At 40.6% G+C, this 71,676-nt stretch overlaps 4 protein-coding genes and 2 non-coding genes across 6 annotated transcripts; 5 read left to right on the top strand and 1 right to left on the bottom strand.

Moving 5' to 3' along the window:
• Positions 1-18,417: 18,417 nt before the first annotated feature.
• nucks1a (nuclear casein kinase and cyclin-dependent kinase substrate 1a) lies at positions 18,418-24,731 on the top strand. The gene is made up of 8 exons (XM_033966535.2): positions 18,418-18,695; positions 20,033-20,082; positions 20,272-20,362; positions 21,749-21,795; positions 21,872-22,030; positions 22,606-22,755; positions 22,823-22,975; positions 23,477-24,731. The coding sequence occupies exons 1-8, from the start codon at positions 18,679-18,681 to the stop codon at positions 23,728-23,730; spliced, it is 921 nt and encodes a 306-aa protein (XP_033822426.1). The 5' UTR covers positions 18,418-18,678; the 3' UTR covers positions 23,731-24,731.
• A 4,905-nt stretch (positions 24,732-29,636) lies between these two features.
• Positions 29,637-35,435, top strand: si:ch211-117k10.3 (Krueppel-like factor 15). Its single transcript, XM_033966520.2, has 4 exons — positions 29,637-29,804; positions 31,328-31,612; positions 31,708-32,533; positions 32,820-35,435. Exons 2-4 carry the CDS (start codon positions 31,372-31,374, stop codon positions 32,986-32,988), a joined length of 1,236 nt encoding a protein of 411 aa, XP_033822411.1. The 5' UTR covers positions 29,637-29,804; positions 31,328-31,371; the 3' UTR covers positions 32,989-35,435.
• A 3,603-nt stretch (positions 35,436-39,038) lies between these two features.
• On the top strand, positions 39,039-44,641 carry elk4 (ETS transcription factor ELK4). The gene is made up of 6 exons (XM_033966295.2): positions 39,039-39,270; positions 40,788-41,000; positions 42,096-42,875; positions 42,948-43,175; positions 43,756-43,875; positions 43,951-44,641. The coding sequence occupies exons 2-6, from the start codon at positions 40,794-40,796 to the stop codon at positions 44,047-44,049; spliced, it is 1,434 nt and encodes a 477-aa protein (XP_033822186.1). The 5' UTR covers positions 39,039-39,270; positions 40,788-40,793; the 3' UTR covers positions 44,050-44,641.
• A 2,468-nt stretch (positions 44,642-47,109) lies between these two features.
• On the bottom strand, positions 47,110-58,615 carry mfsd4aa (major facilitator superfamily domain containing 4Aa). Its single transcript, XM_033966294.2, has 10 exons — positions 58,262-58,615; positions 54,268-54,466; positions 53,956-54,207; positions 51,655-51,766; positions 51,413-51,528; positions 50,580-50,753; positions 49,679-49,826; positions 48,286-48,356; positions 48,058-48,187; positions 47,110-47,186 (listed from the first exon to the last, which is right to left on the bottom strand). Exons 1-10 carry the CDS (start codon positions 58,492-58,494, stop codon positions 47,131-47,133), a joined length of 1,491 nt encoding a protein of 496 aa, XP_033822185.1. The 5' UTR covers positions 58,495-58,615; the 3' UTR covers positions 47,110-47,130.
• trnaf-gaa (transfer RNA phenylalanine (anticodon GAA)) lies at positions 48,645-48,717 on the top strand. The gene has a single exon. It is a non-coding gene; the product is annotated as a tRNA-Phe (tRNA).
• Positions 58,616-62,933: 4,318 nt separating the features above from the next.
• On the top strand, positions 62,934-63,006 carry trnaf-gaa (transfer RNA phenylalanine (anticodon GAA)). The gene has a single exon. It is a non-coding gene; the product is annotated as a tRNA-Phe (tRNA).
• Positions 63,007-71,676: the final 8,670 nt, after the last annotated feature.

Below are 71,676 nucleotides of genomic sequence, written 5' to 3'. Positions count from 1 at the left end.
TGCGGTCGCTTGTGTAACCACCATTTTGATTTTTTCTCTTGTAGATACTTTCCCACACCCCAACTAAGGACATTAAAGGAACGTTCCACCCACACCTGCCTGGGGACTTCCTCATTCTTCAGTCTCACCTGGTACAGTCCTCATTACACAAACTGAACACAGGGAGAACACGTAGAAAAGAAATACACGAGTCACTTTTAATTAATTAAACAAGAGAGAAATGTGAGAAAATGTTAATGTCTGTGTGAGAAAAGTGTATAAAGTGTGTGGTGAGGGAGTTTTACAGCCAAAAACAGATAGAATAATAATTGTAAAAAATAAAATAAAATAAAGCTGATACTTCACGGATTTCGTCTATTGCAGGGGTTTTTTTAAACGAGGGACCACTGCACCCCAACAGTGGACTCACATTTACACAAACACAGAAATAATGTGACTAAACGGTGGCTAATTTAGGAAATACTAAACTGGACTAAACCAGGATTAAACCAGGATTAAACCAGTATTAAACCAGGGCTAAACCAGGACTAAACCAGGACTAAACTAGAACTGAACTAGAACTGAACCAGGGCTAAACCAGGACTAAACCAGGATTAAACCAGGACTAAACCAGGACTAAACCAGGACTAAACCAGGACTAAACCAGGACTAAACCAGGACTAAACCAGGACTAAACAAGGACTAAACCAGGAGTAAACCAGGGCTAAACCAGGGCCAAACCAGGACTAAACCAGGACTAAACAAGGATTAAACCAGGATTAAACAAGGAGTAAACCAGGGCTAAACCACCAGGGCCAAACCAGGGCTAAACCAGGGCTAAACCAGGACTAAACCAGGGCTAAACCAGGGCCAAACCAGGACTAAACCAGGGCTAAACAGGACTAAACCAGGACTAAACTAGAACTGAACTAGAACTGAACCAGGGCTAAACCAGGACTAAACCAGGGCTAAACCAGGCTTCCTCCCGATTAGTAAATGAACGGCAGGCGCGAGGAAAAAAAAGGAAGGACCGGAGTCGGCTGGGAAACGGAGCTGGACTGTGACAATACGTGCGTCTTCACTGAGGAAAGCGGGAGTCAAACTTTCAGCCTCTGCAGGTGAACATCATAATCTGCTATTGATTTTATTGAAGAAAAAAAAAGTACTGCTGTCACTTTTGTTTTTAGTTTACTCTGCAAGTCCCACCTGGAAAATACATGCAAACTGTGGCTGAACAATATGTGGAAATGTGTCGTAGGAGCGCAACTTTACTGGGTTTTACTATCGAAATGGAATTAATTCAGTTTATTTTTGTAAAGCGCAAAATCATAACAGCGTCGCCTCTTTGGGCTGAACATGAGAATGAATTTAACCAACAGAAAATTAGAAAATCAACAAAGAAACAGAAACAGACGAGCAAATGAATCAACAGAAAACAAACAAATGGAGAAGTGTCCCAGAGCAGAGCGCCCCCTGTCATTAAACCCTCCATTTTTGCAAGGAAAAACTCCAAAAAAAACAACAAAACAGTGGGAAAAAGAGAAACCTCGAGGAGACCCACAGTGAATCGAAATCGTACTTTCAGTTGGCGCAATTATGAAATCTGAAAAACCTTTATTTAGATAATAGAAAGCACTCTGCAAAAAGCAAACTGTCCAGTCTCTCTACACACTACGACGCACTGAACTGATAAACTAATCCAAGAATCCTATGAATTTCAGAACATATTTCAAACTTTTCTCAAACGCTAATACTCCTGCAGCTGTTTACAATCTGCACTTTGAACAGGATCCTGCTTTTTAAACACATACTGCAAATCTAATCCTAAACGCAATATTTGTCAATTCAATTTTTTTTCCAAACCTGTGCAGCCGTAATTCAATATATACAATGATGAAATGATTTGGATATCCAGGCAAACCGCCAGCAATAGACTTAACGGGGTAACTTTTCTCATTTCTTAGCTGTTTGTTTTCCTCTGGACAGTTGCAGACCTGCAGCCAAAAGGATTCTGTCTTTTGGACTAAACCAGAACTAAACCAGGGCTAAACCAGGGCTAAACTAGGACTAAACCGGGACTAAACCAGGGCTAAACTAGGACTAAACCGGGACTAAACCAGGGCTAAAGTAGGACTAAACCAGAACTAAACCAGGACTAAACCAGGGCTAAACTAGGACTAAACCGGGACTAAACCAGGGCTAAAGTAGGACTAAACCAGAACTAAACCAGGACTAAACCAGGGCTAAACTAGGACTAAACCAGGGCTAAACTAGGACAAAACGAGAACTAAACCAGGGCTAACAGTTGCAGACCTGCAGCCAAAAGGATTCTGTCTTTTGGACTAAACCAGGCCTAAACCAGGACTAAACCAGGACTAAACCGGGACTAAACTAGGGCTAAACCAGGACAAAACCAGAACTAAACCAGGACTAAACCAGGGCTAAACCAGAACTAAACCAGGACTAAACCAGGGCTAAACCAGGACTAAACCTGGACTAAACCAGGACTGAAACAGGACTAAACCAGGACTGAAACAGGACTAAACCAGGGCTAAACCACGACAAAACCAGAACTAAACCAGGACTAAACCAGAACTAAACCAGGGCTAAACCAGAACTAAACCAGGGCTAACAGTTGCAGACCTGCAGCCAAAAGGATTCTGTCTTTTGGAAGTTCTGCTACGATATAGATTTAGAAATAAAGCAGCTGCTAGTTATTTGGGCTGGAACATCTCACTTTCTCAACACCAAGCACACTACGTCTCCTTTAATTTCTTCAAAAATATGTATTATATTACGTGTGTTCTGCTTGGCTGCGGTCACGAGTCCTGAAGAGGAGGTCACAGGTCAGTGGCACAAACCCCGTCTGCAGACCTTGTTTTTAACTGATCTAAAACAAGACTTCAACAGCAACAATAACCTCAAGATACAGTTATATAAAGGTGGTTTGGTACACGCATACACAAATAGTTTACTTATAATTACCTTGACATTACTTTCATTTAGGACAGCAGCGCCAGGACGAAGAGGAAGAGGTCAAAAGAACTGAAATACACGAGTCACTTTTATTTAACTAAACAAGAGAGAAATGTGAGAAAATGTTAACGCCTGTGTGAGAAAAGTGTATAAAGTGTGTGGTGAGGGGTTTTACAGCAAAAAACAGATAGAATAATAATTATAAAAAAAAAATAAAGCTGATGCTTCCCGGATTTCGTCTATTGCAGGTTTTTTTTTAGAACGTGACCCCCGCGATAAACGAGGGACCACTGCACCCCAACAGTGGACTCAAACTTTACACAAACACAGAAATAATGTGACTAAACGGTGACTAATTTAGGAAATACTAAACTGGACTAAACCAGGATTAAACCGGGGCTAAACTAGGACTAAACCAGGGCCAAACAGGACTAAACCAGGACTAAACTAGAACTGAACCAGGGCTAAACCAGGACTAAACCAAGACTAAACCAGGACTAAACCAAGACTAAACCAGGACTAAACCAGGACTAAACCAGGACTAAACCAGGGCCAAACCAGGACTAAACCAGGGCTAAACCAAGACTAAACCAGGACTAAACCAGAACTAAACCAGGACAAAACCAGGACTAAACCAGGACTAAACCAGGGCTAAACCAGGGCTAAACCAGGGCTAAACCAGGGCTAAACTGGGACTAAACCAGGGCAAAACCAGGACTAAACCAGGACTAAACCAGGGCTAAACCAGAACTAAACCAGGACTAAACCAGGGCTAAACCAGGGCTAAACCAGAGATAAACCAGGGATAAACCAGGGCTAAACCAGGGCTAAACTGGGACTAAGCCAGGGCAAAACCAGAACTAAACCAGGACTAAACCACGGCTAAACCAGACCTAAACCAGGGCTACACCAGGAATAAACCAGGGCTAAACCAACAGAGTGTGTCCTGTTTGAGTCCAGATTGTAAATTTGGACTCAAACAGGACACACCCTTAGCGTCTCTAATCATGTACATCAAAAACATTATTATATTACTTCCTGTTTAACATCTTATATTAACATAATTAGATCAAACGGATCTTATAGAATAATCACACGGCCCCACTTTTCACACTGGATAGTTGATTAATTATTTATCATCTTAATATAACATTCTATTGGTTACGATAAAGCTCACTGACACACACCACACACTTATTTAATCAAACACATGATTAAATTAGGCCCAAATGACCCTCATTTGTTACCGTTGGAGTCCTTGTTGTGTCAGACTTGCTGTTGTTAGACTTAATGATGGTTCTAGAGGCGTCTCAAAGCCCCGACTTAAGACCCAGGCAGCAGGGCGCACCCTTCCCTTTAGTGAGATGATAATAGTCTTTATAGAAACGAGGGCAGATGGTGACTCCAAACACACATTAACGTCCTCTTCATTTTTAACCTTGACCTAGCTCTAGCGCTTCCTTCACATTAGGCACACACACAGTAAAAATATGGACTTTTTCGTAGGAGAGGTCATTTATAATTAGCTTCTCTACATGACACAGTCCATGTCTGCCACGCACGGCCTAAAAACAAACTCGCAGTGCATCCTCGGCGTGCAAAACCGTAATCAGCATTCAGAGCAATCAAGTAATCACATTTTAATAAAGCCTTTCCCACCGGGGGCCACTGGAGACACATGTAAGCTCTGTACGAGATAAAAGAAGCAAATGGATAAAATTGTCCTTGTTAGAGCCGTTACATCCCGCACTGATGTTTGTGTATTAAACGTCGGGTGTGTATCATCAGGCCAACGTGTACCTTTTAGTGCCGAGGTGACTTCAACTTTTATATCGTTAATAACTGATCGATACAATAGTTTGCAAACATCTCAGACAATAATAATAATATGAATTAACTGGATTTATACAGCACCCTCCACTCCGCACTCTGGTGACTAAAGCCACAGCTGCCCTAGGGTAAACTGATGGAAACATGGCTGCCAATCTGCACCATCGGCTCCTCTGACCAGCACCAACACACAATGCATTGGGTAAAGTGTCTTGCCTAAGGACATAGCCATAGAACTTCTATGTCCAAAAGGGAATTGAGCCTCCGATCAGGGAAAAAAAAAAAAAAAAAAAAAAACCCAAAAAACATATTAACCTCCTCCACTTTGGTTTATATTTTTTAAAAATCCCAAAAATCTACAAAAAATACAAACACACACATTTTTCTATATCTATAAAAGAGAGAGTTATAGAAATACAGACTATATATTTAGACTAACCTTTACACTAACATTTCAGAAGGTTTAGTTGTAACTTAAATTAAACGGATCTTTTCCTTGTTCCTCTTTTCACTTGAGCCGTCCTCTGGCCTGATTCACTGTTTACCACTGCAGTGCACTTTTGACACGCACAAGCAGCAGTCTGGCTGTCAGAGCGTGACAGTTCTATAGCGGGGTGCCTATGTGAGACAGGCTGCAGTCACAGGACGCCTGGAGTTAGCTGCAGGCTGACGCTCTCCACTCTGCTGCTATGGCCCGTTCTGTTCCATATAAACTTTGGTTTCGTGTTCTGAGTCCAGACAGAAACGAGCCCGACTCTAAACACATATAAATTACAGATCAATAGTATCAAAGACGTTTTTTCTGTCCAGTTCTTTTTTATGCTGTATTAGTATTATTTTATATGTTAGTCATGACCGGAGCTGTTAATGAGCAGAGAACATCATGAAATATGGGTCAAAATATGTATAATATTCACTAGATTCTTTTTCAGCACGTCTGCATTAACGGTGCACTTTTACTTTTTGGAGAGTCCAGCTCCAGATTGATGTCAATTCTGTTCCTAGAATGTTTAACAGTATGTCATTAAGTTTATTTTCATGAGGTTAAGGTGCTGATGCCACGGGGGCAGGTCACAGGTCTGATCTCACACACTGAGGCCTGGGCTGTTTATTCATCAACAGTTAAACTCACCGAACGTCATATTTCAGAGCAAATTTGGAGTCGCAATGGACTATCATTTCATACACAGCAAAGTTTTTCCTTTCAGATAGAATGTTGAGATTGTGTGGTCAGGTCAGAGGAGGGTGCCCTCATGTGGCTATTATTGGACGCTGCATCAAAGGTGTCGTGTGGCTCTACAGGAGTCTGGCCAAACAATTATTCTTAACATTTTCAGGATGATTTAAGTTAAGGAAACTTAATTTAAGTCACAAAGTCAGTCCTCCAGGCTCACTCTGCAAGTGACAGATTCTATTATTTTCCAGGTGCAGCTGTGGTTTTATCAAACAAATGTTTTGTTTGGAAGAATTGTTGCAAGTTTTATTCACCGACCATAAATTATAGATGGCTGGATGTTTGTTTTTAGGTTGTGATAAAAAGAGATGCAAGGTGTTTTCTTTAGCAATGAGGCCAAGTCAGTAAACCTCACAGAGAGAGAGAGTCAGAGCAGATAAAAGTCCATAAATATAAAAACAATAAATGGAGTATTGTGCCATAACTGATGTGGCAGCTCAGTGTTACAGATCACGAGGGTTTGAATCCAGCGTCAGTCCTGCACACATTTTATTTACTGTCTCTCTGCAGCTTGATTAGAATTCGGTTTTAAATATTATGTATGTTAGTGCTATTACTTTTGCACTTATTAAATAACCTCAAACTTATCAAGATCCTCAGATTACAAAAAACAATACAAAAACTGATATCAAAACTAGATGCTCATTTCAACAAATATCAACTCAATCACATAAATAGGATTCATTTCTTGAATAGTTTTAACATGTACTTGATTCTGATCTTTATCAAAACCACATGATAATATTTAAAAAAGTGCTTTGTGCTGATTAATGTCAACCTAAAAAAATATCTTGTACTATAAATTGTATTGTGTATAAAACATTTTCCGTGGTAGAGATTGAGAATCATAACAGCCCTATTTGAGATCAGTGACCTCTTTAACGCACGTGCACTGAACTATAACCACCTTAACCACAGATAAACAGAAACACTTAAACACTTAACTGCAGCTCGTCTAAACGGAGCCTAAACTTGTGCTGGTGTCAGTGGGCTGCCGTTGCCGTCGCCGCCGCTGCTGCTGCTGATGCCACTGCCGTCGCCGCCGCAGCAGCAGCAGCTCAGCGCTCCTTATAGCTGCAGGATTATCTATGTGTGTCACTGAGACAGGCTGTCCTCTGTTTCACCCCAAAATACAGAAATACTCATCCGACACCCCCGCCACTACCCCCACCTCCGTGCAGCTTTGATCCGCCCCTGCAGTCGCTGAGCTGGAGGAGCCAGAGAGTGAGAGAGTGAGAGAGGGTGACAGCTTCTCAACAAGTGTGGAGGATCCTGATGTGTCTTTATACACACACAAACACACACTCACAGCTCGCCTTCGCCTTTTCGCCCTTTCCACACAAATATAACAAACTTTAGGTACTTGATAAATGATTTTACAAAACTATAATAGTCAAATATAACTAAAAATGCTGTTAAAGTTATTCGACAAAACATAAAACACACAGTGGGGGGTTTTACCTGTTGACGTATGTGATGTGTGCTCGTCTTTATCGGTGTTTGAGGGAATTTTTCCAAGTTTCTAGACATTACGTTACAGATTTTATCACAACGTGGTTAAAACGCAATGGAAAAAGTGATAAATGAAGCAAGAGTTATACTTTTATTTGCATCGTAAAGGGGAGAATGTTTATTTATGTGATTTAAAAAAATGATTGTAGACGCTTCACTGATGTCAAAATCAGACACTATTGTTGCTCGTTAGAAAGAGAAAAGGTGTGTGTGTGGAGCCAGAAGACAAATAACAGCTTTGCCAATGTTTCTCGCAAAATCATGTGACTTAATTAATTTAGAGAAAGTTTAAATTAATTACATATTATTAAATTTAGCAAGTAGCAAACATAGGAAAACACAGAAGAACAAGACTTAACATTTTACTAATATCTTATGATTAGAAATTAGAATTAAAATCTGTGTTACTGTGCATTTTTTGTCATTTTTGAAGTATTTTTACTCTTTGTACTCTTCTTGCGTACTTTACAAGAAGGAAGTCGGTGATTTGCTGCCCGTTAGTGAAAGCAAGAGGTTAGAATTACACACAAACGCGTGGAAATGCGCATAAATACGGCCAAAATCAACAAAACAGGATCCTATTTTTATATTTAATCATACAGTAATTTGGATTTTGTTGAATAAGACGTGTTGGTTACACTGCTGCTCCATTTGCTCATATAATAATAATAATTTTCAATAATCGACTGAGCTAAAAGCGTGTGAGAAAAACCACAAATGGCATCCGTCTTGAGCATAAAGATGAAGAAAATCGGTCTAAACTTTAAATACAGCATTAACACTCTGATTAATCTCTGGCGGCTGAAAGTTATATTCATTTGAGAGGTTTTAACGGATTCACGGGATTCAAAAATCACACACGCTGTCACTTTTTTCATGACTTACCTAACCCGCCCACCCTCTCTTTCTATATCTTATACGGTCCGTGTCACCAATCAGCATGAAAGGTGGCGGATTAGCACAGGGGCACGCTCTCACTGCACTGCGCCGCGTGTTTTTGTGCGTGTTTGTGCGTTTGTGTGTGCGGATAATTGCTGGAGTTCATGGCTGACAGGAGCAGCCACTCGTTTGTTCACTTTTTTGTTGTGTTTTCTTTTTCCTTTTTTTTTCTTCCCAGGGACAAGAGTTCAGTCACAAGAGAAAGCGACTGTCAGAGCCCCCGAAAAGCCAAACTGGGAGCGGAGGTGTGACGTCGCTCATTGAGAGAGTGTGTCGGTGTAATTAAGGCTCAGAGATGCGGCGATGAAGATCTAATCGTGATCGTGATTCAGTTCAAAAGCTTAAAAGTCGCAAAACAGATTCTTGTGAGCGCCGAGCCGTGTTGCAAAGCTGTTACCTCATCACAAACAGACCCGGAGTTGTGTTTCGTTTCGTTCACACATGTTTGAGTGACTCTTGGTTAATTAGTCCGTGCACATCTGAAAAGCTCAAAATCCTCAGTTCCACCTTGTGATGTCATGAAGTGGCAGTTTTTAAGTCAACAGCTACAACAGCTAACTTTTCCATTTAGAGATGGGTAATACCAGAGTTTAAAAACACATTTTTTCTTTTAAATTTCAAATATACAAACATATAAACAAGGAACAATGGCAAGAGGCTGAAGCATTACATTATATTACATTACGTTACATTTATACGGCGGTGCGCAAATATATTAAACAAATGTAAAAAAAAATAAACACAGTAGTACATTTCAAACTTCAAATCCTGTGCAAAGTGTTTTTGTTTTCAGCTTTTGGGTTTGAACAATAGTTTAGAGAAATTATATAAGACGACAAAAGGGATTTAAATGCAACAAATTTGGGTTTCGGGTTAGAAAATTTACAACAATGAATAAGATATTTTGAGAGGATTAGGATGAGATTCAAGATGTATATTTAAAAAAAACAACACAGTAGAGCACTTCCTGTATCACCACATGATGACGTCACAAGGTGGAACAGCGTGTTTTCAGTTTGAGAGAAGAACTCAGCCTAAATCTGCAGGGTCTGTGTGTTAAACATGTGAGAATGAAACAAAAACTCCAGGTCTGTTTGTGATGAGGAAACAACATTGGAACATCCGAAAATAGCGTAACACGGGCGTTTTAAAGAGTCTGTATTTGAGCACGATTCGTCTTGCCGCAGTCTTGTTTAAGCATCTCTTGAGGTCAAAATAAAATGGCTGTGTTCTGTGTGCGTTTCTTTAAAAAGCATGTTATTTACCGTTACCGTAAATTCCGCTTTCGTCTCCGAACGATGTGAAATGCAGTTCACAACTCCTCTCTTCCTATTGGTCAGAAACAAGTGAATTTAACCAATGAGAGTGAAGTATCTGAGTAGTAGCTGAGTGACGTTCGACAATATTTCTAAAAGCATCATTTTGATTTACAGTACAGGAAAATGTTCATATTTTTATTTCTCAAACTAATGTTTAGGCCTGAAAACAGGTCTTGATCATTGGTTTCGTTCTATAACACTGTACTTATTTTTTTAAATCGACGAAGGTTTGAACTTTGAGAGTGTTTAAACATGAGAGAAATGTGAGAAAATGTTAACGCCTGTGTGAGAAAAGTGTATAAAGTGTGTGGTGAGGGGTTTTACAGCCAAAAACAGAATAATTGTAAAAATAAACCACGGATTTCGCCTACCAGGGACCACTGTACACGCTTTAGCCAAAAATAGACTAAAAATAATAATATTCTTCATTTTGGATGCTTTTATTGCACAAAAAAGTAGAAAAAAAACATGTGTCCATACTGTGAGTAGGCTCGCATCTCCACAAACCTGACTGTTACTTGACCTGTCTCCTTGAAAATGTGGTTCCTTTGGCTTTAATAAAACTTATTTCCATGGAGAATGTTAATGCCTGTGTGAGAAAAGTGTATAAAGTGTGTGGTGAGGGGTTTTACAGCAAAAAACATAGAGAATAACTGTAATAATTCACCTATTGTGGGTTATTTTTTTAACGTAACTATTATATTTTGTCTCTTTTTGCACATCTATAACTGTAATTTAGTCTTTTAGCGATGTTGTCACACAGTCAAATTCAGAGAGAGAATCTGAACTTTGTGTTTAAAGCCGCTTTACTGAATTTTCTCATTCTCAAACCATCATGACAACGGGCGGTAGATGAGTTCCCACTGTTACCGCTGCTCCATCTGTTCCTGACTCTCCTGCACGTCTCAAATTTACGTTTATTACTTTAACCTAGTGATCGCTGCCACAATACATTTTAGAGAGCTTTAATAAATGAAAAAAAATCAAGAAGTTTGGCAAAAATACTTGTTTTACCTCAACAGACTGAAGAGGAAACGTTTCTTTTCACTTTTATCGTATTAATAAAGGCTCGTATAGAAGCACAGAACAGAAGATAATACTATTTTTACTACTATTTTTACATTTTCTTCTTCTTTTAACTAAATAAATACGTTTGCTTTCTCACTCACAACCAATTATCCATCACCAAACTATTAAATGCTCTCGTCGTGTAGTTCGTTAACAGTCAAAACGGTAATTTTTCAGGTCAAGAAAAGTGCAAGGACGCCGCATAATATCACTTTTGCCATTAACTATCTTCCCCTCTCGAGCTAAACCGCCGTACACGCTCCGAGCCCCCCAAAAAAACAGCGGAACGAAGTTGGCGTGCTCAGCATTGTAGGTGTCCCGCGGATGAACTCTTGCTACTGAGATTCACACTAAACCAGGGGGAGCCTAATCAAATACTGCAATTCCCCACAGTTACCCCCAGCACCCTCCTACCCCGCTCCGCTTCTACGCCCGTACACATACATCCACCCAGACCAAACGTGAATATGGGGCACCGGATGAATACTAATGCTACACCTATTTACATTTCAAGCCGCACCACTGTCAGCATCTCGTTTGGGGAGGAGAGCGGTGGGATTGTCAAGAACACACGGAAACGCTCGTAGTTTTATGCCAACCTTTCAACCCGCGACGCACAGTTAGGATCTCGAACAAGGACTGTTAATGAAACGCCAGTTAAAAGCCAAGACCGCGTTTCATCTTTCATTTTGTGTACAAGTCCCCTGTTCCCAGAATTTCTCGCCGTTTTTTTTTTTTTTTTTTTTATGTTGGTTTTGTTTGGGGAGCTGACGGACAAAGTCTAGACTAGACGTATTGCCGTCTCGCTTTAAGAAGTGCTAAGTAAATACCGTGAAACCATAAGGTGAGTACTTGACGCGTACTTACCGGGCGGGCGACTCTCAAAGCTCGGGTCGATGTTAAGAATTAGACCTCGCAATTACCTAGAAGAACAGAGAAAGACAAACAAAGTCATCATCGCAACTCCGCAAACAATGACAAAGTGTGGAAAAACAGTAGGTACAAGTAGTAATAGTAGTACAAGTATTCAAGCACAGAGGCCGGTGAATAAAATAGATATAATAAAAGACCTCAAATAAAAAAAGTGAGCTGACATTTTAAGCTGTATCACGTTTGTCAGGGCAGCACGGCGGCACAGCGCTGAACACTCCAGCCCCACAGCGAGAAGGTCATGGGTTAAACTTCTAGGAGGGATCTCGGGGGTTTTTTCTGCGTGGAGTTTACGACGTTAAAAAAAACAGCACGGCATTTTTTTCTTTTCGGTTTGTGTAAAACAGGCGTGTGGGTTTTGTGTCTTTTGGCCAAGAGTTTTTGATGGAAACTGTTGGAGGAGAGGTCAAAAGATTGTGATGAGTGGGTTTTCTCAATCGCAGGTTTGATCCAAAATGGCCGACTTCCTGCAGAGTTTAAGGTGGGGCCATAATTTTTTACATAACATGACATGACCTATTTTTGTTGCTAAGTGTAATTTGTTTACGATGATATTTTTGTGGGTCAGGCTCCTATTGGTGCAAAGCGAACTGATTTTTAAGGTGGCGCTACTGAGCCGTTTTTCATTATTTTTTCTCCTGGTCTTCACTCAAAATTAGATCTCACTAAACTCTAATTTTTGGTACCACTTACTTGTCTATACGTTATTGTTTACTGATTGATTTTTGCAATTTTTTTACTCAAAGTTGTACAAATAAAATAGGGCTCTTGCATGAATTCGTACACGTTTATGCCCAACTCTTAAAAACACAAGATTTAATTTAAATTGTTAAAGTTGTATTTCATTTTTAATAGAGAGACACCCATAATAAACTAATAACTATTGAATGTTTTGATATAAAATACATAAAATCAAGTTATTCCATTTATAAAACCACGACTAACCAGTTAACTCTACATGATTTTTTCATTTAAAATATCAAAATCCTGCAAGTCCATGAGCCCATTTCAAAGTAGCTTTAAAAAACAAAACAGCCAAGAGTTTTAAGCACATGTTTTTATGTGAAACTATGTGTGCAGAAGCAGCGTAAAAATGCTGTGATTACAGGAAAATGTATGTGATTTGGGCTTAGAGGTTTGAGGGACTGCTGTGAGCCACCTTAGATTGACATTTAAGTGCCACACCGCAGGGCTGTTTGTCGCTGCATTAGCCCCTTATTTTACATAAATCACCAGTTTGACGGTTGCAGCGATGCCTTCTATCTTTCCCTCACACGCCTTGTATTTGTTGCTCTACTTATCTAGTGCGTCGCCCCCAGCTACTCATCTGAAAACGGAGCGAGCAAAATGAAGGGAATGAACGTCCAAAGTGGAGGAGGTTGATATGTAAGAACAATCATTGCTCCAGGAGGCAGAGATAAGTCTTTTGAACAGAGAGCGTCATTTCTGGAAGTTCTTAACCCCAATGCCTTTTTTCTCTGTGCGTTTGACAATTCGCAACATCAGTGGGATTTTGGCACAAAGAGTTTGCCGAGAGAGTGTCACCGACAGGTCAGGAGACATTTGAATCCCCCTTCACACTACTGCAGTGCAGACTCAATAGAACAGGCTCCCACCTCCACATGAAAGATGATCTACAGCAAGGAGAAACATCTGGACCTGCAGTGCCATCCTCAGGACACACGGGGAATGACACTGTTATGTCAGACAGGATTCTAATAAAAAGCTCTAAGGTGCCCGGGCAGCAAAAAACACACACTTTGGAGGAACTGTCTGGTCAGGAAAGTGCTTTAGATATCTGCATTATATTAATCCAATGCATTATCATAACATTATATTAGGTGGATGTATAATAACATAATTAATAAAAAAATAATAATAAATACAACTACATGATCAGCAAGATGGCCTGGTGACTCGCAGCCTCCCGAGCTTGTCTCTGCAGAGTTTGCATGTTTCTCATGTCTGGGTGGGTTTCCTCTGTGCACTTTGGTTCTTCCATCAACCTTAAACAATAGATCATTTTGTCCAGCTACAGTCACGACCAGGCCTAACCTGGGTCTCAGTGCCCTCTGCTCCTGACACGTTACTGACACGTGAGTGACATGCTGGTCGCCTCAGAAGCGTTAAAGGGTGGGTCAAATGCAGAGGACACATTTCTCTATGGGGACACAAAGTGTAGCTTAACCTTAAAGAAAATGACATGATACAAGAGTTGTTGATGAAACTAACCACTGAATAGGAGTTCAAACCGTTAAACCATATTAGGTCTTTTTTTTTATACTTATCATTTTAAAATACGCAATAAAGTATTTAATATGAGAATGTATTTGTTATATATATATATTTTATACAAAGGTGAATTTGTATTTGTCAAGGAAAGAGGACATAATGCTTTTTCTAAGTCGTCTAGATCAAGATTTGCCATTTTGTTCATTGTAAATGACGGTGAATTGGACTCCGCTGCTGCCGGACTCGGAGCCGGACTCGGAGCCGGACTCGGAGCCGGACTCGGAGCCGGACTCGGAGCCGGACTCGGAGCCGGACTCGGAGCCGGACTCGGAGCCGGACTCAGGTTGCTCTTCTTTTCCTTAATTTGGTCGGTGTGGCATCTCTTAGTTGGATGATGATTTGTGGCAGTCGTATCCAAATACACTGCCACAAGGCACATTTCATCAAATGTAAATCAAACAGCTCAAAGGTGGTGGTGGCGGCGGTGTTGGTGGCGGCGTTGGTGGTGTTGGTGGAGATTCTCAGTGCCATTCTTGAGTGTTGTGTGTTTAATGACACAAACTAATATTAAAGTGATTGAATATTAATATACAAATATTATCATTCAACATGACAACAGCCGAGTCCAATGGAAAAGGTAGATTCAGGATGTGATTATTGATGTCATAAGTGTTCAGAGTTTATTGTTACAGCAACAAACAAAAGTGATCACCTCATAAATCCCCCATGAACCCCAGGCAAATGAGCTGTAGTATATAATAAGAAATATAAGACATTGTCATAATTACATACGGTTCATTTACAAATTATTGATAGTTGATAGTTAATTTAAAGTGGTTGTAATGTCTAAAATGTCTAAAATCTAATATATCTGAATATTTACATTTAATTATTTACAAATATTTCATTTAGACAGTATCCAGGGTCCATTGATTTGAAATTCAAAACTGCTGGTCCAACTTCTACAGCCTGTAAACCCCGTAAAGAAAACATAACATTTACCTGCTACACTACTGAACTTCAAAGATGAGCATAAAAGAGGCACTGTCACATCAGACTGTTCCAGTCCCTATCGGACGTCCAGACTCCAGAACAGTTTCTACCTTGAATGTTGCTCTACACAAACATAAAAAAGCATTTGACAGAAACCTTTTTCAGTCGCAACCTCCATAATAACAACTGTTGACATTTGTGACACCCAACACAAAAAACAGGCTTCCAAAGTGATAAAATAGCCTTATTTCTAGTTTATTTTTGTTTATTTTAGGACATAGGCTTAGGTGTATTAATGTGGTAGGCTAACAAATACCAGTCTTTATCTATTGTACCACTGCATTTGGTGTAAAGAATATTTAACACTGTACGATCTTCCCATAACATCTGGGGACTCTGTGAAATCATGATAACTATGGGGTTTGACTACTCATTTCACTCAAACATTGTTACCATCCAGAATACACACTTCTTCAATACTTCATGAGGATTTGAGTCTCCCGTGTGAGTCACCGGTGAATCTCCCTGTTTTGAGGTGGGTGGATCAGAGACACACATGGTCCGTCCACATCAAAACAAATATGATTGCTAACGGAAAAAAAAGAAAGGGGGAAAAAATATCACAAGGGACTGAAAAACACTAAACTAAACTGTTAATCTGAGGTGAACTAAATGTTATTTTGTTTGTAAATGATCGATGCCCAATGAGCTCCTTTCACAAACGTCACTGAAATCTGAGTCGGCCGAGCTCAAGACGTGACAGAAGGATAATAGTCTCGATTTGCCAGACAAGTTGTTTTCATTAGATTTAAGATGTTGTTAAATCCTTTTCCTATATATTGGTGGTGATGTTTTTAATTTGACTTTGTTGGGCATTGGCTGCAGATGTGACAGAAAAGGCAAAGTGAAGTTAAATAAAGGCACTGCTCTGTTAGATGCTTTGTTTATTCAAATTAGACTTTAATCTGATCTCAACTTTAACACAATCTGACCATAAAGAACTGTTTTAGAAAAGGTGAGCACCAGCCACTCAAAGTATCAATATGTATGCACTAATAATATGAAAAAAAAAACATGAAAAACTGTCAATAATTATGTAGGGTACTTAAGTCTAATGCAAAGTCTTTGGGAAATTGCCTCAGTGCTTCAATTTTAAGTATATAGACCTTTTACTTACCGCATAAATGTTTGTTAATTTTACTAAAATCCTATTAAAGAATATATTTTAATGGTTCAAATTTAAAGGAGAAACATATAGGTTAAATTAGCACATTATTGGTCATTGCCTTTTAACCAGTATTTTTAGGATGAAAATATAATTCTAAAATGTTCAGAGAATCCAGCCATATTCTTTCATAGTTGTATGGTTCCCTCTACTGGCATTAAGAAAATTCATTCCTGACCATTACCCAGGGTTATGGCTGCAACAAGGACTTAAGAGACGGGAATAATACTTTACCTGAACTAAAAAAAAGGTGTTTTCACGTTACAGATTATACACTTTATGTTCACTCAGAGGTTTCTGAGCCAGTTGACATTAATTAGACTGTGTACCTTTCTGAAACATGTCCAGCGCTGCAGACTGAAGATCTCCTGAATTCCTGAATACAGAGCAAATGAAGATCAGCTCCTGCAGCTCAGGAAAGGTGAGAGTCAGTGTCTGCGTTTCCATAGCAACATATCTGCTCCTCACAAAAGTCCTGAACACAGAGACGAGACACATGCATCTTTACATCGCCTGCCCTGCTCAGTGTGAACAGTGACTTTACGTGTGACTACCTTTTAAGGCAAGTACGGCTGTGATGGTTAATTTTAACGATCGTGACTAGTCGACTTTTAAAATAATAATGATAATATTGTGATCATTGCCATTATTTTCTGGATAGTGATCAAAGTTATTTTGAACTATATTATACACCATATTAGAGTCATTTTACAGAAAAGATGTGGCGTTTTGCCTCCCAGGTTGAAATAACCACGTGCATATGGACTGACAATATTAAGCTGCAATATCACATTTAGAGTCCCATGGTCAGTGGTGTATTTGTTTAGCAACACACGTTTCACATTTAGTTAGTCTGGTAAATAAAACTCTTATTTCAAATTCCTAAACATAACCTTTCTTTGTCCCCAGATAAGAATTCATAAACATGTTCAAATCAAAAATTACTTTCCTAAAAACATGTGTAACTATTATTTATCCTTAATTAGAAAAACATTAGTTTGTTGTCATCTGGTGTTGTCAATATGATTATCCAATCAGAAAGCAGAATGAGTTTCTTAAGTCTAGTGTAAACAGCAAAATGGTCTGATTTCTTTCTGATGATTACTCACATAAGATTTTTCAGTTTGCATGTCATTTAAATAATGTTAAAGGTCCAGAAATTAGAAAACAATCAGATTTTGGTTTGCATGTAAACAGCCAGTGTGGAGGAAGTTACTCAAGTTTACTAATTATTCATACATTAAAATATAATATAGGCTTATTGTATTATGTAGTTAATGCCTCAAGAAAGCTACATTAATTGGACAGTACTGTAATATAATATAAATTCATCAAATATGTGCTTTTATGTTTTATTGAAGAATGAAATGCTGCTTATCACTGCCTTTGAAGTGGTTACACAACACCCAGCAGGTTTTTACTACGCTATTGTATAAATATTGAGTATTTTCTTACATTTAATGAGGGCTTAATTAGGCCTACTAAAGTATGTTTACAGTAATCTTTAGAACCACTTTGCTCCTTAAACATGTCATAATAACCCCAAACTCTCTTGTCTGCACACTGGAGAAAGGCCACACTGCTCATGAATCACTAAACTGAAATAATGAAAGGTCAATCTGCATCATTTGATCTTGAACTTGGTTATTAGAATTGCTGCTAAATTGCCTAATCTAAAGTCTTAGACAGCAAAAATCCAATATATTGATGATCCCTCGTGTTTTCCAGCTGCATGTTTATCCCTGATCTCTGTAGTCTTACCTCACAGTCTCACAGTTGGCTGGTACCTGCCTCTGCTGCAGTACTCAGGTGAAGCAGCATGCTTGTTAGCCAAACCACTTATACCTCGTCCTAAGAATCACATTGTTTCATGAAATTTAACACATGTGCATTTGCTTTTTCCTTCTTTACACTTGCAATGTTGCGTTGTGATGACGGGGGACTCCTTTGAATGAATGTTCGTATCCAACCTGAGGGCTTCTTTTTGTTTTCTTAACAGCTCTGTTTCAAACGAGCATGCTAATGGTGGAGGAGGACGATATGATGAAAAACGTTTTGACAGGCACCCGCGCTGTCCAATCAGATTCATTTCCGTTGTTCAAACCGACCAATGGGAAGAGCGCAGCGCGTGGATGCTCCTGTCACGGCTCAGCAGGGGGCGGGTCTTGAGTGGAAGGATCCTCCCTCCTCAAGGCCGCGGGGTTTGGTTGCACGCAGGCTGCAGTTTCAGTTTGTTTTATTCACCATTTTGAGTAGCTGAAGGTAAAAAATAAGAAAAACTGAAGAGCAAGTCGCTGTTTTGTTTTCAGCCGCAAGCCCGGACGCTGGAGTAGGACGTCGCCCTCGCTCCCCTCGGTGTTTTGCAGAACGGAAATTTATTAGCTTTCTCGTGCTTTTTCTTCTCTTTCTTACATCCCCAACCTCTACAGTATTCCTGCAAAATGTCAAGACCAGTGAGGTAGGTGTGCTAAACGCGTGCTCCAGTGTGCGGGCTGACACAGACACACTGCTCCCCCATGCTCTACGTGCACGGCTCGATCGGGCTTCATTTCAACCCTGCGAGCGTGTTTATTCATGAAAAAATAACGCAAATGTGCCCCTGTGTGAGCTGTATTCCTCTAACATGGATCCCAGGCAGCGGTGTGGACTGTTCGCCATGTCTCAGCCCGCCGCGGCTCGTGCTAACTGTTTTTTTCCCCCTCAACCGTTAGCTTGTTTTTGTCGGCCAAACGGAAAATCAGTTGGTGTGAATTTACCCAGCTGCTTTATATGTGTCGCTAACAGTCTCTTCATGTGTTTCCCTCTCGCTGAGAATGAGAATATGGCTACCCATTCATCCAAGCTCGAAATGCTAATGCTTCAAAAAAAAAAAAAAAAAAAAAAAGACGAGGAGGTGGCGGCGGTTGGCCCTGGCGTTTGAGCTTGTTGCCGCGCAGACTGAGCATGGCAGACGTTAGCTTATTTCTCGCTGTGTTTTCAGTGCTTTTAAACGTACATTTCGGTGAAAACAAATCATAGTAAACGTGGTGTAGTTTGGGAAAAGCTCCAGCGGGTAAACTTGGGGCGAACGGGTGTAGATTTTCACTGCTGGTTATAAATTAGCGTTAGCGGTTGATGTCAGAGGGAGGCGGGGAGTCGCGCGCGTGGCCACACCCCCCTCCCTCCTCGTAGAGTCTCGCGCCTGGCCACGCCCCCCCTCCCTTCAAAGAGCCCCGCTGTGATTCGTACGTGAGGCGTTTCTACTGCGCGTACACAACACTTTCTCCACTGTTTCTGGCTTTTTTGTCAGGGAACATGCGCAAAATCATTAATCTTACAAAAGAAAAAGTTGATTTGTAACAGATTGAGCCGCTGCTGCTTTCCATGTGCACGTGAACACACTTTAAAAACATATTTAATTTCATTACAGTTACATTATAAGACAGTTCATCAATAAATGTCCACATGTCCAATACAGTATGTTTCCTACAGTCCATACCAGTTATGTGCAGATTATACAAAGACTCTTTTTGTATTTGGATTGCAATCTGTCCAGAAATTAACAAGCAAACCTAAAATATACCATTGTTTGGATTCAAACTGCATTACCCAAACCCAGCAGTGTTTCTTCTGTGAGTTATGTTAATAAATAAAGGCTGCACATAGGCCTGCGGGTCTAAATCCTGACATAACTTGCAGGGTTGTATAATTGCATGCTATTTTCACTCAGGTTGTATGTTTATTTATTATTTTTATGTACTGTCTTCCAATAATTATCACTTTAAAATAAATATATGAATGGTTTTGTTTTTGCAGGAACAGAAAAGTGGTGAACTACTCACAATTCAATGAGTCTGACGGAGAAGGTAAGGTTCAGTGTCGTAGGAGACAATAAATCATCATTTTACAGTTGTAAAATATAAAAAAAGGGTCATTAGAATAGTCTTTTGTAATTATTATGTGTGTGGTTATAATGCTATTAACTCAATGTGTTCTTAGTTTTGGGGGAGACATCTCAGGCTTTTAGGTGAACTGTACCCTGTCTATTGTCATAGATGAGGAATATGGCGGTGACAAGCCTAAGAAGGTGCGCTCAGCCCCACGGGAGCCCAAGCACAAGCGCTCAAAGAACTCACAGGAAGAAAGGTGAGACGTGAACTCTGGTGCACAACACATGAATGTGACAGTGATTAAGAATTATATGATAAAAGAAAAATCAAAGATAAAATCAAATCTGGCTCTACATTTTTTTTTGTCTTCAAGAGGTAAAGTTATGGGCTTTTTTCTAAATGTTCACACTTCACTGTGTGGTTAAATCCAGCTGCCATTCTCTCAGAGCCGTACAGAGCCTGACCAATAGGAGTGTGTGGGGAAAAAGTGTCTGAGCAGAGCGACGTTAAATGAGACATAGTGAGATTGAGATATGACAGTACCACCAAAGATTTTTATCGCCATGTCACCCGGCCCTATTGCACAATTGAATTTGAATTGATTGAACATTTTTATTTATATTTTATTATTTGTCCAATCAAGGACCAATGATGTAGTGGAACAACCTTTATATTAATACTGTGCTAGAATAACTTTTGTGAATGAGTAAGAATCTGAGGTGTGTTCATGCACTACCTTCACATGCATCAGTAAAATGAAATGCTCGATTTCCAAAATCCATGTTAACACATGACTCCAGTGGCAGTGTTTGTTATTGAAATACTCAGATTACTACTGCTCCCAACAAATATTGTGTGACATAGTGACATTATTTTGACAAAGGCCTGTCATGATAACACATTTTTAAGCATGATATATTGTTACAGAGAAATACCTTGATAAACAATATTACCTATTTTATGCCACTCACACAAAGAAGGATAATCCCAGTAAACCAGTTTTAAAATATACAATACCATTAAAAGGGATGAGTTACAATAAATAAATAGCATGGAGTATAAATTAGCCATAAAAGTTTCTTATTCAATCCTCTACAGCTCAAATTGTGTCGTTTTACTACAAAAATCTCCCCATTCTTGCAAAAGAAAAGCCCCACTATGAATATATTGTTCCGGCTTTCATCTATTGAGCGCTAAGTCGATAAAGTAATTATTCTAACAGGCCTAGTGTCTCAAATAATGATCTCTCCACAAACCTGCTGTGTGTGTCATTGGAGTAAAAGCTGCCATAGCTTTTTAACTTTTTACTCCCACAGAATCATGCAGGTGATTGCATGATGACGATTGTCACTCCCAATAGTTTTTAGTTAGTTATTTATATGTAGTTATAAAACTTCATAAGTTAGCAGCTTTTATTAGTTACCAAGTTATAATGTTAAATTACTAGAATGAATGTCTCTTAGCCCACTTGGCCTGCGTTTAAATTGGGATAAAGGTGATCTGACCAGTTTATGGAAAAATCTGACTTTAATCGGACAAGTGTGCAGGTAAACGTAGTGAGTGTGAATGAAGAGTGTGAATGTCATTGACTGCTGTAGTAATCCTGCTGGAGAGTCTAATTGATCTGAATTCTAATTACCAGTGAGGATTCTGACGATAAGCTTTCCAAAGACAAAAATGATTCTGCCGGTAAGTGTGACAACTAGAGAGCAAGTTTGCAAACAAACCTGTCAGCATCATTCAATAATTATGGCTATTATTACAGAGGATTTTGGCAGCGAGGAGGAAGATAATGACTTTGGAGAGGAAGAGGAGGATGAGGATGGGGGAAGTGACTATGAAGAAAAAAAAGGGAAAAAGGGGAAGAAACCAAAACCGGAGAAAGTCAGCAAGAGGACTCCCAAGAGAAAACGAGCCGCCGCAGGTATTTACACTCAGAATCACTTACACTGTACTTGCCAAAGTCTGTTTAATACAGACTGTGCTGCAGACTCCCTGTGTATGTCACAAAAAGTGAGTATTACATTGAGTATTTCCTCTGCACAATAAAAATAAAGGTACTGATCATCTCCAGGTGATTTTAGTAAAATACGAGAGGCCAACATGTTCTGTGTATATGTAAACAAATACATTCACCACCTCTAATTTGAGTGACCAACATCATCTCAAAGCATGAAGGTTCCGGGCTTGATTCTCTTCTTAGTGGCATCTTTCTGTGTGGACTTTGCATGTTCTCTCTGTTTAGGTTTTTTTTCTTTTTAGCTACTACAGTTTCTCCCATTAACCAGAAATATGCACATTATTCCTCCAGTTTGGGGCTCCTGAGAACCCCTGCTAAAGATGTGGTCTCTTTTTATAAAGGATAATGTAATGTCATGTAATTTTGCTGATAAACTTAAAGTTCCTCATATTAACTTGTGTCAGCTAGAGCATATTGAGGGTCAGTATTACAAAGTTCATGTAACTGTTAATGTCATAGTTTGATCTGTGTGTTCCCAGATGACAGTGATGATGATCGGGATGTGAGTCGAAAGCGCACAGTGCGCCAGGCCGCCTCCAAGGCAGTGTCAAAACAGAGGGAGATCCTCCTGGGAGATGGAGGCAGTGAGGACGAGGAGCATGAAGAACAAGAGGAATCTTATCTGGACCGTGAGTAACAATAATCTGTAGACAGTAAACTGTCTGCTGGTAAACTCACAAGTGCTTTGTGATGCAGAGGACGAGTCGGGCAGTGACGAAGACTTTATGGTGGAGGATGATGATGACAGCGACTATGGTCACTCAAAAAAGAAGGGCAAGAAGGTCATTCGACAGGGACGGACAAACAGAAAGGAAAAGAAATCCCCCAAACCCCGGCTAAAGGCAACGGGTAAGGCCTTTTCCCCACTGAGGATCAGAAACCAGATGAACACAAATGCGTAGGTTGAATTGAGACCATTGTTTTGTTTTAAGCAAAACTCATTTATCAGTTCAGTTGAATAAGCTTAAAGTCTGTGCATATCTAGTGATTATTTATGCATTTTGCAGCACACTTAACAGTGTCATGAGCTTGATCCCCTTTTCATCAGTTTGATCCCACTCTTCACCCCCATTTCAGACTTAATCAGTCCTCACTGATGCCACCCAAACCAGACAGACTGCTGCTGTAACCAGTCATTTCATATATTCACATTTGAGAAAACAACTTCTGTATGCAAGAAACTTTTGACTTTGACATTTACTTATTGATGTTCTCCTACCCGTTTTGACTGAAACACAGAGAAGTGTGTTGTTGGTCTCCTGTCATTGTTGGGACTCAAATGTCATTCTTAATTTCTTTTTAAAAAGTTATTTTTTAGTTATTGGTGGTTCTACCTGTTTGTTCCCACAGTGACCCCCAGTCCAGCCAAAGGCAAGGGGAAGGGTCGTCCCAGCACCAAGGCCCTGGAGAAGAGCTCGCCCAAAGAGGAGGAAGAGGAGCCTGAAAGCCCAGTGGAGGAGGAAGAGGAAGAAGTAGAGAAGAAGGAAAGCTCCCCTGCTCCCAAGAAGACGAAGGAGACCACTGGAGGAGAGGAGGAGGAGGAAGAGGAGGGGGAGGAGGAGGAGGATGGCTCAGAGGAGGAGGCGCCCTCTGGAGAAGACTAAAACATGCGTCTTCTCCACTTTCTCTTCTGTTGCTCTGCATTTAGAGTTTTATTTTGTTTTTGTTTTTTCTTCTGCTGGTGGCCTGGCGCAATGGTTTGGACTTCTTACTTTTTGTTTGTCAGCTTGTTGTCAGTGCACCACTGTTGCCCAGCCAAGGGTCTATCCTTCAGGATCCTTCAGAAACGTGCTCATATCCTGAGGTGAGGAGACACTACATTTGAATTTTTCCCCCCAGTCTAATAAGTAAGCATCCGTCCTGTTTTTTCACCTGATCAAGCTTTTGCTTGTTAAAATGGTCATTTGTGATTAGCGACGCCCACGGCACTGCATGCTCTTTTTCCATTTCTCTTTTTAACTTGACGTCATGTTTTAACAGGAAAGCATATCTTTCAAACAATTTGAGATAGTGTTTTTTTTGGTTTTTTTCCCCCTCTTTTTAAATGCTCATGATGTGTATTCTTGTTCCACTCGTTTCATGGGTGTACCACATAAGAAATGTTTTGATATGTATTGTGCGACCATGAATTGGAAGGTGTGTTCATACTTGGACGACAGTGTGGCTAACCTTCACTGCTATGTGCTTCTTTAAAACTTTTATGTAGCTGCTCTTTGTAAAACGGTTCAAGTTTTGGCCTTTTGAACTAACGTAAGCTTAAACTGGGCTTTTAAATGATGTATCAGGCTACTGTAATCACCCTTCATCTCATATGGCATCTTAGCAATCAACTCGTTGTGCCAGGTGACCCTTTTTTCTTTTTCTTTTCTTTTTTTTTTTTTTTTTTTTTTTTTTTTTTTTTTTTTTTTTTTTTTTGTTTTACCTTTTTTGGTAAGTGCAAGTAAGAGATGTGATTTTCTTTATTATATTTTTGTTTTCTTTCTTTTTTTAGTCCAAAATGATTGTCATTTTCTCCTGTTCATTGTTCTAATTCTCTATTCAGATTTTTTTGTAATGTTTGTTTAAGAAAAGAAATAAAATGTATCTTGATTTTAAAGAAAAAGAAGACCCTATCCAATCTTTTCCAATGACCTTTGCGTGGAGGGGACTGGGCCCTTCTTCTACTTTCCTCTCTCCCTGTACAAAACCATTCTCTTGCCCATGTCCAGTAATTCCATTTAGACATAGTTCACACAATCCAATAGTAGTGTAGGGTTTTTGACGGCCATCTTACTTCAACCCAAAAGCCAGCTATAGACATTTTTCTAATCATGTCTTGATTTTGCTTTTGTAGTGGCTCTGCTGTTGTCTGTGGAGGCCTAAGAATGTCACATGTCCTGTTTTGGTCATAATTAACTCAAATCACTTTAAAACTCCTGAAGCCATAAAAGGATCTCAAAACTAGTGATTTGGAGATCAGGTCTCTTTATGATGTCTGATGTCAAAGCAAAAAACATACTTGGATATTGTGATTTTGGGTAAAGTAATTTGAAAGAATGTTCATAGCCTCTGCAGTGCCAAGACTTGATACTGTAGATGCAACTGACTGGGGTCATGTACAGAACGACCTTGAGGCAACTCTTTGGTTTACAAGCACATTTGATTGTTTTCTGCCTCTTGTTGGAACCAGCCAATTTAGTATCAAATCTTATGGTCCGGAAATTCGCGGTCAAGTACATATATTTTTGCTTTCAGTGACTGGATAAAGATGAGCAGTGGTGACTTCATTCACTGGAAAGGATCTCCACTCATCCATTTTACTTTTTGATTTGTTTTCTGTGTACCTTCATTGTACTGGCATTGTATTTGTAAGCCTTGTGATTCCTGCAGGAGACACAACCGAGTTCTCTGTAATTCATTTGAATAAGGAACTCTTGAATACACTTGCATGTCGTGGAAATGGTGCGAAGCAATGATGATTATGATGCTGGTAATGGCAATATTGTGGTCTTTCAAAACCGTATTAATGATGTTGATAATGTTTTTGGTTTCCCAGCTTCTAATAAAGGCAACCTACTTTTTATACAGAAAAGTTTGTTTTATCCATTGACCAATACAAGAAATGCACGATGTGAGTTTGGGTGGTGTGTTATTGTTATGTGTCTTTAGGTCATTTTACTAGAGTAGAACTAATAGACCAGGACAACAACATTCTGCTGTCAACCTTTTTCAGTCTAATAATGTGGTCCAATAAAACCTTCAGGCCTAATTTTTTATCATTCATGGGGGTAAATCGATTATAATACATACATAAGTTAGAACATTGGTTTGTTTGAGGTGTATGAGAGTTTTCTTTAAGTCTACTGCTGAGAAATAGATGGTTCTTATGATGGTAAAATCACAGACGTCCCATGGAACAACAAAATACCTTAATTTTCTAAGCGACTCAGTTAAATCAGGCAAAGTGTTTAACTGTAGCATAAAGGAAACAATACAGGAAGGAATTTGTGAGTTTGTGTTCATTGATTGAGCTTTTACATTTATTGCAAAAAAAAAAAAATGGTTTGGGAGATGCTACTGACATGGACGTTTTGACATTCATAGAAATGAAATGATTTGTCCATAAACCATGTTTTGTGTAAAACAAAGTAGTGAACAACACGTGAGAAAAGAGGCAGATCCACATGGAAAGTCAGGACACCATGCAGTTAAAACTCTGCATTAGTTACTGATGTAAAACTGCGGAGACTGGGATCCAGAAGTGGAAAGATCATGAAAAATAAGTGATGACAGAAATCTGATGTCTGATCTCAGAGGTTTGGAGCCTCCAGGGAATACCAGGTCTAGTCGTGTTTATGCTGTTGGCACTTTGATGTTGTGACTCGAGGGGCCTGTGGAGCAGATCTGCTGTAGTGGACAGAGTGACTCATGTGGTCTGATTTTTTATTTTTTTTGCAGTGTGAACTAGGTCAGTGGTTCCCAAAGTGGGGGTCGGGACTATTTAGGTCCAATAAGCACAATAAACAACATTACACCTGATGTGACACGTTTGACACTTCAAATTATTCCATCATGTAGTTGTTGTAGTTGTTGTGAGCTTCAGTTTTGCTGCTTCAGCCTCTGAATAATGTGAGTAAGTTTTAGAATGACAATCACAGCCATTACCTCTCAGAGATTATGTCACTTTGTGCCTTTAAAATCAAATTACAAAAGTTGAAAGAGATATTTTATTCTTAATTTGGGTTTGGAAGAGTCCTTTGAGTGTTCACACAAATGTAAGTAATTAACCTCATGAAACTGTCCACACATTTTATGTTCAAAACAGATGATTTGTCCTGAGTTGTATGTTGGAGCGAGGCCACATCCTGCTGTGTTCTGTTGCTATGAGACCTGCAGGAGCTCCACATCTGTGTGAGCCGTGTGCAGCAGTAAAAGGCCTGTGCTGCAGCCTCATGATCATCTACAGAGACACAAACTGAAAACATCTGTGTAAAAGTCAGTACACTCCAGATCAGTGAAATGCAGCCTGTATAGAGTTTGGTTTCATTCAAATTTTGCATTACCAAATAAAAAAAATACCAATGCAAAAAGTGGCCCCAGTCCCACGGCTGAGATGTTCTTCGCCTGTGGGTCAACAACAGTCAGAGGCTGGTGACCTGATGGACCAAGACTCGAGAAGTAGAAGACACATGATCTTGGATCGGAGCAGATACTCGATACCAGCTCCAAGAGAGAACAGACCATGGACAAACACCAGAGGGCAGCAAATGATCTTCAAGAGGCAAACCACAGCCCCCCTGTGTCAGTCAGTTTAATGTTTGAACTGTCATGGAAAACCCCTAGAGATGTGACAGTCCACAGTTTAAGACAATCTTACATTTCAGATGTTTACACAGATCTGACCAGGTAAACTCTGCAGCTGTTCTGAGAAATCCTTTCACTGATAAAGTCACTGTAAACCTTATAACATGTCTCTTTTTTAATGTTGTGGTCTGTTTAGTAGTAAAACATTTTAAACAGCACCAAACCCAAATGTGAATTTAGTTTTTTTTTCCAGTTTTTGCAGTGAGCTTCATTTAACCTTCTTGATGTTTTGTCCTTATCTCCTCAATCACAGCGAGGCCAGGGCACATTCTTACATCTCAGCTTGGTGTATTTTAAAAAGTAACATTCAGAAACAAGATAAACATTCATCCGTTACGATACTTTGGCAGACAGTTGTTCTGCACTGAGGTGAGGACATTAAAAATGAGTTTGGAGAAAAAAACCTCAAAATTTTCAAAACATTTGGTCAAAGCTTAAAGTCAAAGCCTAAGAGGGTCGTTAGAGCTACAATTAGGACACATTTTCATATCTCAAGTAGAAAATATAGAGGTAAAGCTGTGTGTGAGCGTGTTAGCTGTCACACTGAGGGGTTGGTGGACACACAGGGAAACAGGGAGTGAAACCGGGTGAGTTGGTTGTCACAGTTTTACATCAGACTGTCTCAAAAACATTCTGTCTTAAGGAAAATGGCTTAAAGTTTCTGCCCTGTGTCTTACTCTGTTCAGAAGTTACTGGTCACTAAACTGGCCTAAGCCTAGAATACACTGACCAGGCATAATGTTTCACAAGTGCTTTTTGTGTTTTTATTATTTAAATCCCCCTAATTATGGAAATGTGTTTCACTGTAGGAAAAAAAAACAATAATACATTAATTAAACCACAGATCAAGATTGTCCGTGTGTTCACAAGACATGCAGAAGGCGGACAGGAAGAATCAAGATGAAGAAGAGCACCAAATTGTAAAGTTAAATGTAAAGTTAGGTGTAAAGTTAAGTGTAAAGTTAAGTGTAAAGTCAGGTGTAGTTAGGTGTAAAGTCCTCATTTCAGTGGCCCATTTCAAACCAAACCTAAGTCCGACAGAGCCATATGTTTTTTACAACTAACGTGAAGAAGTGAAATTCATTTAAAAGCAGTAAATCAACAGTTTTCAGCAATTAACACATTATAAAGACTAGGTAACGTTTTGTATTTTTGAACTTTATGGACTTATCTGAAGTGTTTTTAGGGGGTCTGCAGGTTTAGAGAAAATTCTATGTAATTTTGTGCATTCTGCTGCATTATGTGTAATATTTACCAGACAAAATGATCATTATTCTTGTGGTTTTATAGGATTTGCCCAGACGAATGTGAGTAGAATGAATACGCTTATGCTGCAAACACAGTCAAATACAAACTTAATAAAACCTTTCTCTCAATCAAAGTGCAAAGAGCCACACTGGAGACTTTAGAGAGCCGCACGTGGCTCCTCAGAATCAGAATCATTAGACTTTTATTGCCGTCGTCAGTGAACACAGGGACTAGGAACTTACTTTGGTGATAAAGTGCAGCATAAAACACTGAATAAGTACAAATAAGGGCATGCGTAAAGTTAAAAATAGGTGCTTAAAAATAAAATAAAACACTTAGAGGTAGACATATGCAACAAGAGAGAGGCTGCAGACCCCTGGAATATAGATTCAGATGAGATACTTGGACTCTGGGTCAGTCTGACTCTTAGAATAATCTGTTTGTATGTTTATTTTGTTATTTTTTGCAGGTCTATATGATTAAATCTCCTTATTATACTGTCCTTTTGGAGTGAGACACATGGCAGACAGAATGTATCCGACATGGACCATACAAACTTAATACAAAAAGTCTGCATTTTAAAAACACTTCTCCCAAACAAAGTGCAAAGAGCCACACTGGAGACTTCAGAAAGCCCTTCAGAAAGTGGCTGTAGATGAGATATTTGGACTCTGGATCAGTCTGACTCTTAAAATAATTAGTTTATAAGTTTATTTTTGTTATTTTGTTGACTAAATCTCCCTATTATTCTTCCTTTTGTGTCAATAGGCCACTGTGTCCTTTTGGAGTGAGACACATGGTAGACAGAATGTATCCAGCATGGACCAATCACAGCTCTTCTTTTAGGGCGAGCCTCCGCAGCCAGCAGCCAATCAGAGCCGCGGAATTGGACCCGTGCCTCCGAGTTGTGCAGCGATGCAGTCACGTGACGCTGGGAAAAGGAATGCCAACATGGACCCGTGGCAAGGACGGGATGTGAGCGCGCTGCCACAATAATACGACGGAGAAAAGCGTCCAGAACTGCGCCTGTCGAGCTCTAATCGACGTCCCAGCGCAAATATTCACCGAGGAGCCTGTCTCGCGCACGGTAGGTCGAGTTTATGGTGGATCGTAGCCTCGCGTTTGGTGCAGAGCAGTTTTGTCCGGGCCGAACTCGAGAGCGGAGCATTCCAGCGCAGAGGGGCCATTTTAGCGCGGGCCCAGGTCTTTAGGACACTGTGGTTTGTCTTTACGCACGGAGCATGGCCTAGATCCGAGTCTCAGGGAGTGTGTGTGTGTGTGTGTGTGCGTGCGTGCGTGTGCGTGCAGGGGCGCGTCTGTGCGGCCCATGTTTACGCGCTAGAGCTGTGGAGAAGAGGCCCTGCTGCAACATGTGCCCCGCCGAGGTGTGACAGCAACAAGCCTCTGACTGTGAGAGAGACGCAGACGCAGTACGCACGGGCCCCCTGTCCACATGGGGGAAAACAGAGCTCCAGCCATCAGCCATGCGTCTCCAGCGCGAGCCTTTACGTCTCCAGCACGAGCCCTTACGTCTCCTGCACGAGCCCTTTACGCTCACACACTGCCCCACTTCATAAACACGTTACGTAACAGTGTTTTGAAGGCGAGCCGTGTTATTGTGCTTTTATTTAAAGCACATTAACTTAAAATCACGTTACTTGGGCAGAATTGAACTCCTGCTCAGACTCAGGGCTGTGGGTTTTGCTTTATTTGGTGATAACAATAAGAGGAAATGGATGAAGGACTGAGCCCAGGGATGTAAACATGTAGTGAAGTGATTCACTTACACCACGTGGTTCAGGCCTTGTAAAACTCTGGGGAAAACCAAGATACAAATGAGGTTATTTTGACCAAGGGTTTCATAACCGTTAAAGCAACCGCTAACAGAGTCTGTACAGTTATTTTGCAACATGTGAACACTGCAGTATTTACAGGCTGCACCGGCAGCACTGGTCTGCATAGTGCATGTGTGATACAGAAATAATGCCATTTTTTTTTTAAGTTGAATTTTGGGAAAAGTTTTAGATGGACATGATCATAAATTATCATATAAAAGATGTGTGCATAATTCAGTGCTTCAAATATGTAAATGTTTAAGGTGATTATTCTGTATGATTTAGGTGATTATTCTGTATGATTTAGGTGATTATTCTGTATGGAGCTTATAGTGTGATTCTATTAAATGATATTTTATCACATCTATGGGATTAATTTTGGTGGTTGTTTAACTAAAGACACACCACTGTTATATCAGTGTGTACAGTGTTTTTGACATTGTGATATGCAGAGGAAGAAATTACAGTTACCATGACATGGTTCAATTCTCAATCCAATTCATGAAGTTCAAAGCTTTAGATCTTTAAATATTACAGATTGTAAACACTCCACTTTACACATTCGACTGGGAGCCTTGTGGATGTCTGAATAGAGTAGGATGTAGCTGCTAAAACATGGAACAAAACTCTTTGAAATAAAATAATAAGAGCAGATATTATACATGTTATGTTGAGCTCTCACATCAGTAAAATGGACAAAGTTCCTGTATTAGTCACAGTGCTGCCTCTGCACTGTTCAAAGTGATTAACAAACACTTTCCCTTTTCCTTTACAGTTTTTCTTGGATAGGGTTTCAGCGGCTGTGATCGGCCTGGATCAATGGTGTCTCTCAGCAGTAGAACGCTGAGTTTGGAGAATGACCTGTTCAGGGACAGCAGCCTGTTCTCTCTGGGTGTGGGAGATGGAGCCAGCAGCGAGGGGGGCAGCTCGGCGTCCTGTGACAGTCCTGAGGTGGGGGACCTGGGGGCCCTGCACAGCTCCAGCTCCGCCCCAGATGAAGACGAGGAGGAGGAGGATGAAGATGAGGGAGCACAGCTGCATATTTTTTTAGGTGCCCCAGGTGAGGAACAACTGTTTTATGTTTATTTAAGAAAGCTATTTCAATTTTCAAATACTGACTCACATGCCTAAATTGTATTTTTGGGGGGATTGTAGGAGAAGATGAGGCTTCAAATCAGGAATCCACACTTCCAGAGTTCCCCTTTCACCTGCCGTCCCCTTTCTCCCCCACACTGGAGGACATCGAGGAGTTCCTCAAGGAAAAGATGGATGTTGTCCAAGACGGGCTGCTCACCCCGAAAGAGGAGGCCTCCCCTCTGCCATGCACATCCACTGCGGATCCTCCAAGTCCCACAGAGACGGGCAGTGAGCCTGAGACTAGCCCCCCACAATGCACTTCACTCACCCCAAAGAAAGAGCACACCACTTCATCACAGTCTGCCTCGGTAGTGACCCCTTGTCCCACTGTGAGCCCCCCCATGCTGTTAGGGACTCCTTTGGTTCTGCAGATACAGCCCGTACCTCTTGCCCAGCCTCAAACTCCAGCAGCAGCTTCTCCTGGTCCTCAAAGTGGCATATGGCTCACCCACCTGGTAATGGGCCTCCAAGGGGCTACTGGACAGAATGTCACTCTGCTCGCGCCCCAGGTTCCCTCCGCTGCCACAACCACAGCCACACTGGTGTCTCTAAACAACGGAGACGCCAAGACAACCGACCAGAAGTATGTAAAGATTGCCCCTTTGCCCATCACGATGAGGACTGTTGAGATTACAGGCGTCACAGGAGTGGGGGGCCAGGGAAACGGTGTGCTGAAAGCGGTGGCTCCCCGAATGTCCAGAGTTCCCACCACGGAGAGGGTCCATAAGTGCTCCCACCCTGGCTGTGGGAAGATGTACACCAAGAGCAGCCACCTGAAGGCGCACTTCCGTCGTCACACAGGAGAAAAACCATACACATGTAGCTGGCCTGACTGTGGATGGAGGTACGTTCAGTAAACTTTTGCTCCCTCTTACTAGAAATTCTATATCAATATCTCGAATGTCTTAAGACTTCAAATATGACACAAAAATATGACACAGGTTCTGTTGGACCAAGGGAATAGTCTTGACATTTCATTTCATTAAACTGTTTGAATATTATATTACGTGGTTTAGTTGTTTTTTCTCATTCTGTTGAAACTTAATTCACCAATCAATCAAATGTTATTTTTAAAGCGTTTTTCATACACGGCATGTAACCTGAAGTGCTTTAATGCTTTACACTCCCAGGTTCTCCCGTTCGGATGAGCTGTCCCGTCACCGCCGCTCACACTCGGGAATTAAACCCTATGAGTGCTCATTGTGTGAGAAGAAGTTTGCCCGCAGTGACCATCTCTCAAAACACACCAAGGTGCACCGCAGCTCCAGACCCAGTCGGATTATCCGAACCACCATGTGACACTTACTGAGAGGGTTAAACCTCCACCACGGCCTGAGGCACAGTCTTCACAGCTGTGTCATCCCAAACTTTTAGTGGATTCTAAGAGCTGGCCGCTGCCCTTTTTTTCTTTTTTCTCTTTTTCTTTTTACCACTGCTTTTTGCTTTGAACTGGCCCTAGTGAGTTGCCCATGTAAGTGCAACAAGCACTATGTCACCTCAGGAAAAAAACTTTCCAAATGGATTTCCTGGCCTTCAACTCAAAACACAACAGGAGTCATACTGCAGAGGCCTATCTCACAGTACTGCTGTTGTTAGAAGCCACCGGTGCTCTGTTGTCACTACTATGCTCTCCAACTGTCCTAGGGATGCACCAATCCAATATTATATTATGGTTCTGAAAATGACTGAAAACCATGATCTGTCTCACAGTGGGACTTGCTCAAAGAGCCGTTCACTCAAATTCCTTTTGTATATTTCAGAATGCGGTTGCACTTTGCCTCGCTCTATGCTAATGCTATTTTTATATTAAATGAAAACATAAATTTGGTATATTTTAAGTCATTCTAAATGATTAAAATTAATTGCAAAGTCAGAAAATTTTTGACTTTGTATTTTGAAAGTTTTTCCTCAAATGTACCTCAGACAAGACTATCATCATTGAAACCAATGAACTAACATTTATGTGGTTAGTGTAGTTCAATACTGCCCTGCAGCTGCTGCCGATTGAATGGTATGAATTCCTGGAAAAAACTGTACTATTTGTTACATGCTTTCTGGGAAAAAAAAGCCGCATTGATGCTTTTTGTAAAAGGTTGAAAGTCTTGTTTCTGACGTTTTTAGCACTTCTTCTTTTGAATTTATTTTTAAATTATTATACGCTGCTAACTCAATGAATCAAATGGATTGGAAACCATGCTAATGAGATTTTGATGGGACTGTAGGAATTGGTGCATCCCTATTTAGTTCCACCAAGCCAGCCTTCAGGGTCCACAAAACTAATCTTCCAACATTTTGTACTTTATTCCAGTTTATTTAGTGTTACATGTCTGCCATGTGTTATGATCATGAGGCTTCAGAGATAGCTTTTCACATGGCCAGATTTATGATTCAAGACCAGTTTTGTAGGGTAAAATCCCGTTTAAAGCACTCTCAACCAAACACTTAGATATTTAGCTTTGTAGTTGGCTCTTTTAAAAGCTCTTATGCATAACATAAAGTGCATCAAGTATTGGCCTTTATTGCCTTGTCAAGCTCCCCTCCGCCCCTGACCTGTTTGCCTTTCACAGTCCTAATCTCAAGCGGATGCCTTTGTCCATCTCACAAAAAAAGGAAAAAAAAAATCACCTGGTCTTGTTTTTGTTGTCATATGACTTTTCTAACTGTGATTCTGAAGTGGGGCCAGACCAGATGTCCCTCTTTTGGTTCTGAGACAGCATGGACATTACACACTTGCTACATAACAGGGTTATAAGCTCATTGTTTTATGAAAGTCTCTTAATGTGCTGACGAATCGGTGGCCTAGTTCCTCTCGGCCTATATATTCAACTTATGCTCAATGGTGCAAATGTGATGTGAAGTACTGCCCGTTCATTTTCAGTACACGTTACAGTAGCTGCTACTGTATGCATTCTGCTGGTTTTAGAAGCAAGAGAAGCTAACTGTTTCAAGAGCTGGACAGGCAGCTAACTACTACTCAATCATGTGTAATGTAACATACTCAATATAAATGTAAAGAACAATAAGGACAGAAATAACATGTACAAAGCTTGTAGCCTTTATATAGATGTTTTTATCTAACTTCAATCAGTGCATTAAGCTATTCAGTGGTGTTACTCCAGAGGCTGATGGTCACTTACATGAGTTTGATTGTAGCGTGATCAACGTGTGGAATGTCAAACTGAGTACGGTCTGGGATTTAGATTCTCATTCTACCCATTCATGATGCATTAAGCTTGGTCTGCTGGTCTCAAGTGCACTTGTGTTTGTGAGAAACAGAATCAGTTGCGCTCTTATGAGTGTCTTGCAAAAAATGCCAAAAATTGAATTCAACAGGTTTCACAGCACTTACAGCTCTTGTGGTTTTAACAGATTAAATTATGGTGCTCATTCATCAGTGCTTCACAGAACTGGTATATGTCTATAGAATCAGCTACTTACTATAGACACTTGATTTTAACTGTTTCCTTGTGGGTGGTATTGGTGCTTTGAAAAGAACTCAAGCATGTAGCAACATACAACAGTGAATTTATATCTATTAGCGTTACATTAGGAACCTTACTGCATCTGTGCTTGTTGAGTTTGTCGGCTCACAACAGGCAGACAGTAGACGTGTTTATCTGTCTGAGCCTTCCAGGCTGCTTCCACTGACCTACATCCAGACCGCATTCACTAATCATCTCTTGGCCCTCTGTCAGTCTGCCCAACTCGGGCTGTTTTTTTTTTTTTTTCTTTTGGAATACGATAAATGCTATTTTCCTATTTGTAAAAATAAATAAAAAATACTAAAAATGATATCTGCCTTTTTGTTTATGTGTCAAAGTTGCATAAGAACAAATGGAGGCTTGTTTTTCACTTAAGATGTTTGAGAGACAAGTGAAACTGAAAGAGTCACATGAGTGTTCTTTATGTTCACACTGCAAATCATGGCTCACATGTGACCATTTTAAGACTACACAAGTACAGTAGCTGTGCTATTTAAATGAGTGTGTTCATTTTAATTTCACTGATCAGAGGAAATGCTGCATGTGCACCACTGTTTTGTTTAAAACCACTAAACAGAGGTGTCCTATTGTAACCCCTGCTATTGTGAGCCGCTCTTATTCGATTACTGTCCACGGCCGTATCTCATTAGTGAAAGGAAACCCCCCGACTCCACACTTCCTCTTCAGGAAAGAAATACTGTAGTCACAAGAGCTGTGTCCAGAATGACAGTGTAGAATGGCCAGGACTTCTGCACCATTATTTCACCAGTGTTCATTTATTAGATTTTGTCCAATTTTTTGTCAGTCCTAATTTTTCTAACTAAATGTAGATAAAAATGTAATCTATAACTAACTATAACTATATAAAAATACATATATTTTTTAAATAAGAAAAACAAGTGGAGGCAAGATCCAAGCTCCTGTACAGTCTGTAAAAGTCCCAAGAAGCAATTCAATATAAACTTAAGAAAAACATGTTACAAAATACCCAATTACATTAACACAAAAGCTTAAAATATTTGACCAAATCTTGACATAACTACAGATAATTTTAGTCACAAGACAATTTTAAAAATGGTTGTCAAAATTTATATATTTCAAATATTGGCACAAAACAAGAAGGAGCATTTGACATTTACTTTGGACAAACAAATTAATTCCTGAGCCTCAGACTGATGCCAAATCTGCCAAATCTGACCGCAGGAAAACAATGGGAAAAGTTGACCACAAACTTTTAGAAAGAGAAACAGGAGGATGGATTGGTGCAGATTAAGGATGTGTTCACAATTCTCATTTTCTGGTCCTAATTTGAACCCATTTTATCCCTGATGTGGACTTGGTTTAGTCCTGTTCTAGTCCTTGTTTAATCCTGATAATCCAGGTTTACTTTTGGGTTTAGTCCTGGTTTAGTCCCAGTCTGGATGTGATGAAGTGTGAACAAACTCTGAGATGCTCTGCTGTCTTGACCCAGAGATCACAAATGAGGACTCAAACTCACTGAGGGGGAAGAGGCTTTACCCCTAGAGCGTTGATCCGACAGCTGGAAGTGTTGTTTTTTTTTTCAATTCAAGCCCTTTTCCATTTCTTTGGGGTCAGTTCTATGTTCCCACGTTTATATAGAGCCATGGGAACACAGATACGCTCCAGTTTCTTTGCTCACACAGTTTACCTGGAGGGAAAACAGTTTTTTTATTTTTTTTATTTAACACTGAATAGCTTTACAATAACTTATCCTGGTTATCTGTTGCAACAAGAGAACATGCACGATCACAGGCTCTGTAGCTTACACACTATGGAGTAGAAGAAAAAGGGAATAATGATTTCTCCAGATGTTTTTTAGATTCTCTGGAGAATACGATGCCATGTCACTCTCTCAGATGGAGGGCATGAGTCTGTCCACTTGATAACATCTTCTCATAGGAAAAGAAAATCTGTGTACTGGACAAATCCGATTTAAACTTCGTCTTTTGTCATGGATCTGACCTGGATGACTGAGGGATTACACAGACAACAACTTCTCATCAGCAACATTAAAAGGGAAACGTTACGCACTTGACCTCAGAACTTGCTATTTCATTTTCGCTGCCCTCACCTGTTTGTCTGTTTTTGGGCTAAAACTTGTGATATCATCTGAAGCCCGTAGGTTGAGTTCACATGATTTCATTAACACAGTCCACTCTAAGGTCACAACATTCCACACTGACCTTTTTAAAGAAGGTGGAGGGAACTTTAGATTTCTATATGTTTGATTGAACGTGAATTTGCAGATATTTTTGTCTCTGTAGGTTCCACATTAAACACATGTGACGCAAAGATCGATTTGTCATTATTTGGCAGTATTCAATGTGTGGTATGAGCCTAGTAGTGGTGTGTACTGTGCAGTATTGGGTAGTGGCTCGGGTTTGGCACTTAACCATTTGATTAAGTGCAAAAAACTTAATTTTCAAGCAAATTTGTAGATCTCATAGTCTGTAGATCTCTGCACTGATGAATAGTTCTGAGCTGTAATCTAAATGAACCCTAATGAAATGAAATTATTTCAGTCCAGTCTAAACCAGGACTAAACCAGGACTAAAACAGGACTAAAACAGGACTAAACCAGGGCTAAACCAGGATGAAACCAAGACGTAAATACAGGGCTAAATGAGGACTGAACCAGGTCTAAACAAGGACTAAACCAGGACTAAACCAGGACCAAACTAAGACGTAAATATAGGGCTAAATGAGGACTAAATGAGGACTGAACCAGGTCTAAACAAGGACTGAACCAGGTCTAAACAAGGACTAAACCAGGACTAAAACAGGACTAAACCAGGGCTAAACCAGGATGAAACCAAGACGTAAATACGGGACTAAATGAGGACTGAACCAGGTCTAAACAAGGACTAAACCAGGACTAAAGTAGGACTAAAGCAGGACTAAAGCAGGACTAAAGCAGGACTAAACCAGGACTGAACCAGGACTAAACGAGGACTAAAACAGGACTAAACCAGGGCTAAACCAGGATGAAACCAAGATGTAAATACAGGACTAAATGAGGACTGAACCAGGTCTAAACAAGGACTAAACCAGGACTAAAGTAGGACTAAAGCAGAACTAAACCAGGACTAAACCAGGACTGAACCAGGACTGAACCAGGACTAAACCAGGACTGAACCAGGACTAAACCAGGACTAAATCTGGACTAAACATGGGGAATCAGCATTTCAGTGTTCTGCAGATAAAACCTGGAACATTCTTCCTGAAGATGTGAGACAGGCCTCTACTTGGACTATGTTTAAATCTGAGCTCAAAACTGTTCAGTTGTTGTTTAGCTGTGCATATGACTGAAAGGTTATATTCTGCACTTTTCTTCTTTAACGTTATTGTTTGTGATTATTTATGTTCTGATTTGTTGTTTTGTGACTTTAATGTCTTTCTTATTCTGTAAAACTCTTTGAATTACTCTCTGTACGAATTGTGCAATACAGATAAACATGCTTTGCCTTGCCATGTGCTGTTGACCTATACTGCCGTCCTGCGGTTACTTTAGGAAGCTGCATGTCACTGCGGCACTCATCCCTCTTGTTTTTATCTCTTTTGTGTGTGTTCTTCATGATTCTTGTCGCCCTCGCGCTCTTCATGTCACAGTATTTTCAGTGTTGAGTGACAACATTCACGCTCCATCAGAAGTTTGGGTTTTTTGAGTGACACGTCGAAGTCAAACCCGCTCTACTTTTTTCCAGAAATTAAATCAGTCTACGGAAAACACGAGAAAACGATAGTGTAGTTTTATAAGTAGTGAGAAACTTTTGGTGTGTATTGTTTTTGCCAGTTTTATGGAGTAAAAGGTCTAATTAAAAACAGTCAAGCAACAAAGTGTGCGGTATGAACGAGGTGCAGTGAACGCGGCATAGTTTCCTGTTGAAAGGATTTATCGTCGGCAGAAGCCATAATAGACACTTTATAATCTGTCCTCCTCAGGTTTATGGCTCTACACGAGTATTTCACACTTCTTTTACGGACTATGGAACGGTAAAACGGCGTTGTAACAATGTCTAAGGAATGTATTGAAACTGCTGGACTTTTTCGAAGAATTTCAGCGGGTTCTGTGAACGAGGTAGGGTAATGTTAGCAAACATGCTAACGTGAGCTAAGGCTAAGCTACCTTCACTTTACTAACGTCATCGCGTCAAAATGTTGGTCTGTTTGGGGTTTTTACGGAGTTTTTGCACAGGGTAAAGTGGTAACGTGACTTTTGGGCGTTTATAAATCCTAAAATAACCCGAAGCTTCACATCAACAAGTGGTCTTTTACATGCTGGTTGTAGTTTGAGGGTGTTTGGTGTGTGACAGGAGTAATCTGTCAAAAACATCAAATCACAACTCCTGAATCGGTCTGACAGAGGCCCTTATGAAACTTTAACTCTTTTACAGCCTCGTCTGCCTGTTTGTGCAGTGTCCTTGTCGTCTGCTGCTGCTGTCACGTCTTGCATAATGTTCAGATCTAAGCTTTTTGCTGCCACATTTTGACAGTGTCCTATTTTTTGCGTGGATATTAACAGGAGCGAGCGTGGGACAGATTGCATGTGGGGGGTGTGTCTGCAGCTTTAGCAGATTTGATGATGATTCAGCTCAGATTTACTCATCCTTCACATAAGAGGCTTAGGCACAGAAATACACATGCAAGTGAATAGGGGGCTCTTCACTGTGTTTTATCATTAAATTACTTCTAGAATAATGTACTGTACATCTCCTGGAATAATAAACAATGAGCTGTTTCTTATAGTGCTTTTGTTCTGCTGTGTGACTGCATTCGTTTGTATTTCCTGTTTAAGTAAGTTGACACTAATGTATGTAACTATAACAGTGCATTTTCTTTGTGAAATGTACAGTGGATAGTGTAAAAAGGTGTATCTATTCTTGTTATGTGATATTTCTTTCTCTCTGACTGCCTGTGAGAAGAATTTAAAGACTGAGTGATGTGTTGCAAACCTACATCTGCCATAAATGTACTTTTCAAGCCCGTGCTAGATGTGTTTAGTGCAGTTAGCATGCATTCTTTTATCTCTTATACTGAGGGAGCTTCTAGGTTTCTGTTTGTCATAGGCACAAGCAAGAGTGCCGTTTTGTGCGCCCTAACTCAGAGGTGGGAGAGGTATTGTAAAGGAGAACTAGTGATATTAAAAAATGCACATTGTCTTTGATTAATTTAGCATTTTTTTTGCAATACTTGAACCTCAACCAAGAATTGTAGATGCGTGGTTTAACACATTTCTGCTAGATTTCCTTAATCTATTCTCAATATTTCCATAAAAAAGATATCTAATGTTTGTCCTTATTGTCGGCCTCTAAATCTAATCTACACTGGCTGCACAGGTAACTCTCACCGCACTGAAAGCTGTTGGATTTGATGTTTGGACCGGGTGAGGCTTTTACTTTATATGATGTTGTGATGCTGCTCTGTTTTTTCTGCCACTAAAAATTATTCTAAAGTAAAAGAGGGACTGAAATCTCAGTGGCACGTTTATGGTTAACTGCAGATCTTTGCCAAAATAAAAACATAACAGATTGGGGAGTTTTAAGTAAGTGAGAAGTTTTTGTTTTCACATGCTTTTTCTTGCTGTGTGTTCCCCAGTGAGACATGGACAACTCTGTCACTCTGTGGCAGTTCCTCCTTCAGCTTCTACTGGATTCCAACAATGAGCAGCTCATCTGCTGGACCAATGAGGAAGGGGAGTTCAAACTGCTACAGGCCGAGGAGGTGGCACGGCTGTGGGGAGCGCGTAAAAACAAGCCAAATATGAACTATGACAAACTCAGCAGAGCACTCCGATACTATTATGATAAGGTAAAGAACTTTATTCTTCAGACTTGAGGATCATTCTGTGAAATCAGCCCATTTCAGTACAACCTGCCTGAGAGCTTGTTGAACTTTTCCACATTTTGCAGAGGCCGTCATTTTGGCAGAATTTGAAAGACTGCTAACAGCCACTAAACGGCTAATTAAATTCTTCTTGATGTTGTAACAAATTATTCTCTTAATCAGTGAATCATACCCAGTTGACAGTGTTGTTAAAGATTCAGTTACTGCCACAATTGTATCAAGGCAAATGCATAATAATTAACTATTTTAGATGTAGTATTTTGTGTATTATGTAGATCTGTAGGCAGCTGGCTCCTGACAAGTAAATAGTGTTGCTCATCATTGCACAGAGGAGAGAGTTAAAGCTGTCTGTCTCCCACTCAGCTTGTGGTTTGACATGGGCTGAGCCTGAGCCTGTGGGCGCTCAGTGCTGGGCTGCTCTGGTATGTTTGGCTGCACCATCAACAACTACTTTGGCCCAGACAGGAAAACGGTGCAGTCCCACTAGACTTTTCTGTACTTTCTTATTAAGGGCCCCTCTGTCTTTTGACTCTTACGTTGGTTCTGTAGGAAATAGACAGTTTTCCCACGCATCCTGTAAGTTTTATTTCTAGTTTTCAGTTTCGGGGATTTAGTAATGCACCGTGACATTCCTCTAGTGTAAAGGAAAATATGTTTTTGTCTTCAGTTAAGAGATTCTGTGTTTGAGCCTCAGGTTCACCAGCACCAGGTCCTCCCAGTGTTACTTGTATTTATACTTAGGTACTCTGTGTGGCCTCTGTTGTGCAAATGTTTGAGGAGTAGATAACTCACTTAAGTATTTTTTGTCTGTGTGTCAGTCCTGTTACAAGCTGCCCACTGCCCAGGGGAACACTTTTAAGTTCACTGAAATGATAAATTATTTTAAATCAAAGATTTATTTTTTATTTACTGGGTTAGAACAACAGTGCAAACTGTTTTTGATGTATGGTGTGGAAAGTCAGACAAAAAAGTGACATATTTTAAACCTATGACTCTGAGGTTATCGGTTGAATGGAGAGTAAAATGTAACCTGCATGTTTGTGTTTTATGACTCTACAGAACATCATAAAGAAGGTGAATGGTCAGAAGTTTGTCTATCGTTTTGTGTCATATCCTGACATCCTTAAAGGTGATGTTGCCATGAGAACGGACGGAGTGGACATGGCTGTGGGGAGCGTCACACAACTTTCCAAAAAGAGCGATAGCACTGCACAGGAGGTGGACATAACCGACAGAAACAAGGCATCAGCGGTATCAAGTTCTCTGGCCACAGGCACCAAGCAGTCAAACCGTAATGACTATATTCACTCGGGCCTGTACACATCCTTTACTCTCAACTCGCTGCAAAATCGCTGCCAGCTTTTTAAGTCCATCAAAATGGAGAATCCGGCCGAGAAGATGGACAAGAGGGGACAAAGCACAGCGTCCCCCTGCCAGGACGCCATATCCTCACCACAGCAACAGACCACTGTCCTGCCCTCTGTCATCAAGTTTGGAAACACACCGCCAAAGCAGTCACCAGGACCCCCACCCCTTGAGGTTGCCATAGAGACAACCCTGATGTCCACCCAAATGGACCCACTCCAGGTTCCATTGCCCAGACAGGAGGACATCAGCGTACACTCCTCCATGCCCCAACAGCCCGTCTATATGTTTGAACAGATACGAACAGCTGACCCTCCGTTTAACATCCCTGACCTGAGCGCGACAAGCCCCTCCCCCAACCTGGTAGTGGAGTCGTCTCAAGAGCTGGTCATCGACACTGACATAGATTCAGGGTCGTCCCAGCAGGCAGACCCCCAGTCCCTAGAGTCTGCCATTAACCAAGCAGAGGAAAGGGTAAGCAGTATGCGTACAAGTCAGTCGGATTTGTAAACTGCTTTTGTTTACATGTTTGAATTGTGTTTTCAGGTGGACAACAGCGGAGCCGAGAGCTCAGATGAGCATATCCCAGTAGAAATGGACTCATTAAGCAACAATGGCATAGTTGCCACACAGAGCTCAGGAAAGGCCCGGAAGCCACCAAAAATCTTGCAAATAAACCCGCCCACTCTGCTCGTCACCGCCTCGGACTTCTCCCCTATGAACCTCTGCAGCCCGTCTCTGCCCACTGCGTCGCTCACACCAGCAATGCTACAGGTAATGTGCTCTGTCAGGTCAAAGGTCACATTTATTTACACACATTTTAAACAGATGCACTGCCCCAAAGTGCTGTTCAATAACCATGGATACAGGGAATCCATTTAGTGCTAAAACATTACTACTTAAAATTTAAAAACACTTTTTTTTTTTTTTTAAGTAACAGAATTAAAAGCCAGTGTGGAAAAAAAATTAATGTTAGAATTCTCACACAGCACCGTTTGTTGATAATTGAAAGGGTCACGTTTCAATTTGATATGCAATTATTTTAAATGACAAGAATCTTAACATATTTTTACAAGCTCTTTTTGTGTTATTTCAAGTTGATGTTTTTACAAGCATTACATCATTACAAGATATGAAACTGTCACCCTGTATGTGATGGTCAATTAACATAAAATTACGTAATCCTACTGAATAATTTAAAAATGGATGTCCTATCTTGTATTAACATGACACTCATCTCCGGATATAACATCAAATACAGAAATTATGCGTAAGTTAACGTCTTATCTTCAAGTGAAGTGGTATATCTCACCTCATCAATGTCCTATAAAGCGCTGAATCTTCTGTATTGTAGACTCCCACTCTGCTGCTGACCCCAAGCCCTCTTCTGTCCAACATCCACTTCTGGAGCACGCTCAGTCCAGTTGCTCCTTTGAGTCCTGCCACGAGACGCCAAGGAGGCCACCTATTCCAAGTCAGTCCTTCTCTTTTCTCCGTGTAATGTTTTTCAGGTCTGATTCTCACTCCTGTTTCTTCCCACCGTCTCTAGTTCCCCTCTGTGCTCACCCCTTCGTTCCAGATCCCCGTTCACAGCCTCGATGGGACCAACACTCCAGGCCCCATCTCTCCAGACCCTCAGAAGACATGAACCAACGTAACTCAACCAAACCAGAGCTGTGTGCACCTCATTCCACGGGACACTGGTGCTCTACACACTACACTCTATCTGCATCTTTGCAAATGCACAGAGCACACAGTTTAAGGATGCTACGACTTTCCTCATGAGCAGTTTCTATGAATCGATGCCTGGACTTTAGAAAACCCAGACAATAAAGAACAATATGAGAGGATTTTTATGGCCACTGCCGGACGTTAAGCATTTTTCCTTTTTATATTGTTCCTGTTGCTGCCAAAAACCTTGTGAAATCTTAGCCTCTTTTGTGCTTTTTTTTTATTTTAAGGGTGAAGATGTACCCTTATGATCTGCATGTTTACTTGTAATCCTTTTACTTTGTGCCCCCTGCGTCAAGCCTTCTCTGCTGCTCTTAAAGGCGATAGCCATATCCAAGCCAATATCTTTACCTTAACTGTCTTATCGTGACACATGGCCATGAACCATGCTTCTCCTATGCCAATCATCACAGCCCAGAATTTACATAAGAGCAGGAAAGACCAGAAAGCACTTGTCACTCTATGAGAGGAATGTAAATGCATGTTTTACAGAGAAGCCATAGTTTTTATCTGCAGTTAGCATGAAGTCAAACAATCTTCAAGTTTAACGTCCTTTATTTAAAGTTTCAGTCCAACCCTGAGTTCCACTAAGTGTAATAGTGTAAGAGATAATCAGCTGAAAAAAAAGTAGTTTCTAAAAACAGGATTTAGCGGCATCAGATAAGACAAGCATGTGGTAACCATGACTGTCAATAGTCTACTGTAAACTTTAAATGATGAGCCAAGTTTATGTAAGTACTATACTCTTATAGAACAACATTTAAACATTCCAAGATGAACCAAACCTTAGTATTTCACTTGATGCAGACAGGCCGTAGAAGGCAGTCAAATTTCAGCCTTTTTAAAATATAATAGACCAATTAGTAACAGAAGAAATAGACAGGCATTTTTTCCGTTGGCCTATCAGCAGGAAAGTTGCATGTATTTTAAATTATTTTTGAAGCCATAAGTTGGAGGTTGCAGCATCTATGCTATAGAATATACTAATTACAAATGTTTACATGAAACTTGGAATGTAATGCCAAGTCCTTACCCAGGGATGAATGACCAGCCAATTACTAATCAGCCCTGACATCGCCCCTTTGGAGCCAAAAGTCACAGTACATTGTGCCTTACCACAGCCATGCCCACCTCTATCAGAAGAAAATGTGATTTACATGTAAACAGCATCTCTGCAAAGGTCTATGATCCTTGGTTCACTTTTGGTGCAAACCCTCAAAGTGTGCACTGTACGAGCTGCACATCTTTGAGATGCAATCTATATTTCATTTCCCGCCAGTTGTGGAGGTCTTTACAAACACCAATGAGCTAAAACATAATTAGTGTTTCTCTTAGAGCATTAACCTTGTGTTCTCATTTACCTACAGAAACACTATATATCATGTTCAGATTGATAATTGCCAGTTGCCTGTCCTTGTTCCTCTGTTTGAATCCATTGAATAGATTTCTGTTAAATGGAAGTCTGATTATGTTTTAGTGCCTGGGTGTTTATACATTTGCATACTTTGTACTTGGCATTGTGGGAAATATGCACAGCATGTAAAATGTTTCACCTTTAAAGGTGGCAGCCACGTCTCTTTCCAGCCAGCTCCTAAATGTTTGTCATAACTTGTGATAAAGTGTGTAAATATCAGTATATCTATAATAATCTTTTAATCATTTATGTGTAACGCTTTTCTTGTAATGCCAATAGAGTTTTAAGATTAATTTCTATTTTTGTAAAGAACAGATAGTTAGATTAGTTGGTTATTTTGGGTTGTCTGATGCTTCAGTTGTGCATGTTTGTTTTATGATGAGTTCTCTGTTTTAGGAGTGGCTGCGCTGTGGGAAATCAAAGCCTTATGGGACATTCAGAATCAATGTTTTGTATGTAATGTGTTTTGATATTCTGTGTTGATATTGTAAAAGCAGATGTTGTGATCTGACGTTTGCACTCTTTTGGGGTTCCTGTAACTATTTGATTCAGTCTTTTTGCAATTCAGATGTTTGATAAAACGTATGTATATTTTCCCAAAGGGGGATGATGCCCAGCACTTAGTATTTTTTGTAAAAAAAAAAATATATACACATATATATAAATATATTCAACCTGTGTGTGTTTAATAACACACAGACTTTGTAATCAGGCATTATGCTGCAAACTAATCAAAGTTTATTCAGGATAAGTCCAATATAATTGGCAGCTCTTATTTTTTCATATTTTAAAATATAAAATATTAGAGGAAAAAATAGGAATAAAGAACCCACGGTCTTTTTATTGTAACAAAACGTACACTCTTCTACAGTTTCTGCTGGACAGGTTGTGGTATAAAATATATTTTAAAAAGTGTATGAACAGTGGGAAATATAACAAAATCTATGTAACGGGTTCGTCATTTCCTCTGTCATTTGTATCTTCTGTTCCTCTTTGACCTCATCTTCAAATGTAAAAAACATACGGCTTTTTGATGCTTGGTTTTGTTCTCTGTTTAATGCTTTCCCAAATGTTTACATGCTGCTTTAAGTAGCATTTTGGTGTGCAAGAGGTGCAGGAGAAGAAACCAACAATAAACATATCTAACTCTACTCACAGTCTTGTTTCATGTGGTACTTGGACTGAACAGGGCAGCGGTGGCTCAGTTGTCGTGCGGTAGAGCCAGATCGTGCTGTTGTGTCGTTGGACAATACACTTCTTCCACATTTTGCAGATATGTATTAACTTGTGAAGCTTTTATGATCGCAGAGGCTAAAGTCACGATTGGTCACATTTCACATCTCGTCAGTCTGTCACAAGGCAGCGTTAACTACAGAAGCAGCTTATAATCAAAATGTGTGACAGAAGTGACAGAATAATGTTAATGTTCACCAGAAAAGCTCTTTAAAATACTAAGGCAAAAACACAAACATGGCTGCATAGAACATATTGCACAATCAGAAAAACTAACAACAGATGTGTACACAGATAAGTGCTCATAAAATGATCACTGAGGCATAAATGTCCACAGTATTTTCACTTCATTCAGAATCCCGCTGGAGGCAGAGGTAGTTCCTTCATCGCCATGTCTTTGGTGCAATCTGAAACAAAAAAAACAATAAAAATAGACAAAAAGAACTGCAAACTGTAATACGCTGTGTGACCTGTAGAGGGCAGTGCATGTATAGTGTTGTTTTTTTTTTTTCCTCACTAAAGCTGAGATTTTAACATTTTTATCTACAGCAAATAACATGTAATGCAACTTTTAAGCAGCAAAAGATGAAGTTTTAATCTGTTAACTGGACAAATTGTTGTTCTGAACTGAAACGTCTTCACTCGTACAACAATTTGTCCAGTTGACAGATTTAAACTTCACCTTTTGCTGTGGATCAGACCTGGACGACTGAGGGACGCGCAGACATGTTTTAGGTAGTTAGAGAAAATATGGCAACATTAGATTCAGAATGATATATTTATTTTGAATTAACTATAAAAAGGTCCTGCTGTATCTTGTAACTCATTAGCTTTTAGTCAACTGCAGTTACTTTGCACTTAATTTTGAGAGTGTGTGGATATAAACAGCAGTTATTGTTTACTCAAATGAGCCGTCACCACACGCCCAGACTCAAAGATCTCAAGAGACGTCCTTTACGGTGCACATCCCTTATTTACTGTCTATAACGAGGCCAGATAAACATAAGAAAGGGCATTTTTGTCTGCATTCTGACTGTACACCCCTGGATTTGCTCATTAGTGACTGACATCCACCTCCAGCCCGTTTTCCCAGTGCTATTTTACTCTCCTACTATACTCACATTTATGTCTATAATCTATTTACTTTTGCTTGTACCTTTAACATTCCCAGCCCTATCACCTTTGTGCGTTTATTCTTTGATAGCCCATGTTCACCGCTATTGTGCGCTCGACCTTCCCCGTGTTTGTTTGTCAGGAATAATACACTTTTAGAGTTACCTGTGCTGGGAATGTAGCTCTTTTTGTGGACATGAAGCGCATAGAGGAACAGTAGAAACAAACAGAAACCGATGAAGGACGCTATCGTGCAGCACAGCATGAAGGAATAACTGCCGTATTCTTGTATCACCTGTGACAATTTAGACAATGTTATATATACGGAAATACAAAAGAACGTGTGATGAAAAAGTAATGATTGCTTGGAAGCGAATTGTTAATTAAACTTACAGATCCGACTAAAAGCTGCATAAGCATTTCTCCGGTGCTGGCGCTCGTCACCAGAACAGTCGTGACGCAACCTGCAGCAAAAAGAATCAAAAGTTTCATAAATAAATACGACACAGATCTGTGAAGAGACACTGTAAAATCTTTAAAAAATGTGTTTGAAATCCTGCTGGACTCGCTGTAAACATTTATTATTTAGCTTTATTTATGCAGGAAGAGCTCAAAAAGAACACTCAGACTCCTTTTAATGGGCGTCCTGTTCAAATACAGACAAATACAAACAAAAAACAAACTAATAGTCCATTTAAAACATTAAAAACTACAAGAGCACCTACAGAACTGTTGTCATCAGCCCTTACAGAGCCGAAATAGCTCAGTTGGGAGAGCGTTAGACTGAAGATCTAAAGGTCCCTGGTTCGATCCCGGGTTTCGGCAGCCAAAATGGAGGCTTTTGAGCAAGGCACTGATCCACACCTCTCATTTAAAAGACAATTATTGACCTATTGAATCAAGTCATCCTGTCCAGGCTATTACAAGAATATAATAACGGACTTTTTTTTTTTTTACAAACTTCCTAGGCTAATCTATAACTGTGGCCTTGTTAAATAAACTGCCTGGCCAAAACAAAAGTCGCCACCTGGATTTAACTAAGCAAATAGGTTTAGGTTGCTGCAGTTGGTCCGGTCTAGGTTCAGCTAAAAGAATGAGGTCAGCTGACACCTGAATATACTGAATTGATGGATTTTTTCAGGTGGTTCAGGAGCATGAGACATTATTTTCACACATGGATTGTCCACCACAGAGTCCAGACTTTAACCTTAAGAGCCACAAAGCGACTGTATGTTCCCTCCGTTGACTCGTACGACACTCCCACCTGCAGAACTGTTGTCCTCAGCCCTTATGGAGCCGAAATAGCTCAGTTGGGAGAGCGTTAGACTGAAGATCTAAAGATCCCGGGTTTCGGCAGCTGAAATTGTGCCTTTTGAGCAAGACACCGATCCATACTTCCCATTTAAAAAGACAATTATTGACCTATTGAATCGAGCCATCCTGTCCACGCCATTGTTCTCACTATGAAAACAATATAATAATGTACTATCTTTTACGAGCTTTTTACGAGGCTTGGCTAATTTATAACCGTGGCCTTGTTAAATATTTCACTCATTCAATTGTAATCCTATTTATGTGCGGATTTCAACTGTGTCTGACGGTAAAATGAGCTGTTTTCTACACGACTAGATTCAAAACTCCCAAGAGACACCCTCGTATGTTCACCCAGCTCAGGTTTTTTCTATACTCGGACAAGAAAAACACGCTGTATCCAGGTCACGGCACTGAGGTTTGTACTTAACACCGCTTTAACTACAGTGTGAAACGATCTGGATAAAAGTCCTGCCTTTGTACTCCAGCGCGTCCTCGGTCAAAGCCAGAAGGGACGGGAACACGCTGCTGATGGACAGGCCCAGGATAGTGGTCCCGATGAACAAGAACATTTGACTGGTGAAGAACATCAGCAGGAGACCGTGGACCAGCATCACCGAGACCTGAAAACACACAGGTTTAAGAAAATATCAACGAATTATGATCTTCTCCTGCAGTTATTGTGCACTAAGACGACGTCGATAATATGAAATACCTGCTCATTTTGAAACGCAAAAACAGTTTGACTTCTCCGTTTATTAAAAGTGTTACTACAGGAGCCCAAACACTATGATCTTGAACCTGATTTGAGGCTAAAGAACGTTCACCTCAGCCCTCTGCCCTCCCTGTACAGCACTTCCTGTTGTCACGCTGCCAGATACACTGAAGATCTAAAGGTTCGACATGGTTGTGTTTACAGTACAGTCTCTAACAAAAATAATGAAAAAACAACAACGTCAATGACAAATAACTGATCAAACGTATCGTCCTTATGTCCACACTGCCTCCTCTTCATGTTTTCCTGCTGATGGGATGTTTTGATGTGATATAGATGAAATAAAATATAAAAGATAAGAGTATATGTGTGAAAATATCTTTGTCAAGTTTTATAACAATATTAACAGAACAAGGAAACAACTCCCCAGCCTTATATATCCTGTTTAAATATTTGAGTTGAAGCAGAATGACGTTTGTTCGACATTCGTTGTCTCTTTGCTACTTGTTGTTGGCACTTTTCCACATAGTTTATTGAACACGGTTCTGTACTCTGAAGTTAAACAAGTTTTGTTTAATTAAGACAGAGCCACCTCAGCCAGGTCAAGAGGATGCTCACAAACCTTCTGACAAATGTTGACATAAGGTGTGTGTGTTTTTACCAGACTCAAGGTGATCAGTTTGGGAGCAGGATATCTGTAGGACAGATAGACAAATGCGAGTCTGCTCAGAGTAATGGCGGCCCAGAATATACTGTCCAGATATCCAGCGGTCTTATGCGCCATGAGCAAAGGAGGAGACACAGCGTAGGTGTACACAAAGCCTGCGTACGAGCCCTACACAACAAAATACAACAATTTAATAATCAAATACAACAAACCCTAGACCAGGGGTCGGCAACCCGCGGCTCTGGAGCCACATACGGCTCTTTCATCCTCACACTGCGGCATCGCGGTGTAAGGATTTAAGTGAAGTGTATTTTATTTGTGTTAGTTTTTTTATTGTAATTTAAATTGTAAGATTATTGTGATCTTGAAATATTACAATTAAATTCTATTTTATTATTTTTCGTCGCTCAAAATAAGTGTCACACTAGCAGAAGCTGGTACACGCCGAAACTCTATGCATTTATCGAGAAATCTGCATTTGGAGTCCTGTCGATCTTTAGATCCACAAACGTCTGTGAGCAGATATTTTCCATCATCATTTATGTTAAAAACAACAGACACAGCTCACAGTCCTGTGTAAAGACACAGCCCTGATCTGCAGACGTCTGTCGCTCTTTATGGATTTAATAAACACACTATAGTTGTTTATACAAAGCATAAAGGGAAAACAATATATATACAGTGTTATCTTCATTTCAGACGTCGCCAAGTGTATTTTTTTCCATGGAAACCGGGTCCACATGGCTCTTTGGTTTTAAAGGTCGCCGACCCCTGGTCTAAACTGTACAGTATTGAGCAGGTGGGTTGTATTTGGAAACAGATCTTACCACTATTCCGTCAGTAATAAACAGAATGGCTCCACCCAGAATGTGGAGGATGAAGAAAGTGGCTGGACGATCCCGGAGCTTTGCCAGGTTGCAGCACCTGAACACATTCAAGTGAGCTGGAAACAAGAGGAACATTATCTTCATTTAGACTGTAGTTTCTGTTGAATTATATTTCACGCATGTCTGTGTCTGTGTTGAAGCCTCGGTGTGATCCGCAACCGCTCTCATCATTTGGGACGTACCTTGCTCGGTATCGCCCCGTGGGTTCTGTCCCAGCAGAGGGGGGCTCGACCTGGAGCAGGGCAGCAGCCGCTCATGGTACATCAGGTACAGTACAGCTATGGGCACAGGCAGCTGCACACACACACACACACACACACACACACACATTTACTGGAGACACAAAGAGGCCATTGTCGTGAAGCACTTCCTGTCAGCTGAGTCAATTTGTGATCTCTGCTCTTCTTATTTTCACTATACGGCTGCATGACTCACAAAGCTGAAGAGAATCGACCTGCTCACCTCAGACTCTAAATGTCACGTGTTGTGGTTATTAAACTGGTATAAATGTTTACAGCACAGGCCTGGCAGTGTTGTATGAAAAGGGAGTGGACGTAATGACACAGGATTAAATAATGCAACAACATTTCCAGTAGCGCTGCAATAACAACACCTTTCAAAATACCAATCTGCAAATCACCGAGTCAATTAAATCATTCTGGAAAAGGGTGTTAGGCAACTCCAATTATAACATTATTAAAAATATTGCCGAACGATTTTTAAAACAATAGCAATGTACTTATGAAGAATCAGAATGCAAATATTAAGTATATTTAAATCTTTCATTAGAAGGCAATGTAGTAGAGCGGGATTTCGGGTGTAACGTGGAATTATTTATTGTTTTGTACCAGTTTTTCCGCCTTAGGCCACGAAAAAACATGAATCTAAAATCTCCCACGGCAACAAAACAACAAAGGCACATGTTTAAAGTCATGCCGCTCCAAAGAATCTAATAAAACTTTGAAAATGCAGGCTCCACGGCAGTTTTCATCTCAGTCGGTGTCGAATGTGTTATTCTGAAGCTGCACTTTTCTAACGGAGACGTCTCTACGCAGATGCTGTACGCAGATTGTCTGAGATGTTCCACAGTAGGGCATTAATGTTAAAGTGGGGCACAAGAAGGTGATGTCTCCGGGCCAATTACAACTTAGAGGAAAAGAGAGGAAACGTAAAATAAAAGCTATACTTGAATAAATGCAAGATAGAGAGAAGTTTAATACTGAACATTAAAGGCGACGCGTGAAAATAAACAGCCTGACAGTAGAGGGCGCTCTCACATGTTTCAATGTCATGATTAAACCCTGACCCTGACCCTAAACTCTCAGATCCGTCTATGATCAGGCAGTAAAGGCACTCGATAAAAAAACACCTTCGTTATCACCGCTGTCATATCCTGAGTAAACACAAAATGTTCAGTTACGACAATTTAATTCTGTAAATGCATCGAAGACATTTATGCAAAATTATAAATAAGCTCCACCTACACTGAAGATCTGAATCATTTGACTAGAAATCTGAAAAAAGTGCATTTTAGATAATCAAATGTGTTCACACCAGCTTAGTTCATTTCTATTGTTCTGTCTCACTGTAAAAACCTGCACAGAATTGATTTTTAAATTGGTTTGGACTGAAGGAAACAGACTGTACTGGACATGGGACATTTATTGTTTTTTTTTTGTTGTTGTTTTTTTTGGTCAATGATGAACTAATAGTCTTATAATGTAATAGTAATGAAATGTGACCAAGATGGCGCCACGTACGGTCGCCCTGGTGATTTGGTGCGCTGTGTGTTTTTTGTTTTTGTGTGTTTTTTCTGTGTCTGCGTGCTCTTACACCCGTGAAGAGCTCTTAACTGCCCTTATTTGTCTTTGTATTTATTCAGTGTGTTTATGTTGCACTTTTTCACCGAAGCAAGTTCCTAGTTTGTGAACTGTGTTCACAGACTATGGCAATAAAAGTCTTCTGATTCTGATGTGTGGTTTAATGCGAGTTCACTGCACATGGGCAGCAGCAGGAGCTAAATCTGGAACAAATCATCTTTTGTAAGATTAAAGAATTTGTGCACGGTCCCTGACAAATAAAGAAGGAAGGAGAAAGAAAGAAAGATAAGAAGGAAGGAAGGAAGAAAGAAAGAAAGCGAAGAAGGAAGGAATGGAGGAAGGAAGGAAGAAGAAAGGCAGGAAGGGAAAGAAAGGAAGAAAGAAAGAAAGCAAGGAAGGAATAAATAAATAAATAAATAAATAAAGGTTGACGACCCCTCACTCCATTAAGGAGACTTTTTGGAGACTTTTAAGGAGACTTTTACGGAGACTTTTACGGAGACTTTTAAGGAGACTTTTACGGAGACTTTTACGGAGACTTTTAAGGAGACTTTTAAGGAGACTCTTAAGGAGACTCTTAAGGAGACTCTTAAGGAGACTTTTAAGGAGACTTTTAAGGAGACTTTTAAGGAGACTTTTAAGGAGACTTTTAAGGAGACTTACGTTGATAAGAGCCATGATCCAGAAGGCGTATGACACCTGTGTGAGCGCCAGGCCATGTATGTGCAGAGGATATTCTGACACATTTGTCAACGCGGCGCCAGGACCTCCCAGGGTGTTACGGATATGCTCGAGGTTAAAGGTCGAGTTAGCCGCCGTAGCGTTGGCTGCCAGAATACAGCTGTCATCTGCGAGGAACGGATCGGCCACTAGAGGGCTGACCAGTGCTCCCAGACCAATGAAGAAGTGCAACGCCTGTGAAGAAAATACTATTACCACCGGAATGTGTTTATTTTTACTTATAGATCGTTTTACCTGAAGGAAGATGGCGGAGTCTTTCTGGTACAGTTTGACCAGCTGCAGATTGGCAATATTATCGATCACGCCCATGGCCAGTCCGGCGATGGCCAGAGCGAAGGACAGCATCACCACATCGTAGCACAGAGGTATCAGAGCAAACACCAGCGAGATAATGAAGGTACAGAAGAAGAGAGCCGTCAGCGAAAACAGCAACCTGCGAACAAAAAACAAAAAAATCTGTGACCAAAATGATCATCCCTGAGTTTCAGAATGATGAAACGTGATAGAAATTAATAATTCATAACAAAATACTATATATTTTCAGTGGTCAACCGTCCTCAAAATGGCACCACATGAAGCATAAAGACATGAATAGAGCATTTATTGAACATCGCTGAGATACTGACATATGCAGATATTTTCCCAGACTATAAGTCGCACTTTTTCTCATAGTTTGGCCCGGGATGCGACTTATACTCAGATGTGATTTATACTGCAGTGTCACTTATACTGTGGTGTGACTTATACTCTGATGCTCAGGTGCGACTTATACTCCAGTGTGACTTATACTCCAGAAAAAACAGTATTTTCTTAAGATGTGGCAAGTGAAATAGAAGTAACTTTTAAACTGGTTCCTCTGAGGAGTTTCTGCTGCATAAAAACAAAACAAAAAACTAAGAGCGAGACTTGGTGCCTCTAAATCAGGGCACATCAACAAAATGACTGCCCTCAAAGGGCTAAATGTAAAATAGATCTAAACAATAAAAATAAACAACTTTTTTAACTTGTCTGACTTTATTAATTATTCAAGTTACAAATATTAAATATTTATTTGCCTAGATGTTAAAATATGGCTGTGTAACTGCGTATCTCCTGATAAAATGACATTTTAAGACGATCATACCTTTTAATTTACCCTGTCGAGGGCCACATAAAATGATGCGGAGGGCCACATTTGGCCCGCGGGCCTTGAGTTTGACACATGTGCTCTAAATGTTGCTTTGTGATACTTTTACGAGAGAGACTTGTAAAAAGATTCTTCTTTTACACTGTTTTTATTCCATTGATACCATGTTATAATGACTTTGTAGTTTGTGCTTTGACATGAGCCGCTCTGACCAATAAAAAACACGACACTTTCAAACAGAGGCAAAGGGCAAAGTTTGCAGAAAATCTGGCCTAAGAACACAATGACAGTTCCCCGCCCGAAAGTAGGATTAAAACCACACCAGTCCACACAACTTTAAAGTATCTACTGTATTTAAATGTAATGGAACTAATTACTGTCACTGGTCACACATGTTTTACTCATTCATCTGAGCATCATCTAATCAAAAACAGGTTTTTCTGGCTTTATGCTTCAAGTGGAAAGTTATCTGACATGTAAAAAAGTTTATTAATAGCAACTCAGTGTTTGAAATCTGCTTTTTATGTTTTTTTAAGTTGCAAAATGAATCAAAATTGACAATAACACTATATTTATACAATGTTTGACTGGTGTTAGTGTCAAAAAGGACTCATTATGCTCTGTTTACAGTACTTATATTTACATTTTAGCTTGTTTTGATATGCAGTATACCTTTAAATGCTAATACACTTGACATTGAACTGTTATAAACCAGTTTCTGAGGACATACTTTTGGTTTTACACGTCATAATAAAATACAAAGATGTCGGTGGTGTAGGTGCGGTTACGTTGGTCATTATTTTTCTTGCTCGTTGTGCCTCGCCTCCAGATGACACTGAGGACTGTGCGTCACAATCATTTCAGTGTCTTTCATTAACAGATTTGAGATTAAGGTGCGGTGTTTAGAGATTAACACATGTGAAACTTTCATTGCAAAATCTTTCAGCTTCTCTCACACACCTCTGAAAGTCACTTTAATTTATCGTATTGTAATAAATTTAGTGGACACTGGGCCGGCTGTGACCTTAGCTAAGGAGAACTTTCTTGTATTTACCCAGTATCTTTATCTAATCGGTCATTGTTTCTAATGTGTTGGTTTAAACTTTTGTTCGGGGACAAACTGGTCCTTGGAGTTGTTATAAATGGAGACAGTGAAAACTATTTGATGTTGTGCTGCAGAGCTGAGACACATGTGCGTTTTTTAACTGAATAATATTTGCCAGTCAAATCGTCTGCCTCGTTTGGATTCAGTCAGAGCCCTATGTACTTCTTGTAATGAATTTTATGGTATTTACTATTTTCAAACTCTGACATAGTTTCAATATTAATTTCAAACTATAATGTGATTGTGATCTAAGATTCATACGGGCTATTTATGTTTATTTATTTATTTAATTTTTATACAATTTATAGGCTCATTATCTCAGAATATGTTTTACTGTAGGACTATTTCAGGTTGCATTGCACTTTCACAGTGATTAGAATCTCAGGGGAGCCCAAACTCTTTTCACCGAGGACCATATCTCGAAAAAACATTCAACAGTACAGTGGATAATTCGGATGGTGCACTTAACATACTTTAAATAAGGAATATTATTATTATTAGGTCTGTATGACAAAGCAATGTGATGCTATTCAGGTTATATTGGTAGGATTACTCCATAAAAACTACTGATTATGAACAATTGGGCCAGTTCAACTGATACATAAAAAATGTATCTGAGGGCCGCATTTGGCCCCCAGGCCATAGTTTGGACACCCCTGGATTATAAGATGTGTCCATACAGAGCTGTAGGGGGTGAAACACATCCCACATGGTCAAAAATAGGAAAAAGTATATCAAAGAAAGTATATCATATCTGTCTTATATACAAGTTTAGCCTTTGTAAAAAGGTCGATTTCCACATTTTACCACTTAATATTGTGCAAAACCTTTAAGTTATAAGTCTTTAAGTTATAAAATCTAGGGCTCTCACCTATTTTGCCTCTAGCATGTTGTTCTTAGCATGTACAGTATAGCACTTTCTGAGACTTGCATCCTCTTGAAAGCTTCATATACTCTATTTATGTCTTATTTTTTTATACCATTTATAGGCTAATACATTATCTCAGACCTATTTTGATAAGAAGATGTGTCCATACAGTGCTGCAGGTGGTGAAACACATCCCACATGGTCAAAAACAGGAAAGGTCAACCTATGCATGTCATATCTGCCTTATATACAAGTTTAACCTCTTTAAACAAGTCAATTTCCACCTTTTACCACTTAATATTTTGTTAAACGTTTCAGCTATATGCCTTTAAGTTATAAAAATCTAGGGCATTCACCTATTTTGCCTGTAGCATGTTTGTGTGTATAGCACTTTCAGAGACTTGCATCCTCTTGAAAGCTTCATGTACTCTATTTATGTCTTATTTTTTTATACCATTTATAGGCTAATACATTATCTCAGGCCTATTTTGATCAGAAGATGTGTCCATACAGTGCTGCAGGGGGTGAAACACATCCCACATGGTTCAAAAGTAGGAAAAATCTACCCAAGCATGTCATATGTGCCTTATATACAGGTTTAGCCTTTGTAAACAAGTCAATTTCCACATTTTACCATTTAATATAGTGTAAAACCTTTAAGTTATAAGCCTTTAAGTTATAAAATCTACCCTATTTTGCCTCTAGCATGTTGTTCTTAGCATGCATAGCACTTTCTGAGACTTACATCCTCTTGAAAGCTTCATATAGGCTATTTATGTTTTATTTTTATACCATTTATAGGCTAATGTGTTTTACTGTAGGACTATTTCAGGTTGTACTGCATTTTCACAGTGAACAGTGATTAGAAGATGTGTCCATAGAGTGCTGTAGGTGGTGAAACACATCCCACATGGTTCAAAAGTAGAAAAAAAAATCAACCTAAGCATGTCATATGTGCCTTATATACAAGTTTAGCCTTTGTAAACAAGTCAATTTCCACATTTTACCACTTAATATTGTGTAAAACCTGTAAGTTATAAGCCTTTAAGTTGTAAAATCTAGGTCAATCACCTGTTTAGCCTCTAGCATGTTGTTTTTCCTTGAATATATAGCACTTTGTGAGACTTACGTCCTCTTGAAAATCCCTCCCAGGCTGCTGCCCAGGAGCAGGAAGAACTGCTGCGAAACAAACACCCAGGTGATCTGCTGCAGCGTGGAGTGAGTCTGGCAGCGCAGGTCTAGGATAGTGGGCCCCAAGAAGGCGATGCACAGACCAAAGCTGAAGAAAACACTCCAGTAGGTCACAGTCTGCCTCCACTGGCTCCTGAAAAGGGCCCACACGCGCTCGTCCCACAGTGTCATCGCGTTTTTCCCTCTGTCCCGTGGAGCTCCATCCACACTGCTGCTCTGTTTCTCTGGAGAAGGTCAGGAAAGTCAAAACGGAGATAAACTAGCCATCAAAAGTCAGTCATTGTGCTCTCAAGTTAATTGCTACTTATCTTGTTGACGGACTGCGCGCTGATTGGCTCCCGGTTCAAAGCCACGCCCCCTATCTGCATCACCAGTTTTTAGAGTCACCAGACACTTTCAACATGACCTGGGCCTGCTCTGTGCTCAACTCAGACCAAGGATACATCATAAATAAATACAGCTAAAGAATTAAAATGTTCTCCTTCAATATTCCCTCATTTGTGACATTTTTCAGTCTGATTTTGAGTTTTGAGTCGAGTTAAACGTCTGTTCCACATAGGTCTGGGTAATGTCTGTGTAAACACTTTGTCAACTTTGGCTTTTCCTATAGGTCTTGGTCAGTGGGTGCCTGGCCCTGGTCTTGAAGGCGAAAATGCAAAATGTTATAGTCAAGACTTTGCACAACATTTATAACTTTGGGCAATTTTCTCAGTGCTGCCATCTTAGATTCTGAACTATTATTATTATTATTAATATTATTATTATTATTATTATCATTATCATTATCATTATTATCATTATTATTATTATTATTATTATTATTATTATTATTATTATTATTGCTGTTGTTGTATTGTTTTAGTTTTTTAGTTGTTGTTTTTTTGCACTTTCCTCCTTTATGTAAATTTTATGATTATTTGTGATCCTTTATGTTTTGATTTGTTTTATTGTGATTTTAATGTCTTTCTTTTTCTGTAAAACACTTTGAATTACCTTGTGTATGAACTGTGCTTTGCAAATAAACTTGCCTTATTATTATTATTATTATTATTATTATTATTATTATTATTATTATTATTATATTATTATTATTATTATTATTATTATTATTATTATTAGTTGGCTCTTATCCATCAGAACTACCACTCCTGTCGATCTACTGCCGGTCTTTTTAGTTCCTGCAGTAGATTTTGTTCACTCTTTGGCCAAAAGAGTGAGACGCCGAAGACGAGGAAAGCGGGCAGGGGCCTTGGTGCGCCTCCGGAGACGCGGCGCTCGCACGCCCCTACCTGGAATTTTCCTGTCTAACGTTCGCTCACTCAGCAACAAGACGGACGAACTGGCGCTGCTGATGAGGAGAAACAAAGACTTCTCTTCCTCTTGCGTCTTATGCTTCACGGAGACATGGCTCAATGAGCGTATCCCGGACTGTGCGCTTCAACTGGAGGGATTCCAACTCCTCCGCGCGGACAGACAACGGGGACTCTCCGGGGGAAAGACGAAAGGTGGAGGTGTCTGTTTCTTCATCAACAACGCCTGGTGTACGGATGTGACTGTGATCTCCCAACACTGCTCTCCCGCCGTGGAATATCTTTTCATTAACTGTAGGCCTTTCTATTCTCCACGTGAGTTCACTTCATTCATTCTGGCCGCTGTTTACATCCCTCCGTGCGCGGACACGCACGAGGCCCAGCGCGTGCTCGCGGAGCAGATTCTGGATGTGGAGCGAACCTTCCCGGACTCTTTACTGATCATCCTGGGGGATTTTAATAAGGGAAATCTGAGCCAGGAACTACCCAAATATAAACAGTTTATTAATTGCCCGACGAGAGAGCAGAAGACGCTGGATCACTGTTACACAACGGTCAGTGGAGCCTACAGAGCCGTGCCCCGCGCTGCTCTAGGATACTCTGATCACGTCATGGTTCACCTCATCCCTGCTTACAAACAACGGCTGAAACTCTCCAAACCTGCTGTGAGGACTTCTAAGAAGTGGACCAGTGAGGCTGTGGAGGAGCTTCGCACGTGTTTGGACACTACAGACTGGGATGTGTTCAAGGCTGCCACAGACAGTTTGGATGAGTACACAGATACTGTGACGTCATACATTCAGTTCTGTGAGGACAGCATCGTTCCATCATGCACCAGGGTGACTTTTAACAACGACAAACCCTGGTTCACACCCAGACTGAGACATTTGAGGAGGGAAAAGGAGATGGCTTTCAGGGCAGGAGATCGTGAAGGCTACAGGCGTTGCAAGTATGCGTTTAGCAAAGAGGTGGAAAAGGCTAAAGCGAAATACAATACACGTCTGGAGCAGCAATTCTCCACCAACGACTCTGCTTCTGTCTGGAGAGGGCTTAGGCAAATCACCAACTACAGGCCCAAAGCCCCTCCCGCCGTGGACAACAAACAACTAGCAGAAAAGTTAAACGGCTTTTATGCGAGGTTTGAAGTTTCACACCCCTCCCCCTCCTCCCCCACCATCATGGACATTACCTCCAAACCCACCTCGGACCCCCCCTCCTCCCCCACTGCCCTCACAGTTGTGGAGCAGGACGTGACTAAGCTTTTCAGGAAGCAGAATCCCCGTAAGGCCGCGGGCCCAGACGGTGTCTCTCCTTCCACCCTTAGACACTGTGCTGAGGAACTGGCTCCTGTCTTCACGGACATTTTTAACACCTCCCTGGAGTCATGTCACGTCCCAGCCTGCTTCAAGCTGTCCACCATTGTCCCCGTCCCCAAGAAGCCCAGGATCACTGGACTTAATGACTACAGACCTGTGGCGCTGACGTCTGTAGTCATGAAGTCATTTGAGCGCCTGGTCCTGCACCACCTCAAGTCCTTCACCTCCCCCCTCCTGGACCCTCTGCAGTTTGCCTACAGAGCCAATCGGTCTGTGGACGACGCCATTAACCTGGCCCTTCACTTCATCCTCCAGCATCTGGACTCCCCGGGAACCTACGCCAGGATCCTGTTTGTGGACTTCAGCTCTGCATTCAACACCATCCTCCCTGCTCTGCTCCAGGACAAGCTCGCTCAGCTCAACGTGCCTGACTCCACCTGCAGGTGGATCACTGACTTCCTGACGGACAGGAGACAGCGCGTGCGGCTGGGGAAGAATGTCTCGGACACTCGGACTATCAGCACAGGATCTCCACAGGGCTGTGTACTTTCTCCCCTGCTCTTCTCCCTGTACACCAACTGCTGCACCTCCAGCCACGACTCCGTCAAACTGGTTAAGTTTGCGGATGACACCACCCTCATCGGACTCATCTCGGACAGCGATGAGTCTGCCTACAGGAGGGAGGTGGACCGGCTGGTGTCCTGGTGCAGCAGCAACAACCTGGAGCTCAACGCCCAGAAGACAGTGGAGATGATCGTGGACTTCAGGAAAGTCACAGCCCCCCTGCCTCCCCTCACCCTGACGGACTCCCCCATCACCACTGTGGACTCTTTCCGCTTCCTGGGCACCTGCATCACCCAGGATCTCAAGTGGGAGCCGACCATCAGCTCCCTCATCAAGAAAGCCCAGCAGAGGATGTTCCACCTGCGGCAGCTGAGGAAACGCAAGCTGCCAGTCCAGATGATGGTGCAGTTTTACACGGCCATCATTGAGTCCATCCTCACCTCCTCCATCACTGTGTGGTTCGCTGGGGCCACTGCCAGGGACAGACAGAGACTGCAGCGCATTGTGCGCTCTGCTGAGAAGGTGATTGGCTGCAGCCTTCCATCTATACAGGACCTGTACGTCTCCAGGACTCGGGGGCGAGCAGGCCGTATAGCAGCTGACACCTCTCACCCTGGACATGGACTATTTGAGCCACTTCCCTCTGGCAGGAGGCTACGGTCCATTGGGACCAGAACCTCTCGCCATAAGAACAGTTTCTTCCCCTCTGCTGTTTGTCTCATGAACACTCTAAAATATCTGCACTAAACTGGACACTTTATAACACCGGTCACTTTAATAAGCCACTTTGCACTGTTGTTCTGATGCTGCTATTGTACATATTTTTTTCCCTTTAAGTATTTCATTTAATTTTTTTAAGCATATCTTTTTAACTTTGTGCATGCTCTTATTTGTATTTGTATTTATTCAGTGTGTTTATGTTGCACTTTTTCACCGTATCAAGTTCCTAGTTTGTGAACTGTGTTCACAGACTATGGCAATAAAAGTCTTCTGATTCTGATTCTGATTCTGATTCTGACGTGCAGTTGTCATTTCCACATAAATCCACTAGATGGCGCCCTGTGTCTGCGTCATTCAGAGTCAAACACGTGACCTGTTCGCTTTCTCAGAGCTACGATTATTTTACAGTTAAAAAAAGTTAAGTGAAATGAACAGAACACGAGGAGAGCAGGTGACTGGAGAATACAGGACTTTTGCAGTGAAAAGGGTACACATTTTAATTATATATATACATTTTTTATCATCAAAACATTTCCTGAGCTAAACCGTTAACTGCTGTCTTTACTGTGTTGTTTTGTTGTGTGTTCGCTTGGTGGCAGAACGTAATTTAACTTAATAATTGTCTGATATATGTACTTTTTGACTTTTCCTGTGTGTATATTTCGTATAAAATAGACATTAGATCTGCGCTGTCTCATCCGCCGAAATAGCTCAGTTGGGAGAGCGTTAGACTGAAGATCTAAAGGTCCCTGGTTCGATCCCGGGTTTCGGCAGATCGTGGCAAAATACATTTTTCACATCATATGACAGTAATTGTGAATTTAACATTTAAAATAATAGTGTATTTTTCCAGCTGTTTATGGCGTCCTGTTGTGAATCAATCATAGTTTTTTAGAGTGTCCATGTTTTTCACAGTGTCACTATATAAACTGTCATACATGTGTAAACAGAGGTGTGTGTGCGCACTATACACTTGTACAAATACAATCACACCTGACACCTCTTGTCTTCATAGGCTGGACATCAGATCTGCAAGAGACAACTTCAGACAAATGGCCGCAGGGATTGGCCTTCTGATAATAACCCTGTCCCGCTGCCAATAGAACTGTGGAGTACGACTGACCAGCACCGGGCCAAGGCAGCCAGCAGGTCAGGGACTTGCGTCATTCCTATTGAAAGCTTCATGAATGGCCAGTCTCTCTGTAGTGATGTGGTAATTAGTTGCACACAGTTCAATACTGTTGCAGGGAAGCATTTGTGGAGGTGGTAGGAGTGAAAGTGCAATGTGTGCAGTTGTTTGCTTCTAGTTTCAATAGACACAGGTGCACTGGCGAAGACTGTTTATTGATTGTTTTGTTTTTGTTTTTTTTTTGTTTTTTGTAGAAGTGCATCAATGTTAATGTTAGTATCAGTATCAGTCAGATCCAGAAAGAGAGATCTATTGAGTTATTAAAAACTATTGACAGTGACTGAGGAATCTCAGCATTTTATTTCATCACCATCATGTCATCTTCTTCTTTTTTCTTTATTTTATGCACTGTATAGTTATTCAATAATATAATATAAGTCTAAATGATATAATCATTTCACAAAGGAAATGTGTCCTTGTGGGGGGTGTGCTCCCTGTGGGCTGGACCTTGTTGATTTCCTGGTGTCTTTGTTTCTGCTGCGTTAAAGAAACAGAAGTGCCAGTCGAGCTTAAAGCTCTGCAGGTGTGTTTCAGTCCATACCCCCGGGTGGATGGGCGGAAAGAGGATGTTTTTCTCTAATTAATCAAAACCCCTTTCAGCTCAGTTCCTCCTCCAAACAGCTCCCACAGACGTCCTGGTCAAGTTGGGCCTGGTTAAAGACTTATATAATCACCACAACAACAATTACTTCTATTCAGCAGACTGTGTGTTGTATTTGTGTAACAGTCTGACCTTTGCCTAATGTCGCACTGTTCATAGCAACAAAGAATCATACCACCTAGTCTGCATATTCAGAGAATTCATTTTATGATGGTTTGTACTTGTCTTTTTGCTCTGAGACTGTGTTGTATCTAATGCCCCACTGCTCAAAATACATCCTCACATTAGTTTAATTAAGCTTCATTCTTATCATGCAGGAATCTTTATCTGTTTTGTGAACTTTACCATATTATCTTTTTATTTTTAAAAGTTCATGTTAAATCTAAATTATGAGTCAAGCGAGACACCGCTCAAAAGGATTCCCATCGTCAGAATAGGATTTTTGCCCTGACAATGGAAACACAGCACATTAAGCAGCAATAATGCACTGATAAGGCAATTTACAATTAAATTTAATAACTGGTAACCCATATCTTATAAGAGCTGTTGGAGGTAACTGTTGGTCAATACAAAACAGAGAGAACAACTTGCTAGTAGTTGTAATTAAGTGTGGTTAATATAAGAAACACTTGTAACGTGTCAATACTGATTATTATTTGTGCACAAATGGCAGAAAAGGCTTCTCAGCACTTTTCTTGTAAAGCTCCTGTTGTGACATAACGGAGCGTGATGCTAAATGACAAGGCGAGGTTGTCTGAGGAAACAAGTGTCTTTGTTGCATGGGACAAACTGCAGACATTGGCTCCTCGGGCTGTGTACTGTAGACCCACGCTCTGGTCCTGGGCCATGTTCAGAACAGTGGAGTGTTGTGTGAGTGTGTTCGCCGCGGCCAGGCTGGAGTTACATTACTGTTGTTCTTCCTCTGTTCAGCTCTGACCTTTGCTGACGCCCGGGCGCTCGTCTGCGTCACAGAATCAAAGCCGCAATTGACCACAGTTTGCAAATGATCAGCATTTTTGTTCTTTTTCCCTGAAACTCGTCGCTCGTTGTTCTCACTACTGCATTGTTTTATTTTAAGGTTTGCGCTGACCTATTGATCCAAATCACTTGTTTCTCAGAGCAGATTTCCCCAGGCCACAGGTGTGTAGCTCTCCCAAACCTGCACTTTTACAATCTGAACGTAATTATGGTGCATCAGGGAGTGAATACAGACATATTTTAGGCTGTTAGTAACTATGGAGCCTTGAACTTTTGAAAGAAAATATAAGAAATACTTTCCAACAGTGCCAGCTTTTGTATTAGAAGAGATTTATTGAAGCAAACTCATGTTGCTCTCTCCATGTCATATAGATTTCCTCTGACTCACAGGGTCAAATGGCTCATGACCGGGGCGTATGTAGTAGTTACGTAATGCACCACTCCCACACGTGTCTGAAAACAGCTGTAGGTAAGAATGTTTGATATTTGTGCCACGTCGGTGTTGAATCTGCGGCTTTCTTGACAAGTGCCACAGCTCATGAGTGTATAAATGATGAATCTTGTATTGGTGTGGCGAGAAGGGTGAGAAAAAAGGTTTGGTGGAGTCTGGAAAGCAAGAATAGTGAAACAGAGTATTTGTAGTAGCTCTCAGACTTAGATCTTTTATGTGGCTTGTTACGTAAGACAGTGATTTGAACTGTAGTAAAATGGAAATCCTATAATCTCTATTCTCCTTTGGCCATAGCTTTATAAAAATGTATTTATAGAAGTGCGAAAAATAGAACTAGAAACTCAATATCGTGTTTTACAACTAAATATACTGCAAATAAATATAAAGTTATTACTGTATTACTATTACTACAATAATATGGTTTATCGTGATGAAAAAGGTCGACAGTAATCATTCGCGGGACATTTTATATAATCGTGATAATCGCCACTGTGCCACCAGAATGTGCAATAAAACAACTTATCCACATGGGAGTTGACGGCAAGGACAAAGGGGTCTGTTGTCCCGGGGTTTAGGGCCCCAGAACTGGACTCTCTTTCTATTAATTTGTCTTAGAGGGGGGGCCCATGTGAGACTTGTTGCCCCGGTCCCCCAAATGTCAGTCGACGGCCCTGCTCGTACTGAATATTCTCCGCTAAATGAAAGTTGTTTTCACTGACGACGATAACACTCCTTTAAACGTGGAACTTCTTGATAAGATTAAAATTATAATTATTCATATCTAGAGCATTTTCAACTTGTCAGCAACTTGGATAATTATCAGCCAAATCGTGATAATCGTGATGCTAAATTTCAATATCGTCCCATGATTACCACATACCCGTCATGTCAATCAAATTCAGTTTTTAAATTGTCTTTTCTTATTTATTCTACAAGTTGTGAATTCCTTTATTGTACGAGAAGTGTTAGAGCTGTTGGAGAAATGTTTACATTCTACAACATTTACAGAGATTTATTAGTTTTCCTCTATTTTTTGCTAATTCTTACCATCTTAAAATCATCAAACACAGATTTTAATCCCATAGTGTAGCAGAAATCTAATAATCTGACTGTTGTATTGTGACTATTGTGGCTCTTTCTCTTTCCCTGGTGCACACATCACTCCATTAGCTCTTACATAACATTAGATGGAGGATTCCCGCTCATGCCCGGTTCCTGACCTGCTTGGCTTCCCCCGTGCTGCCAGTATAGTGTCACTGGAAACTTAATCCTCGCCGTCACATGGATGATGACAACCTGTCCGCTCAACCCAGATTTATTTGGGTCTCGCTGTGTCTGTTTCCTGACTCTTTCTAGTTGCACACTCCGTCATAGAAATAGAATGACGCAACTTTTGAGCATAGTTCTATGTTTATTCCTCATGTTTTGCAGTCTGGCAGTGCTTTTAAATGCCTTATCTTCTTCAGGTAAAAGATGCTCACTGTAAATTGTTTGTATTATCATTTCATCTATATGTTATCTGTCTGTTCTTTACCACAGCCTCTTACTCATCTCTCCAGGGGGCGTGTGTTTTTCCATCTGTCATTCAGACTAATCCCCTAAACCTCTGATCTGAGAGCTCATATTGCACATGCTGTTTAAGGCCAATTTCACATCGCTCCTTGCAAACTGGGATTTAGAGATATTAGCAGGGTGCATGCTCGAAACGTTTGACAAAAGTGTTCAAATATTAGGATGTTCTCAACACTTGCTTATTTTCCTTTTATGGATCTTATCAAAATAGAAACGTATCAGCTGGTTCAAAGACACTGACACATATAATTTACTTTTAGACAGGCTAGAAGTCCTTGGCTTGGTGTCAATAATTTTCTTTGAAGATAAATGAACTGCCTAATGCCTGACCCCGTACGTAATGCTCTGATGCTTTTTTGAATGTGCACAACTCAGGGTCAGGGGCCGTCCTCTTAAAACCAAACGAGAAAAGCTGCCAACACGGGCTGCAAAGAGGATGCAAATGAGCAACTGCTGAGGAGAGAAAGCTACACCGTGCTCGCGTCTGGTCTGATGTATCAAGCAGCGATCCATGGTGCCATGGTGCTAAAAGCTCAACCGTGACCCCCCATGTTAATAATTCAGGTACTTGTCCCAGCGCACAGAGGCGACTGTGAGGGTCTAGGGCTTACCCGCGAGACATGCTACCCCCCAGACATGGAAAGTTTAATCCTGGGATGGCACACAATAATCACCTCGGCGCTTGCTTATTACACTAAGTGGCTGCTAGCCCCGTTTAGAGCAGAGGGGTTTGGTGAGCTGTCTAGGGCTGGTATGTGTCTATTTCTCTACATGTCTGAGTGTTTCTGTGTCTTAGTGTTGCACAGAAGTGGCGTGGTGGAGGGGTTTGAGCGCCCAAATGATCCTGGGAGCTATGTTGTTTGGGATTTCACGTCTGTGGTACTGTCATTCATAGCAAACAGATCTAAAAGGGACAGGTCAGGGGGACTACCCAGGACATAATGGTGGGACTATGTCTTTCGGGCAGCCTGGAAATGCCTTGAGGTCCCAACTGGAGGAGCTGGATGAAGTGTCTGGGGTTGGAAAAGTCTAGGATTCTCTGCAGCCTGGTCAGAAGAAGCAGAATAAAAAGGATGGATGATAAATAGATGGATGGAAGACAGCGCTGCAGAGGATTTTACAGTGTGTTTAGGTTAAGGATGGAAAGTATTGCATATCCTACACATCTTACAAAACCAAAAATTATGTCGATGTTTTTAGCTCTGGCACAATCCAATAAACACTTCTCAGTATTGTTAAAAAGTCTAAAACAACCTTAAGCAGCCTTATAAATATCAGTATCATACCAATAAACATGGATTTCACCGTTGTTCCACCTATGAGCACTGGACAGACACAGAGGACACGGTGTAAGCGGGACATTTGTTATTGATTAGTCATCGGTGAGTGGTTTACCTGCTGTGAGTGTGCACCCCCGTCTCCATTCCCTTCTCACATTTAATACTCCTTTGTTGAGGGGCTTACTGGGTTTATATTTAACTCCTCTCACTATCAGTGGACTGTGAGTGAGTGCTTTTACCATCTGACTCCTCAAATAGACTATATTCCATCACTATATTTCTAAAATCACTCGCTGCAGGTGCTAATTGTTCAGTTTTGCATGTTTTAAGTTTAAATCTGCTGCATTCACCACATGACGTCACAAAGATTACAGAACACAGACGATGCATGACTCTCCACGTTTTGTTTATAAGACGTACATAAACATTTCGTGTCTTGATTCACTCACTGATGGTCAGGAACATGCCGTTCTATTTCTATAGGCCAAGAGCGCATAAGGCAGAGGGAATTCTAATGTGACTGGACTGTGCAGCTATGGGGTTTGGCCACTGGGGAGGTGCACTTTGTAAATTAGGTTAATGCAAAATCAAGCCAGAGGAAAGTCTGTTTGGGGAGTTTGTGTATTTTTGGTTGATCTTGTGACCTTTATGAATCTTTATTTATTTTATAGGGACTTTATAGTGCATATTAATGGACATCTCTAACAGTTCCAATGTAAATATGACAGACTATAGCTGGTGTGCTTTTGCCTTTTGCCTTTTTTCCATTTTCTTTTATTTATTTGATTGGGAAAATGGATCTTAATGAACAAACATGATCCAACATTCAAGTAAACACACCGTTTTAAGATAAATAGCTGTTCATTCTAATGTTTTTTGCACACCTTCTGCATACAAAGATATTACTTTTGTTTGTTTTTGTTTTGTTTTTAGGCTCGCTGGTGATTTATATGACCTTCAACTACTTTGAACATCTGGCCCTAGGGATTTATAGTGATCATAATAATCCCACAATCTCATACTCCACTGCCTGATCGTAAAAATGATCCTATTTCTGTACATTATAGAGTAAGTTGACCCTGTCCCTCTGCACTCAACCCTGTGCACTCGTTTCTCTCTGTGAGACTGTCTCAGGTGTGATGACACTTGGCCGGGTCATCGTAGTTACATAAGCACCAGACACATGAGCCTATAGTATAGTGTTTAAGTGGTGTCTGTGCATACTAAGTGGGTGGATGCACAGACACCAAATGTCCAGGAGAAGTATCATTTTATTTACTCAACATTTATTCATTCACAGTAAATAAGAACAGAACATTTGAGATGAGCAAATGCAGTGACTGGAGGTTTGATTCACCCTGACCTCCATGATATTTCTGTTGAAAGCTTCTAATCCTAATGACTGACCCTTTCAATAAATTGCAGTTTTTTTGTTTTGTATATTTGTCTATGGTTGTGAAACACATCACGAGAGGCTGGAGTATTTTTCCACTTATCCCTGTGCCCCTCTGTCTCAGTGGCCTCAGGTGTTCTTCAGTCTGACAGCCGTCTGGACTAAGGCCAAATCCTCCCATCAGCATCCAGTCAGAGACTTTCATCATGTCCTGCTCAGAAGCCGTAGCGATGCCCTCTACGTGTCTCTGATACAGACACCTGCCCCTCACAGCCTGAAGCAGCAAACTGTTAAGAGGTTTGTTTAAAAAGAAACAAAACAAATAAAGGAAATAGTGTCGCCAGACTCCACTGTGACACATCACTCAACAAATACTTTTACTATATCCATCTTTTTTTACAGGATCTAGCTTTGATGCCCTTTATAAGCTAATTAAAATGGATTAATAGAACATGTGAGATGATGGGGCATGATTTCCCAACAGAGACAGCATTAATGCAGCATGTGTGCGGCTGCTGCGGAGCACGTTTTAAGAAGAAAGTGCATGTCCTAGCAGATAAGTGCTGTTATTTGGGGCAAGATTGAGGCTTGAATGTTTACTTGACAAAGACTAGAAACTAGGGCTGTATTAACGCTCTAAAAGGCCTGGATTTTTAGAAAGGTGGTCTCTTCTGTAATCCCCTGACATGTGCTCTCCTCCTCACGTGCACTCACTGGCACTGCACTGCAGATCTGTCTGTAGCGTAAAAGCACAGCGCAGAGTCCACCCTCTGTATAAACAGCCAGCATCCCACCAGCTCTACACACACACGATCTGTAAGCCCCTTTAGAGCATATACAATACTAGTTTAATACAACTCAAAGGGTCTATTTGTCCTCAGAATTATGAGCACGTTCCAACTGTAGCTGTCACACGTGCACAATATTGTATTTGTAGTGAACTTAGCCTCTCCTTCAGGAAACATCTAAAAGCATGCTCTCTCCACTTAGTCTCCTTTTTGGGAATAAAATTGCTTGCCCCATTTCTGTCTGGCTAGGGGCAGAAATATGCTCATGAAGAGCTTCTGTCTCAGCTCAGCTATACAAGGTTATGCAGGGACCACTGAAGTGTCACAGAACGCAGTCAAAGACAGTTACATGTAAAGCTCCAAATAAACAGCTTCATTAACAGAAACAGTTGAAATTAGATCAGTGCAGTAGATCTTTCCCAATCTTTATTTTCAGTTACATTATATATAAAACCAAGTGATTGTACAAGGATGACACACACATGTGTCAACTGTTCTTAATTTTATAATGTCTGGAACTTATTCATTAAGATGAAATCTTTCCATCTGAGCTGAATACAAACTGATGTGACTGTGAGAGGCAGTTTTGTTGTGATTCCAGTTCCACAGCCACATTAAAAATGTCTCTATGGCTCTGAGACACAAACAAGAGGCCCTGCCCCAGTGGAGGGCATGGTCAGGATGGTTGGTGTTGTTGACATACAGATATGTCTAGGGTCCTATCTACATGGTATTAATAGAGCTGGGCGCCATCACCGTCCAACATATTTCGACGTCTGACTGATACCGTATGATACTGATAAGTCAACATGGACCACAGAACAAGAATTAAGAGATGGAGAGTTTCTGACAGTTTTGTGTAGTAGAATACAATGTTTAAAAAAGAGGCAGGAATCACATTTTTCTCTTCGATTTATCTGATTATCTGCTTTATCTGCTTTATCTGCTTTTCCAGTACAACACAAAAAATGTTGGTGACTTGTTTCTTTCCCACGTAACATTAAACAATATCATGCTTCTCCGTGTTCTGTGGTGCATGTGAGGATAGACCGTTTTGTACAGTATAAAAGTCTTTGTAGAATTACAGAATTGCAGTGGTGCCTGGTTTTCTGTTTAAATACCGTCTTAATACTGCCAGACTGTGAGGTGAGCCAAGGCCCTTTGCCCTTCAGCTGCAGCACAGAGATGCAG

The sequence above is a fragment of the Periophthalmus magnuspinnatus genome, chromosome 5 (assembly GCF_009829125.3).
Source record: "Periophthalmus magnuspinnatus isolate fPerMag1 chromosome 5, fPerMag1.2.pri, whole genome shotgun sequence".
NCBI classification, from domain to species: Eukaryota; Metazoa; Chordata; class Actinopteri; order Gobiiformes; family Gobiidae; genus Periophthalmus; species Periophthalmus magnuspinnatus.
The sequence above is the reverse complement of the archived record's forward strand: the minus strand, read 5'-3'. Positions and strand labels throughout refer to the sequence as shown.

Coding starts and splice junctions, on each gene's coding strand:
- nucks1a (XM_033966535.2), top strand. Junction 20,083..20,271: donor CAATGAGTCTGACGGAGAAG/GTAAGGTTCAGT, acceptor CTATTGTCATAG/ATGAGGAATATGGCGGTGAC. Junction 22,031..22,605: donor GAGAAAACGAGCCGCCGCAG/GTATTTACACTC, acceptor GTGTGTTCCCAG/ATGACAGTGATGATGATCGG.
- si:ch211-117k10.3 (XM_033966520.2), top strand. CDS start 31,372: ATGGTGTCTCTCAGCAGTAGAACGCTGAGTTTGGAGAATGACCTGTTC. Junction 31,613..31,707: donor TATTTTTTTAGGTGCCCCAG/GTGAGGAACAAC, acceptor GGGGGATTGTAG/GAGAAGATGAGGCTTCAAAT. Junction 32,534..32,819: donor TGGCCTGACTGTGGATGGAG/GTACGTTCAGTA, acceptor TTACACTCCCAG/GTTCTCCCGTTCGGATGAGC.
- elk4 (XM_033966295.2), top strand. CDS start 40,794: ATGGACAACTCTGTCACTCTGTGGCAGTTCCTCCTTCAGCTTCTACTG. Junction 41,001..42,095: donor TCCGATACTATTATGATAAG/GTAAAGAACTTT, acceptor ATGACTCTACAG/AACATCATAAAGAAGGTGAA. Junction 42,876..42,947: donor TTAACCAAGCAGAGGAAAGG/GTAAGCAGTATG, acceptor TTGTGTTTTCAG/GTGGACAACAGCGGAGCCGA.
- mfsd4aa (XM_033966294.2), bottom strand. CDS start 58,494: ATGACACTGTGGGACGAGCGCGTGTGGGCCCTTTTCAGGAGCCAGTGG. Junction 54,467..58,261: donor GGAGGGATTTTCAAGAGGAC/GTAAGTCTCACA, acceptor TTTTGTTCGCAG/GTTGCTGTTTTCGCTGACGG. Junction 49,827..50,579: donor AACTGATCACCTTGAGTCTG/GTAAAAACACAC, acceptor GTGTGTTTTCAG/GTCTCGGTGATGCTGGTCCA.